The sequence below is a fragment of the Aphelocoma coerulescens genome, chromosome 3, assembly GCF_041296385.1.
Source record: "Aphelocoma coerulescens isolate FSJ_1873_10779 chromosome 3, UR_Acoe_1.0, whole genome shotgun sequence".
Lineage (NCBI taxonomy): Eukaryota > Metazoa > Chordata > Aves > Passeriformes > Corvidae > Aphelocoma > Aphelocoma coerulescens.
In genome coordinates this window covers 36,751,101-36,822,369 of record NC_091016.1, presented here as the reverse complement: position 1 = coordinate 36,822,369, position 71,269 = coordinate 36,751,101, and positions in this window count along the sequence as shown.

The window sequence follows — 71,269 nt, the reverse complement described above, 5'->3', positions numbered from 1 at the left end:
CCAGGAGCTCCAGGGACACTCACCATGTGAAAGGCAGGCCAAGTTGAGCACGATACAGTTAAAACCTTGCTCCCACTTCTTCATTCTTCTTGGAACTCGCCACAGCCCAATGCCCGATTTCTGGCTCAATCTAGGGTTAGGGTTATGCCTAGGGTTAGGCTTGAGAAAACCACAAAGCCAGGAGCTCCAGGGACACTCACCATGCGAAAGGCAGGCCAAGTTGAGCACGATACAGTTAAAACCTTGCTCCCTCTTCTTCTTTCTGCTTGGAACTTGCCACAGCCCAATGCCCGATTTCTGGCTCAATCTAGGGTTAGGGTTAGGGTTAGGGTTACGCCTAGGGTTAGGCTTGAGAAAACCACAAAGCCAGGAGCTCCAGGGACACTCACCATGTGAAAGGCAGGCCAAGTTGAGCACGATACAGTTAAAACCTTGCTCCCTCTTCTTCTTTCTGCTTGGAACTTGCCACAGCCCAATGCCCGATTTCTGGCTCAATCTAGGGTTACGTTAGGGTTACGCCTAGTGTTAGGCTTGAGAAAACCACAAAGCCAGGAGCTCCAGGGACACTCACTATGTGAAAGGCAGGCCAAGTTGAGCACGATACAGTTAAAACCTTGCTCCCACTTCTTCATTCTTCTTGGAACTCGCCACAGCCCAATGCCAGATTTCTGGCTCAATCTAGGGTTAGGGTTATGCCTAGTGTTAGGCTTGAGAAAACCACAAAGCCAGGAGCTCCAGGGACACTCACCATGTGAAAGGCAGGCCAAGTTGAGCACGATACAGTTAAAACCTTGCTCCCACTTCTTCATTCTTCTTGGAACTCGCCACAGCCCAATGCCCGATTTCTGGCTCAATCTAGGGTTAGGGTTACGCCTAGGGTTAGGCATGAGAAAACCACAAAGCCAGGAGCTCCAGGGACACTCACCATGCGAAAGGCAGGCCAAGTTGAGCACGATACAGTTAAAACCTTGCTCCCTCTTCTTCTTTCTGCTTGGAACTTGCCACAGCCCAATGCCCGATTTCTGGCTCAATCTAGGGTTAGGGTTAGGGTTAGGGTTACGCCTAGGGTTAGGCTTGAGAAAACCACAAAGCCAGGAGCTCCAGGGACACTCACCATGCGAAAGGCAGGCCAAGTTGAGCACGATACAGTTAAAACCTTGCTCCCTCTTCTTCATTCTTCTTGGAACTCGCCACAGCCCAATGCCCGATTTCTGGCTCAATCTAGGGTTAGGGTTACGCCTAGTGTTAGGCTTGAGAAAACCACAAAGCCAGGAGCTCCAGGGACACTCACCATGTGAAAGGCAGGCCAAGTTGAGCACGATACAGTTAAAACCTTGCTCCCACTTCTTCATTCTTCTTGGAACTCGCCACAGCCCAATGCCCGATTTCTGGCTCAATCTAGGGTTAGGGTTACGCCTAGGGTTAGGCATGAGAAAACCACAAAGCCAGGAGCTCCAGGGACACTCACCATGCGAAAGGCAGGCCAAGTTGAGCACGATACAGTTAAAACCTTGCTCCCTCTTCTTCTTTCTGCTTGGAACTTGCCACAGCCCAATGCCCGATTTCTGGCTCAATCTAGGGTTAGGGTTAGGGTTAGGGTTACGCCTAGTGTTAGGCTTGAGAAAACCACAAATCCTGGAGCTCCAGGGACACTCACCATGTGAAAGGCAGGCCAAGTTGAGCACGATACAGTTAAAACCTTGCTCCCACTTCTTCTTTCTGCTTGGAACTTGCCACAGCCCAATGCCCGATTTCTGGCTCAATCTAGGGTTAGGGTTACGCCTAGGGTTAGGCATGAGAAAACCACAAAGCCAGGAGCTCCAGGGACACTCACCATGCGAAAGGCAGGCCAAGTTGAGCACGATACAGTTAAAACCTTGCTCCCTCTTCTTCTTTCTGCTTGGAACTTGCCACAGCCCAATGCCCGATTTCTGGCTCAATCTAGGGTTAGGGTTAGGGTTAGGGTTACGCCTAGTGTTAGGCTTGAGAAAACCACAAATCCTGGAGCTCCAGGGACACTCACCATGTGAAAGGCAGGCCAAGTTGAGCACGATACAGTTAAAACCTTGCTCCCACTTCTTCTTTCTGCTTGGAACTTGCCACAGCCCAATGCCCGATTTCTGGCTCAATCTAGGGTTAGGGTTACGCCTAGGGTTAGGCTTGAGAAAACCACAAAGCCAGGAGCTCCAGGGACACTCACCATGCGAAAGGCAGGCCAAGTTGAGCACGATACAGTTAAAACCTTGCTCCCTCTTCTTCTTTCTGCTTGGAACTTGCCACAGCCCAATGCCCCATTTCTGGCTCAATCTAGGGTTAGGGTTAGGGTTACGCCTAGTGTTAGGCTTGAGAAAACCACAAAGCCAGGAGCTCCAGGGACACTCACCATGTGAAAGGCAGGCCAAGTTGAGCACGATACAGTTAAAACCTTGCTCCCTCTTCTTCTTTCTGCTTGGAACTTGCCACAGCCCAATGCCCGATTTCTGGCTCAATCTAGGGTTAGGGTTAGGGTTAGGATTACGCCTAGTGTTAGGCTTGAGAAAACCACAAAGCCAGGAGCTCCAGGGACACTCACCATGTGAAAGGCAGGCCAAGTTGAGCACGATACAGTTAAAACCTTGCTCCCACTTCTTCATTCTTCTTGGAACTCGCCACAGCCCAATGCCCGATTTCTGGCTCAATCTAGGGTTAGGGTTAGGGTTAGGGTTACGCCTAGTGTTAGGCTTGAGAAAACCACAAAGCCAGGAGCTCCAGGGACACTCACCATGCGAAAGGCAGGCCAAGTTGAGCACGATACAGTTAAAACCTTGCTCCCTCTTCTTCTTTCTGCTTGGAACTTGCCACAGCCCAATGCCCGATTTCTGGCTCAATCTAGGGTTAGGGTTAGGGTTAGGGTTACGCCTAGTGTTAGGCTTGAGAAAACCACAAAGCCAGGAGCTCCAGGGACACTCACCATGTGAAAGGCAGGCCAAGTTGAGCACGATACAGTTAAAACCTTGCTCCCACTTCTTCATTCTTCTTGGAACTCGCCACAGCCCAATGCCCGATTTCTGGCTCAATCTAGGGTTAGGGTTACGCCTAGGGTTAGGCTTGAGAAAACCACAAAGCCAGGAGCTCCAGGGACACTCACCATGCGAAAGGCAGGCCAAGTTGAGCACGATACAGTTAAAACCTTGCTCCCTCTTCTTCTTTCTGCTTGGAACTTGCCACAGCCCAATGCCCGATTTCTGGCTCAATCTAGGGTTAAGGTTAGGGATAGGGATACGCCTAGTGTTAGGCTTGAGAAAACCACAAAGCCAGGAGCTCCAGGGACACTCACCATGTGAAAGGCAGGCCAAGTTGAGCACGATACAGTTAAAACCTTGCTCCCACTTCTTCATTCTTCTTGGAACTCGCCACAGCCCAATGCCCGATTTCTGGCTCAATCTAGGGTTAGGGTTACGCCTAGGGTTAGGCTTGAGAAAACCACAAAGCCAGGAGCTCCAGGGACACTCACCATGCGAAAGGCAGGCCAAGTTGAGCACGATACAGTTAAAACCTTGCTCCCTCTTCTTCTTTCTTCTTAGAATTCGCCACAGCCCAATGCCCGATTTCTGGCTCAATCTAGGGTTACGTTAGGGTTACGCCTAGTGTTAGGCTTGAGAAAACCACAAAGCCAGGAGCTCCAGGGACACTCACTATGTGAAAGGCAGGCCAAGTTGAGCACGATACAGCTAAAACCTTGCTCCCACTTCTTCATTCTTCTTGGAACTCGCCACAGCCCAATGCCCGATTTCTGGCTCAATCTAGGGTTAGGGTTACGCCTAGGGTTAGGCTTGAGAAAACCACAAAGCCAGGAGCTCCAGGGACACTCACCATGCGAAAGGCAGGCCAAGTTGAGCACGATACAGTTAAAACCTTGCTCCCTCTTCTTCTTTCTGCTTGGAACTTGCCACAGCCCAATGCCCGATTTCTGGCTCAATCTAGGGTTAGGATTAGGGTTAGGGTTACGCCTAGGGTTAGGCTTGAGAAAACCACAAAGCCAGGAGCTCCAGGGACACTCACCATGTGAAAGGCAGGCCAAGTTGAGCACGATACAGTTAAAACCTTGCTCCCTCTTCTTCTTTCTACTTGGAACTTGCCACAGCCCAATGCCCGATTTCTGGCTCAATCTAGGGTTAGGGTTAGGGTTAGGGTTACGCCTAGGGTTAGGCTTGAGAAAACCACAAATCCCGGAGCTCCAGGGACACTCACCATGTGAAAGGCAGGCCAAGTTGAGCACGATACAGTTAAAACCTTGCTCCCACTTCTTCATTCTTCTTGGAACTCGCCACAGCCCAATGCCCGATTTCTGGCTCAATCTAGGGTTAGGGTTACGCCTAGGGTTAGGCTTGAGAAAACCACAAAGCCAGGAGCTCCAGGGACACTCACCATGCGAAAGGCAGGCCAAGTTGAGCACGATACAGCTAAAACATTGCTCCCTCTTCTTCTTTCTGCTTGGAACTTGCCACAGCCCAATGCCCCATTTCTGGCTCAATCTAAGGTTAGGTTTAGGGTTAGGTTTAGGGCTACGCCTAGGGTTAGGCTTGAGAAAACCACAAATCCCGGAGCTCCAGGGACTCACCATGTGAAAGGCAGGCCAAGTTGAGCACGATACAGATAAAACCTTGCTCCCAATTCTTCTTTCTACTTCGAACTTGCCACAGCCCAATGCCCGATTTCTGGCTCAATCTAGGGTTAGGGTTACGCCTAGGCTTAGGCTTGAGAAAACCACAAAGCCAGGAGCTCCAGGGACACTCACCATGCGAAAGGCAGGCCAAGTTGAGCACGATACAGTTAAAACCTTGCTCCCTCTTCTTCTTTCTGCTTGGAACTTGCCACAGCCCAATGCCCGATTTCTGGCTCAATCTAGCGTTAGGGTTAGGGTTAGGGTTACGCCTAGGGTTAGGCTTGAGAAAACCACAAAGCCAGGAGCTCCAGGGACACTCACCATGTGAAAGGCAGGCCAAGTTGAGCACGATACAGTTAAAACCTTGCTCCCACTTCTTCATTCTTCTTGGAACTCGCCACAGCCCAATGCCCGATTTCTGGCTCAATCTAGAGTTAGGGTTATGCCTAGGGTTAGGCTTGAGAAAACCACAAAGCCAGGAGCTCCAGGGACACTCACCATGCGAAAGGCAGGCCAAGTTGAGCACGATACAGTTAAAACCTTGCTCCCTCTTCTTCTTTCTGCTTGGAACTTGCCACAGCCCAATGCCCGATTTCTGGCTCAATCTAGGGTTAGGGTTAGGGTTAGGGTTACGCCTAGGGTTAGGCTTGAGAAAACCACAAAGCCAGGAGCTCCAGGGACACTCACCATGTGAAAGGCAGGCCAAGTTGAGCACGATACAGTTAAAACCTTGCTCCCTCTTCTTCTTTCTGCTTGGAACTTGCCACAGCCCAATGCCCGATTTCTGGCTCAATCTAGGGTTACGTTAGGGTTACGCCTAGTGTTAGGCTTGAGAAAACCACAAAGCCAGGAGCTCCAGGGACACTCACTATGTGAAAGGCAGGCCAAGTTGAGCACGATACAGTTAAAACCTTGCTCCCACTTCTTCATTCTTCTTGGAACTCGCCACAGCCCAATGCCCGATTTCTGGCTCAATCTAGGGTTAGGGTTATGCCTAGTGTTAGGCTTGAGAAAACCACAAAGCCAGGAGCTCCAGGGACACTCACCATGTGAAAGGCAGGCCAAGTTGAGCACGATACAGTTAAAACCTTGCTCCCACTTCTTCATTCTTCTTGGAACTCGCCACAGCCCAATGCCCGATTTCTGGCTCAATCTAGGGTTAGGGTTACGCCTAGGGTTAGGCATGAGAAAACCACAAAGCCAGGAGCTCCAGGGACACTCACCATGCGAAAGGCAGGCCAAGTTGAGCACGATACAGTTAAAACCTTGCTCCCTCTTCTTCTTTCTGCTTGGAACTTGCCACAGCCCAATGCCCGATTTCTGGCTCAATCTAGGGTTAGGGTTAGGGTTAGGGTTACGCCTAGTGTTAGGCTTGAGAAAACCACAAATCCTGGAGCTCCAGGGACACTCACCATGTGAAAGGCAGGCCAAGTTGAGCACGATACAGTTAAAACCTTGCTCCCACTTCTTCTTTCTGCTTGGAACTTGCCACAGCCCAATGCCCGATTTCTGGCTCAATCTAGGGTTAGGGTTACGCCTAGGGTTAGGCTTGAGAAAACCACAAAGCCAGGAGCTCCAGGGACACTCACCATGCGAAAGGCAGGCCAAGTTGAGCACGATACAGTTAAAACCTTGCTCCCTCTTCTTCTTTCTGCTTGGAACTTGCCACAGCCCAATGCCCCATTTCTGGCTCAATCACGGGTTAGGGTTAGGGTTACGCCTAGTGTTAGGCTTGAGAAAACCACAAAGCCAGGAGCTCCAGGGACACTCACCATGTGAAAGGCAGGCCAAGTTGAGCACGATACAGTTAAAACCTTGCTCCCTCTTCTTCTTTCTGCTTGGAACTTGCCACAGCCCAATGCCCGATTTCTGGCTCAATCTAGGGTTAGGGTTAGGGTTAGGATTACGCCTAGGGTTAGGCTTGAGAAAACCACAAAGCCAGGAGCTCCAGGGACACTCACCATGTGAAAGGCAGGCCAAGTTGAGCACGATACAGTTAAAACCTTGCTCCCACTTCTTCATTCTTCTTGGAACTCGCCACAGCCCAATGCCCGATTTCTGGCTCAATCTAGGGTTAGGGTTAGGGTTAGGGTTACGCCTAGTGTTAGGCTTGAGAAAACCACAAAGCCAGGAGCTCCAGGGACACTCACCATGTGAAAGGCAGGCCAAGTTGAGCACGATACAGTTAAAACCTTGCTCCCACTTCTTCATTCTTCTTGGAACTCGCCACAGCCCAATGCCCAATTTCTGGCTCAATCTAGGGTTAGGGTTACGCCTAGGGTTAGGCTTGAGAAAACCACAAAGCCAGGAGCTCCAGGGACACTCACCATGCGAAAGGCAGGCCAAGTTGAGCACGATACAGTTAAAACCTTGCTCCATCTTCTTCTTTCTGCTTGGAACTTGCCACAGCCCAATGCCCGATTTCTGGCTCAATCTAGGGTTAAGGTTAGGGTTAGGGTTACGCCTAGTGTTAGGCTTGAGAAAACCACAAAGCCAGGAGCTCCAGGGACACTCACCATGTGAAAGGCAGGCCAAGTTGAGCACGATACAGTTAAAACCTTGCTCCCACTTCTTCATTCTTCTTGGGACTCGCCACAGCCCAATGCCCGATTTCTGGCTCAATCTAGGGTTAGGGTTACGCCTAGGGTTAGGCTTGAGAAAACCACAAAGCCAGGAGCTCCAGGGACACTCACCATGCGAAAGGCAGGCCAAGTTGAGCACGATACAGTTAAAACCTTGCTCCCTCTTCTTCTTTCTGCTTGGAACTTGCCACAGCCCAATGCCCGATTTCTGGCTCAATCTAGGGTTACGTTAGGGTTACGCCTAGTGTTAGGCTTGAGAAAACCACAAAGCCAGGAGCTCCAGGGACACTCACCATGTGAAAAGCAGGCCAAGTTGAGCACGATACAACTAAAACCTTGCTCCCACTTCTTCATTCTTCTTGGAACTTGCCACAGCCCAATGCCCGATTTCTGGCTCAATCTAGGGTTAGGGTTACGCCTAGGGTTAGGCTTGAGAATACCACAAAGCCAGGAGCTCCAGGGACACTCACCATGTGAAAGGCAGGCCAAGTTGAGCACGATACAGCTAAAACCTTGCTCCCACTTCTTCATTCTTCTTGGAATTCGCCACAGCCCAATGCCCGATTTCTGGCTCAATCTAGGGTTAGGGTTACGCCTAGGCTTAGGCTTGAGAAAACCACAAAGCCAGGAGCTCCAGGGACACTCACCATGCGAAAGGCAGGCCAAGTTGAGCACGATACAGTTAAAACCTTGCTCCCTCTTCTTCTTTCTGCTTGGAACTTGCCACAGCCCAATGCCCGATTTCTGGCTCAATCTAGGGTTAGGATTAGGGTTAGGGTTACGCCTAGTGTTAGGCTTGAGAAAACCACAAAGCCAGGAGCTCCAGGGACACTCACCATGTGAAAGGCAGGCCAAGTTGAGCACGATACAGCTAAAACCTTGCTCCCACTTCTTCATTCTTCTTGGAACTCGCCACAGCCCAATGCCCGATTTCTGGCTCAATCTAGGGTTAGGGTTACGCCTAGGGTTAGGCTTGAGAAAACCACAAAGCCAGGAGCTCCAGGGACACTCACCATGCGAAAGGCAGGCCAAGTTGAGCACGATACAGTTAAAACCTTGCTCCCTCTTCTTCTTTCTGCTTGGAACTTGCCGCCGCCCAATGCCCCATTTCTGGCTCAAACTAGGGTTATGGTCATGGTTACACGTAGTGTAAGGATTTGAGAAATCCACAAAGCCAGGAGTTCCAGGGATACTCAGGATGCGAAAGGCAGGCCAAGCTTATCGCAGCACAGCCAAAACCTTGCTCCCACTTCTTCATTCTTCTTGGAATTCGCCACAGCCCAATGCCCGATTTCTGGCTCAATCTAGGGTTAGGGTTAGGGTTAGGGTTACGCCTAGTGTTAGGCTTGAGAAAACCACAAAGCCAGGAGCTCCAGGGACACTCACCATGTGAAAGGCAGGCCAAGTTGAGCACGATACAGTTAAAACCTTGCTCCCACTTCTTCATTCTTCTTGGAACTCGCCACAGCCCAATGCCCGATTTCTGGCTCAATCTAGGGTTAGGGTTACGCCTAGGGTTAGGCTTGAGAAAACCACAAAGCCTGGAGCTCCAGGGACACTCACCATGCGAAAGGCAGGCCAAGTTGAGCACGATACAGTTAAAACCTTGCTCCCTCTTCTTCTTTCTGCTTGGAACTTGCCACAGCCCAATGCCCGATTTCTGGCTCAATCTAGGGTTAAGGTTAGGGTTAGGGTTACGCCTAGTGTTAGGCTTGAGAAAACCACAAAGCCAGGAGCTCCAGGGACACTCACCATGTGAAAGGCAGGCCAAGTTGAGCACGATACAGTTAAAACCTTGCTCCCACTTCTTCATTCTTCTTGGAACTCGCCACAGCCCAATGCCCGATTTCTGGCTCAATCTAGGGTTAGGGTTACGCCTAGGGTTAGGCTTGAGAAAACCACAAAGCCAGGAGCTCCAGGGACACTCACCATGCGAAAGGCAGGCCAAGTTGAGCACGATACAGTTAAAACCTTGCTCCCACTTCTTCATTCTTCTTGGAACTCGCCACAGCCCAATGCCCGATTTCTGGCTCAATCTAGGGTTAGGGTTACGCCTAGGGTTAGGCTTGAGAAAACCACAAAGCCAGGAGCTCCAGGGACACTCACCATGCGAAAGGCAGGCCAAGTTGAGCACGATACAGTTAAAACCTTGCTCCCTCTTCTTCTTTCTGCTTGGAACTCGCCGCCAACCAATGCCCCATTTCTGGCTCAAACTAGGGTTATGGTCATGATTACACCTAGTGTTAGGATTTGAGAAATCCACAAAGCCAGGAGCTCCAGGGATACTCAGCATGCAAAACGCAGGCCAAGCTTATCGCAGCACAGCCAAAACTTTGCTCCCACTTCTTCATTCTTCTTGGAATTCGCCACAGCCCAGTGCCCGATTTCTGGCTCAATCTAGGGTTAGGGTTAGGGTTACGCCTAGGGTTAGGCTTGAGAAAACCACAAAGCCAGGAGCTCCAGGGACACTCACCATGCGAACGGAAGGGCAAGCTGAGCACGATACAGCCAAAACCTTGCTCCCTCTTCTTCTTTCTGCTTGGAACTTGCCACAGCCCAATGCCCGATTTCTGGCTCAATCTAGGGTTAGGGTTATGCCTAGGCTTAGGCTTGAGAAAACCACAAAGCCAGGAGCTCCAGGGACACTCACCATGTGAAAGGCAGGCCAAGTTGAACACAATACAGTTAAAACATTGCTCCCTCTTCCGCTTTCTTCTTGGATCTCGCCGCCGCCCTATGCCCCATTTCTGGCCCAAACTAGGTTATGCTTATGGATACACCTAGTGTTAAGGTTTGAGAAATCCACAAAGCCAGGAGCTCCAGGGATACTCAGCATGCGAAAGGCAGGCCAAGCTTATCGCAGAAGAGCCAAAACCTTGCTCCCACTTCTTCATTCTTCTTGGAAATCGCCAGAGCCCAATGTCCGATTTCTGGCTTAACTTTGGTCAGGGTTACGCCAAGGGTTAGGCTTGAGAAAACCACAAAGCCAGGAGCTCCACGGACACTCACCATGTGAATGGCAGGCCAAGTTGAGCACGATACAGTTAAAACCTTGCTCCCTCTTCCTCTTTGTGCTTGGAACTCGCCGCCGCCTAATGCCCCATTTCTGGCCCAAACTTCGGTTATGGTTATGGTTACACCTAGTGTTAGGGTTTGAGAAATCCACAAAGCCAGGAGCTCCAGGGATACTGCCCATGCGAAAGGCAAGCCAAGCTTATCGCAGCACAGCCAAAACCTTGCTCCCTCTTCTTCTCTCTCCTTGGAACTTTCCTCAGCCCAATGCCCGATTTCTGGCTCAATCTAGGGTTAGGGTTAGGGTTAGGGTTACGCCTAGGGTTAGGCTTGAGAAAACCACAAAGCCAGGAGTTCCAGGGACACTCACCATGTGAAAGGAAGGCCAAGTTGAGCACGATACAGTTAAAACCTTGCTCCCACTTCTTCATTCTTCTTGGAACTCGCCCCTGCCCAATGCTAGATTTCTGGCTCAATCTAGGGTTAGGGTTACGCCTAGGGTTAGGCTTGAGAAAACCACAAAGCCAGGAGCTCCAGGGACACTCACCATGCGAAAGCCAGGCCAAGTTGAGCACGATACAGTTAAAACCTTGCTCCCTCTTCTTCTTTCTGCTTGGAACGTGCCGTCCAATGCCCCATTTCTGGCCCAAACTTCGGTTATGGTTATGGTTACACCTAGTGTAAAGGGTTTGAGAAATCCATAAATCCAGGAGCTCCAGGGATACTCAGCATGCGAAAGGCAGGCCAAGATTATTGCATCACAGCCTAAACCTTGCTCCCATTTCTTCATGCTTCTTGGAACTCGCCACAGCCCAATGCCCGATTTCCGGCTCAATCTAGGGTTAGGGTTAGGGTTAGGGTTACGCCTAGGGTTAGGCTTGAGAAAACCACAAAGCCAGGAGCTCCAGGGACACTCACCATGCGAAAGGAAGGGCAAGTTGAGCACGATACAGCCAAAACCTTGCTCCATCTTCTTCTTTCTGCTTGGAAGTTGCCACAGCCCAATGCCCGATTTCTGGCTCAATCAAGGGTTAGGGTTATGCCTAGGCTTAGGCTTGAGAAAACCACAAAGCCAGGAGCTCCAGGGACACTCACCATGCGAAAGGCAGGCCAAGTTGAGCACGATACAGTTAAAACCTTGCTCCCTCTTCTTCTTTCTGCTTGGAACTTGCCGCCGCCCAATGCCCCATTTCCGGCTCAAACTAGGGTTATGGTCATGGTTACACCTAGTGTTAGGATTTGAGAAATCCACAAAGCCAGGAGTTCCAGGGATACTCAGGATGCGAAAGGCAGGCCAAGATTATCGCAGCACAGCCAAAACCTTCCTCCCACTTCTTCATTCTTCTTGGAATTCGCCACAGCCCAATGCCTGATTTCTGGCTCAATCTAGGGTTAGGGTGAGGGTTAGGGTTACGCCTAGGGTTAGGCTTGAGAAAACCACAAAGCCAGGAGCTCCAGGGACACTCACCATGTGAAAGGCAGGCCAAGTTGAGCATGATACAGTTAAAACCTTGCTCCCTCTTCTTCTTTCTGCTTGGAACTTGCCACAGCCCAATGCCCGATTTCTGGCTCAATCTAGGGTTAGGGTTAGGGTTAGGATTACGCCTAGTGTTAGGCTTGAGAAAACCACAAAGCCAGGACCTCCAGGGACACTCACCATGCGAAAGGCAGGCCAAGTTGAGCACGATACAGTTAAAACCTTGCTCCCTCTTCTTCTTTCTGCTTGGAACTTGCCACAGCCCAATGCCCGATTTCTGGCTCAATCTAGGGTTAGGATTAGGGTTAGGGTTACGCCTAGTGTTAGGCTTGAGAAAACCACAAAGCCAGGAGCTCCAGGGACACTCACCATGTGAAAGGCAGGCCAAGTTGAGCACGATACAGCTAAAACCTTGCTCCCACTTCTTCATTCTTCTTGGAACTCGCCACAGCCCAATGCCCGATTTCTGGCTCAATCTAGGGTTAGGGTTACGCCTAGGGTTAGGCTTGAGAAAACCACAAAGCCAGGAGCTCCAGGGACACTCACCATGCGAAAGGCAGGCCAAGCTTATCGCAGCACAGCCAAAATCTTGCTCCCTCTTCTTCTTTCTGCTTGGAACTTGCCACAGCCCAATGCCCGATTTCTGGCTCAATATAGGTTTAGGACAAGGGTTAGGGTTACGCCTAGTGTTAGGCTTGAGAAAACCACAAAGCCAGGAGCTCCAGGGACACTCACCATGTGAAAGGCAAGCCAAGTTGAGCACGATACAGTTAAAACCTTGCTCCCACTTCTTCATTCTTCTTGGAACTCGCCACAGCCCAATGCCCGATTTCTGGCTCAATCTAGGGTTAGGGTTACGCCTAGGGTTAGGCTTGAGAAAAAAAAAAGCCAGGAGCTCCAGGGACACTCACCATGTGAAAGGCAGGCCAAGTTGAGCACGATACAGTTAAAACCTTGCTCCCTCTTCTTCTTTCTGCTTGGAACTTGCCGCCGCCCAATGCCCCATTTCTGGCTCAAACTAGGGTTATGGTCATGGTTACACGTAGTGTTAGGATTTGAGAAATCCACAAAGCCAGGAGCTCCAGGGATACTCAGGATGCGAAAGGCAGGCCAAGATTATCGCAGCACAGCGAAAACCTTCCTCCCACTTCTTCATTCTTCTTGGAATTCGCCACAGCCCAATGCCCGATTTCTGGCTCAATCTAGGGTTAGGGTGAGGGTTAGGGTTACGCCTAGGGTTAGGCTTGAGAAAACCACAAAGCCAGGAGCTCCAGGGACACTCACCATGTGAAAGGCAGGCCAAGTTGAGCATGATACAGTTAAAACCTTGCTCCCTCTTCTTCTTTCTGCTTGGAACTTGCCACAGCCCAATGCCCGATTTCTGGCTCAATCTAGGGTTAGGGTTAGGGTTAGGATTACGCCTAGGGTTAGGCTTGAGAAAACCACAAAGCCAGGAGCTCCAGGGACACTCACCATGTGAAAGGCAGGCCAAGTTGAGCACGATACAGTTAAAACCTTGCTCCCACTTCTTCATTCTTCTTGGAACTCGCCACAGCCCAATGCCCGATTTCTGGCTCAATCTAGGGTTAGGGTTAGGGTTAGGGTTACGCCTAGTGTTAGGCTTGAGAAAACCACAAAGCCAGGAGCTCCAGGGACACTCACCATGCGAAAGGCAGGCCAAGTTGAGCACGATACAGTTAAAACCTTGCTCCCTCTTCTTCTTTCTGCTTGGAACTTGCCACAGCCCAATGCCCGATTTCTGGCTCAATCTAGGGTTAGGGTTAGGGTTAGGGTTACGCCTAGTGTTAGGCTTGAGAAAACCACAAAGCCAGGAGCTCCAGGGACACTCACCATGTGAAAGGCAGGCCAAGTTGAGCACGATACAGTTAAAACCTTGCTCCCACTTCTTCATTCTTCTTGGAACTCGCCACAGCCCAATGCCCAATTTCTGGCTCAATCTAGGGTTAGGGTTACGCCTAGGGTTAGGCTTGAGAAAACCACAAAGCCAGGAGCTCCAGGGACACTCACCATGCGAAAGGCAGGCCAAGTTGAGCACGATACAGTTAAAACCTTGCTCCCTCTTCTTCTTTCTGCTTGGAACTTGCCACAGCCCAATGCCCGATTTCTGGCTCAATCTAGGGTTACGTTAGGGTTACGCCTAGGGTTAGGCTTGAGAAAACCACAAAGCCAGGAGCTCCAGGGACACTCACCATGTGAAAGGCAGGCCAAGTTGAGCACGATACAGTTAAAACCTTGCTCCCACTTCTTCATTCTTCTTGGGACTCGCCACAGCCCAATGCCCGATTTCTGGCTCAATCTAGGGTTAGGGTTACGCCTAGGGTTAGGCTTGAGAAAACCACAAAGCCAGGAGCTCCAGGGACACTCACCATGCGAAAGGCAGGCCAAGTTGAGCACGATACAGTTAAAACCTTGCTCCCACTTCTTCATTCTTCTTGGGACTCGCCACAGCCCAATGCCCGATTTCTGGCTCAATCTAGGGTTAGGGTTACGCCTAGGGTTAGGCTTGAGAAAACCACAAAGCCAGGAGCTCCAGGGACACTCACCATGCGAAAGGCAGGCCAAGTTGAGCACGATACAGTTAAAACCTTGCTCCCTCTTCTTCTTTCTGCTTGGAACTTGCCACAGCCCAATGCCCGATTTCTGGCTCAATCTAGGGTTACGTTAGGGTTACGCCTAGTGTTAGGCTTGAGAAAACCACAAAGCCAGGAGCTCCAGGGACACTCACCATGTGAAAAGCAGGCCAAGTTGAGCACGATACAACTAAAACCTTGCTCCCACTTCTTCATTCTTCTTGGAACTTGCCACAGCCCAATGCCCGATTTCTGGCTCAATCTAGGGTTAGGGTTACGCCTAGGGTTAGGCTTGAGAATACCACAAAGCCAGGAGCTCCCGGGACACTCACCATGTGAAAGGCAGGCCAAGTTGAGCACGATACAGCTAAAACCTTGCTCCCACTTCTTCATTCTTCTTGGAATTCGCCACAGCCCAATGCCCGATTTCTGGCTCAATCTAGGGTTAGGGTTACGCCTAGGCTTAGGCTTGAGAAAACCACAAAGCCAGGAGCTCCAGGGACACTCACCATACGAAAGGCAGGCCAAGTTGAGCACGATACAGTTAAAACCTTGCTCCCTCTTCTTCTTTCTGCTTGGAACTTGCCACAGCCCAATGCCCGATTTCTGGCTCAATCTAGGGTTAGGATTAGGGTTAGGGTTACGCCTAGTGTTAGGCTTGAGAAAACCACAAAGCCAGGAGCTCCAGGGACACTCACCATGTGAAAGGCAGGCCAAGTTGAGCACGATACAGCTAAAACCTTGCTCCCACTTCTTCATTCTTCTTGGAACTCGCCACAGCCCAATGCCCGATTTCTGGCTCAATCTAGGGTTAGGGTTACGCCTAGGGTTAGGCTTGAGAAAACCACAAAGCCAGGAGCTCCAGGGACACTCACCATGCGAAAGGCAGGCCAAGTTGAGCACGATACAGTTAAAACCTTGCTCCCTCTTCTTCTTTCTGCTTGGAACTTGCCGCCGCCCAATGCCCGATTTCTGGCTCAATCTAGGGTTAAGGTTAGGGTTAGGGTTACGCCTAGTGTTAGGCTTGAGAAAACCACAAAGCCAGGAGCTCCAGGGACACTCACCATGTGAAAGGCAGGCCAAGTTGAGCACGATACAGTTAAAACCTTGCTCCCACTTCTTCATTCTTCTTGGGACTCGCCACAGCCCAATGCCCGATTTCTGGCTCAATCTAGGGTTAGGGTTACGCCTAGGGTTAGGCTTGAGAAAACCACAAAGCCAGGAGCTCCAGGGACACTCACCATGCGAAAGGCAGGCCAAGTTGAGCACGATACAGTTAAAACCTTGCTCCCTCTTCTTCTTTCTGCTTGGAACTTGCCACAGCCCAATGCCCGATTTCTGGCTCAATCTAGGGTTACGTTAGGGTTACGCCTAGTGTTAGGCTTGAGAAAACCACAAAGCCAGGAGCTCCAGGGACACTCACCATGTGAAAAGCAGGCCAAGTTGAGCACGATACAACTAAAACCTTGCTCCCACTTCTTCATTCTTCTTGGAACTTGCCACAGCCCAATGCCCGATTTCTGGCTCAATCTAGGGTTAGGGTTACGCCTAGGGTTAGGCTTGAGAATACCACAAAGCCAGGAGCTCCAGGGACACTCACCATGTGAAAGGCAGGCCAAGTTGAGCACGATACAGCTAAAACCTTGCTCCCACTTCTTCATTCTTCTTGGAATTCGCCACAGCCCAATGCCCGATTTCTGGCTCAATCTAGGGTTAGGGTTACGCCTAGGCTTAGGCTTGAGAAAACCACAAAGCCAGGAGCTCCAGGGACACTCACCATGCGAAAGGCAGGCCAAGTTGAGCACGATACAGTTAAAACCTTGCTCCCTCTTCTTCTTTCTGCTTGGAACTTGCCACAGCCCAATGCCCGATTTCTGGCTCAATCTAGGGTTAGGATTAGGGTTAGGGTTACGCCTAGTGTTAGGCTTGAGAAAACCACAAAGCCAGGAGCTCCAGGGACACTCACCATGTGAAAGGCAGGCCAAGTTGAGCACGATACAGCTAAAACCTTGCTCCCACTTCTTCATTCTTCTTGGAACTCGCCACAGCCCAATGCCCGATTTCTGGCTCAATCTAGGGTTAGGGTTACGCCTAGGGTTAGGCTTGAGAAAACCACAAAGCCAGGAGCTCCAGGGACACTCACCATGCGAAAGGCAGGCCAAGTTGAGCACGATACAGTTAAAACCTTGCTCCCTCTTCTTCTTTCTGCTTGGAACTTGCCGCCGCCCAATGCCCCATTTCTGGCTCAAACTAGGGTTATGGTCATGGTTACACGTAGTGTAAGGATTTGAGAAATCCACAAAGCCAGGAGTTCCAGGGATACTCAGGATGCGAAAGGCAGGCCAAGCTTATCGCAGCACAGCCAAAACCTTGCTCCCACTTCTTCATTCTTCTTGGAATTCGCCACAGCCCAATGCCCGATTTCTGGCTCAATCTAGGGTTAGGGTTAGGGTTAGGGTTACGCCTAGTGTTAGGCTTGAGAAAACCACAAAGCCAGGAGCTCCAGGGACACTCACCATGTGAAAGGCAGGCCAAGTTGAGCACGATACAGTTAAAACCTTGCTCCCACTTCTTCATTCTTCTTGGAACTCGCCACAGCCCAATGCCCGATTTCTGGCTCAATCTAGGGTTAGGGTTACGCCTAGGGTTAGGCTTGAGAAAACCACAAAGCCTGGAGCTCCAGGGACACTCACCATGCGAAAGGCAGGCCAAGTTGAGCACGATACAGTTAAAACCTTGCTCCCTCTTCTTCTTTCTGCTTGGAACTTGCCACAGCCCAATGCCCGATTTCTGGCTCAATCTAGGGTTAAGGTTAGGGTTAGGGTTACGCCTAGTGTTAGGCTTGAGAAAACCACAAAGCCAGGAGCTCCAGGGACACTCACCATGTGAAAGGCAGGCCAAGTTGAGCACGATACAGTTAAAACCTTGCTCCCACTTCTTCATTCTTCTTGGAACTCGCCACAGCCCAATGCCCGATTTCTGGCTCAATCTAGGGTTAGGGTTACGCCTAGGGTTAGGCTTGAGAAAACCACAAAGCCAGGAGCTCCAGGGACACTCACCATGCGAAAGGCAGGCCAAGTTGAGCACGATACAGTTAAAACCTTGCTCCCACTTCTTCATTCTTCTTGGAACTCGCCACAGCCCAATGCCCGATTTCTGGCTCAATCTAGGGTTAGGGTTACGCCTAGGGTTAGGCTTGAGAAAACCACAAAGCCAGGAGCTCCAGGGACACTCACCATGCGAAAGGCAGGCCAAGTTGAGCACGATACAGTTAAAACCTTGCTCCCTCTTCTTCTTTCTGCTTGGAACTCGCCGCCAACCAATGCCCCATTTCTGGCTCAAACTAGGGTTATGGTCATGATTACACCTAGTGTTAGGATTTGAGAAATCCACAAAGCCAGGAGCTCCAGGGATACTCAGCATGCAAAACGCAGGCCAAGCTTATCGCAGCACAGCCAAAACTTTGCTCCCACTTCTTCATTCTTCTTGGAATTCGCCACAGCCCAGTGCCCGATTTCTGGCTCAATCTAGGGTTAGGGTTAGGGTTACGCCTAGGGTTAGGCTTGAGAAAACCACAAAGCCAGGAGCTCCAGGGACACTCACCATGCGAACGGAAGGGCAAGCTGAGCACGATACAGCCAAAACCTTGCTCCCTCTTCTTCTTTCTGCTTGGAACTTGCCACAGCCCAATGCCCGATTTCTGGCTCAATCTAGGGTTAGGGTTATGCCTAGGCTTAGGCTTGAGAAAACCACAAAGCCAGGAGCTCCAGGGACACTCACCATGTGAAAGGCAGGCCAAGTTGAACACAATACAGTTAAAACATTGCTCCCTCTTCCGCTTTCTTCTTGGATCTCGCCGCCGCCCTATGCCCCATTTCTGGCCCAAACTAGGTTATGCTTATGGATACACCTAGTGTTAAGGTTTGAGAAATCCACAAAGCCAGGAGCTCCAGGGATACTCAGCATGCGAAAGGCAGGCCAAGCTTATCGCAGAAGAGCCAAAACCTTGCTCCCACTTCTTCATTCTTCTTGGAAATCGCCAGAGCCCAATGTCCGATTTCTGGCTTAACTTTGGTCAGGGTTACGCCAAGGGTTAGGCTTGAGAAAACCACAAAGCCAGGAGCTCCACGGACACTCACCATGTGAATGGCAGGCCAAGTTGAGCACGATACAGTTAAAACCTTGCTCCCTCTTCCTCTTTGTGCTTGGAACTCGCCGCCGCCTAATGCCCCATTTCTGGCCCAAACTTCGGTTATGGTTATGGTTACACCTAGTGTTAGGGTTTGAGAAATCCACAAAGCCAGGAGCTCCAGGGATACTGCCCATGCGAAAGGCAAGCCAAGCTTATCGCAGCACAGCCAAAACCTTGCTCCCTCTTCTTCTCTCTCCTTGGAACTTTCCTCAGCCCAATGCCCGATTTCTGGCTCAATCTAGGGTTAGGGTTAGGGTTAGGGTTACGCCTAGGGTTAGGCTTGAGAAAACCACAAAGCCAGGAGTTCCAGGGACACTCACCATGTGAAAGGCAGGCCAAGTTGAGCACGATACAGTTAAAACCTTGCTCCCACTTCTTCATTCTTCTTGGAACTCGCCCCTGCCCAATGCTAGATTTCTGGCTCAATCTAGGGTTAGGGTTACGCCTAGGGTTAGGCTTGAGAAAACCACAAAGCCAGGAGCTCCAGGGACACTCACCATGCGAAAGCCAGGCCAAGTTGAGCACGATACAGTTAAAACCTTGCTCCCTCTTCTTCTTTCTGCTTGGAACGTGCCGTCCAATGCCCCATTTCTGGCCCAAACTTCGGTTATGGTTATGGTTACACCTAGTGTAAAGGGTTTGAGAAATCCATAAATCCAGGAGCTCCAGGGATACTCAGCATGCGAAAGGCAGGCCAAGATTATTGCATCACAGCCTAAACCTTGCTCCCATTTCTTCATGCTTCTTGGAACTCGCCACAGCCCAATGCCCGATTTCCGGCTCAATCTAGGGTTAGGGTTAGGGTTAGGGTTACGCCTAGGGTTAGGCTTGAGAAAACCACAAAGCCAGGAGCTCCAGGGACACTCACCATGCGAAAGGAAGGGCAAGTTGAGCACGATACAGCCAAAACCTTGCTCCATCTTCTTCTTTCTGCTTGGAAGTTGCCACAGCCCAATGCCCGATTTCTGGCTCAATCAAGGGTTAGGGTTATGCCTAGGCTTAGGCTTGAGAAAACCACAAAGCCAGGAGCTCCAGGGACACTCACCATGCGAAAGGCAGGCCAAGTTGAGCACGATACAGTTAAAACCTTGCTCCCTCTTCTTCTTTCTGCTTGGAACTTGCCGCCGCCCAATGCCCCATTTCCGGCTCAAACTAGGGTTATGGTCATGGTTACACCTAGTGTTAGGATTTGAGAAATCCACAAAGCCAGGAGTTCCAGGGATACTCAGGATGCGAAAGGCAGGCCAAGATTATCGCAGCACAGCCAAAACCTTCCTCCCACTTCTTCATTCTTCTTGGAATTCGCCACAGCCCAATGCCTGATTTCTGGCTCAATCTAGGGTTAGGGTGAGGGTTAGGGTTACGCCTAGGGTTAGGCTTGAGAAAACCACAAAGCCAGGAGCTCCAGGGACACTCACCATGTGAAAGGCAGGCCAAGTTGAGCATGATACAGTTAAAACCTTGCTCCCTCTTCTTCTTTCTGCTTGGAACTTGCCACAGCCCAATGCCCGATTTCTGGCTCAATCTAGGGTTAGGGTTAGGGTTAGGATTACGCCTAGTGTTAGGCTTGAGAAAACCACAAAGCCAGGACCTCCAGGGACACTCACCATGCGAAAGGCAGGCCAAGTTGAGCACGATACAGTTAAAACCTTGCTCCCTCTTCTTCTTTCTGCTTGGAACTTGCCACAGCCCAATGCCCGATTTCTGGCTCAATCTAGGGTTAGGATTAGGGTTAGGGTTACGCCTAGTGTTAGGCTTGAGAAAACCACAAAGCCAGGAGCTCCAGGGACACTCACCATGTGAAAGGCAGGCCAAGTTGAGCACGATACAGCTAAAACCTTGCTCCCACTTCTTCATTCTTCTTGGAACTCGCCACAGCCCAATGCCCGATTTCTGGCTCAATCTAGGGTTAGGGTTACGCCTAGGGTTAGGCTTGAGAAAACCACAAAGCCAGGAGCTCCAGGGACACTCACCATGCGAAAGGCAGGCCAAGCTTATCGCAGCACAGCCAAAATCTTGCTCCCTCTTCTTCTTTCTGCTTGGAACTTGCCACAGCCCAATGCCCGATTTCTGGCTCAATATAGGTTTAGGACAAGGGTTAGGGTTACGCCTAGTGTTAGGCTTGAGAAAACCACAAAGCCAGGAGCTCCAGGGACACTCACCATGTGAAAGGCAAGCCAAGTTGAGCACGATACAGTTAAAACCTTGCTCCCACTTCTTCATTCTTCTTGGAACTCGCCACAGCCCAATGCCCGATTTCTGGCTCAATCTAGGGTTAGGGTTACGCCTAGGGTTAGGCTTGAGAAAAAAAAAAGCCAGGAGCTCCAGGGACACTCACCATGTGAAAGGCAGGCCAAGTTGAGCACGATACAGTTAAAACCTTGCTCCCTCTTCTTCTTTCTGCTTGGAACTTGCCGCCGCCCAATGCCCCATTTCTGGCTCAAACTAGGGTTATGGTCATGGTTACACGTAGTGTTAGGATTTGAGAAATCCACAAAGCCAGGAGCTCCAGGGATACTCAGGATGCGAAAGGCAGGCCAAGATTATCGCAGCACAGCGAAAACCTTCCTCCCACTTCTTCATTCTTCTTGGAATTCGCCACAGCCCAATGCCCGATTTCTGGCTCAATCTAGGGTTAGGGTGAGGGTTAGGGTTACGCCTAGGGTTAGGCTTGAGAAAACCACAAAGCCAGGAGCTCCAGGGACACTCACCATGTGAAAGGCAGGCCAAGTTGAGCATGATACAGTTAAAACCTTGCTCCCTCTTCTTCTTTCTGCTTGGAACTTGCCACAGCCCAATGCCCGATTTCTGGCTCAATCTAGGGTTAGGGTTAGGGTTAGGATTACGCCTAGGGTTAGGCTTGAGAAAACCACAAAGCCAGGAGCTCCAGGGACACTCACCATGTGAAAGGCAGGCCAAGTTGAGCACGATACAGTTAAAACCTTGCTCCCACTTCTTCATTCTTCTTGGAACTCGCCACAGCCCAATGCCCGATTTCTGGCTCAATCTAGGGTTAGGGTTAGGGTTAGGGTTACGCCTAGTGTTAGGCTTGAGAAAACCACAAAGCCAGGAGCTCCAGGGACACTCACCATGCGAAAGGCAGGCCAAGTTGAGCACGATACAGTTAAAACCTTGCTCCCTCTTCTTCTTTCTGCTTGGAACTTGCCACAGCCCAATGCCCGATTTCTGGCTCAATCTAGGGTTAGGGTTAGGGTTAGGGTTACGCCTAGTGTTAGGCTTGAGAAAACCACAAAGCCAGGAGCTCCAGGGACACTCACCATGTGAAAGGCAGGCCAAGTTGAGCACGATACAGTTAAAACCTTGCTCCCACTTCTTCATTCTTCTTGGAACTCGCCACAGCCCAATGCCCAATTTCTGGCTCAATCTAGGGTTAGGGTTACGCCTAGGGTTAGGCTTGAGAAAACCACAAAGCCAGGAGCTCCAGGGACACTCACCATGCGAAAGGCAGGCCAAGTTGAGCACGATACAGTTAAAACCTTGCTCCCTCTTCTTCTTTCTGCTTGGAACTTGCCACAGCCCAATGCCCGATTTCTGGCTCAATCTAGGGTTACGTTAGGGTTACGCCTAGGGTTAGGCTTGAGAAAACCACAAAGCCAGGAGCTCCAGGGACACTCACCATGTGAAAGGCAGGCCAAGTTGAGCACGATACAGTTAAAACCTTGCTCCCACTTCTTCATTCTTCTTGGGACTCGCCACAGCCCAATGCCCGATTTCTGGCTCAATCTAGGGTTAGGGTTACGCCTAGGGTTAGGCTTGAGAAAACCACAAAGCCAGGAGCTCCAGGGACACTCACCATGCGAAAGGCAGGCCAAGTTGAGCACGATACAGTTAAAACCTTGCTCCCACTTCTTCATTCTTCTTGGGACTCGCCACAGCCCAATGCCCGATTTCTGGCTCAATCTAGGGTTAGGGTTACGCCTAGGGTTAGGCTTGAGAAAACCACAAAGCCAGGAGCTCCAGGGACACTCACCATGCGAAAGGCAGGCCAAGTTGAGCACGATACAGTTAAAACCTTGCTCCCTCTTCTTCTTTCTGCTTGGAACTTGCCACAGCCCAATGCCCGATTTCTGGCTCAATCTAGGGTTACGTTAGGGTTACGCCTAGTGTTAGGCTTGAGAAAACCACAAAGCCAGGAGCTCCAGGGACACTCACCATGTGAAAAGCAGGCCAAGTTGAGCACGATACAACTAAAACCTTGCTCCCACTTCTTCATTCTTCTTGGAACTTGCCACAGCCCAATGCCCGATTTCTGGCTCAATCTAGGGTTAGGGTTACGCCTAGGGTTAGGCTTGAGAATACCACAAAGCCAGGAGCTCCCGGGACACTCACCATGTGAAAGGCAGGCCAAGTTGAGCACGATACAGCTAAAACCTTGCTCCCACTTCTTCATTCTTCTTGGAATTCGCCACAGCCCAATGCCCGATTTCTGGCTCAATCTAGGGTTAGGGTTACGCCTAGGCTTAGGCTTGAGAAAACCACAAAGCCAGGAGCTCCAGGGACACTCACCATACGAAAGGCAGGCCAAGTTGAGCACGATACAGTTAAAACCTTGCTCCCTCTTCTTCTTTCTGCTTGGAACTTGCCACAGCCCAATGCCCGATTTCTGGCTCAATCTAGGGTTAGGATTAGGGTTAGGGTTACGCCTAGTGTTAGGCTTGAGAAAACCACAAAGCCAGGAGCTCCAGGGACACTCACCATGTGAAAGGCAGGCCAAGTTGAGCACGATACAGCTAAAACCTTGCTCCCACTTCTTCATTCTTCTTGGAACTCGCCACAGCCCAATGCCCGATTTCTGGCTCAATCTAGGGTTAGGGTTACGCCTAGGGTTAGGCTTGAGAAAACCACAAAGCCAGGAGCTCCAGGGACACTCACCATGCGAAAGGCAGGCCAAGTTGAGCACGATACAGTTAAAACCTTGCTCCCTCTTCTTCTTTCTGCTTGGAACTTGCCGCCGCCCAATGCCCCATTTCTGGCTCAAACTAGGGTTATGGTCATGGTTACACGTAGTGTAAGGATTTGAGAAATCCACAAAGCCAGGAGTTCCAGGGATACTCAGGATGCGAAAGGCAGGCCAAGCTTATCGCAGCACAGCCAAAACCTTGCTCCCACTTCTTCATTCTTCTTGGAATTCGCCACAGCCCAATGCCCGATTTCTGGCTCAATCTAGGGTTAGGGTTAGGGTTAGGGTTACGCCTAGTGTTAGGCTTGAGAAAACCACAAAGCCAGGAGCTCCAGGGACACTCACCATGTGAAAGGCAGGCCAAGTTGAGCACGATACAGTTAAAACCTTGCTCCCACTTCTTCATTCTTCTTGGAACTCGCCACAGCCCAATGCCCGATTTCTGGCTCAATCTAGGGTTAGGGTTACGCCTAGGGTTAGGCTTGAGAAAACCACAAAGCCTGGAGCTCCAGGGACACTCACCATGTGAAAGGCAGGCCAAGTTGAGCACGATACAGTTAAAACCTTGCTCCCTCTTCTTCTTTCTGCTTGGAACTTGCCACAGCCCAATGCCCGATTTCTGGCTCAATCTAGGGTTAAGGTTAGGGTTAGGGTTACGCCTAGTGTTAGGCTTGAGAAAACCACAAAGCCAGGAGCTCCAGGGACACTCACCATGTGAAAGGCAGGCCAAGTTGAGCACGATACAGTTAAAACCTTGCTCCCACTTCTTCATTCTTCTTGGAACTCGCCACAGCCCAATGCCCGATTTCTGGCTCAATCTAGGGTTAGGGTTACGCCTAGGGTTAGGCTTGAGAAAACCACAAAGCCAGGAGCTCCAGGGACACTCACCATGCGAAAGGCAGGCCAAGTTGAGCACGATACAGTTAAAACCTTGCTCCCACTTCTTCATTCTTCTTGGAACTCGCCACAGCCCAATGCCCGATTTCTGGCTCAATCTAGGGTTAGGGTTACGCCTAGGGTTAGGCTTGAGAAAACCACAAAGCCAGGAGCTCCAGGGACACTCACCATGCGAAAGGCAGGCCAAGTTGAGCACGATACAGTTAAAACCTTGCTCCCTCTTCTTCTTTCTGCTTGGAACTCGCCGCCAACCAATGCCCCATTTCTGGCTCAAACTAGGGTTATGGTCATGATTACACCTAGTGTTAGGATTTGAGAAATCCACAAAGCCAGGAGCTCCAGGGATACTCAGCATGCAAAACGCAGGCCAAGCTTATCGCAGCACAGCCAAAACTTTGCTCCCACTTCTTCATTCTTCTTGGAATTCGCCACAGCCCAGTGCCCGATTTCTGGCTCAATCTAGGGTTAGGGTTAGGGTTACGCCTAGGGTTAGGCTTGAGAAAACCACAAAGCCAGGAGCTCCAGGGACACTCACCATGCGAACGGAAGGGCAAGCTGAGCACGATACAGCCAAAACCTTGCTCCCTCTTCTTCTTTCTGCTTGGAACTTGCCACAGCCCAATGCCCGATTTCTGGCTCAATCTAGGGTTAGGGTTATGCCTAGGCTTAGGCTTGAGAAAACCACAAAGCCAGGAGCTCCAGGGACACTCACCATGTGAAAGGCAGGCCAAGTTTAACACAATACAGTTAAAACATTGCTCCCTCTTCCGCTTTCTTCTTGGATCTCGCCGCCGCCCTATGCCCCATTTCTGGCCCAAACTAGGTTATGCTTATGGATACACCTAGTGTTAAGGTTTGAGAAATCCACAAAGCCAGGAGCTCCAGGGATACTCAGCATGCGAAAGGCAGGCCAAGCTTATCGCAGAAGAGCCAAAACCTTGCTCCCACTTCTTCATTCTTCTTGGAAATCGCCAGAGCCCAATGTCCGATTTCTGGCTTAACTTTGGTCAGGGTTACGCCAAGGGTTAGGCTTGAGAAAACCACAAAGCCAGGAGCTCCACGGACACTCACCATGTGAATGGCAGGCCAAGTTGAGCACGATACAGTTAAAACCTTGCTCCCTCTTCCTCTTTGTGCTTGGAACTCGCCGCCGCCTAATGCCCCATTTCTGGCCCAAACTTCGGTTATGGTTATGGTTACACCTAGTGTTAGGGTTTGAGAAATCCACAAAGCCAGGAGCTCCAGGGATACTGCCCATGCGAAAGGCAAGCCAAGCTTATCGCAGCACAGCCAAAACCTTGCTCCCTCTTCTTCTCTCTCCTTGGAACTTTCCTCAGCCCAATGCCCGATTTCTGGCTCAATCTAGGGTTAGGGTTAGGGTTAGGGTTACGCCTAGGGTTAGGCTTGAGAAAACCACAAAGCCAGGAGTTCCAGGGACACTCACCATGTGAAAGGCAGGCCAAGTTGAGCACGATACAGTTAAAACCTTGCTCCCACTTCTTCATTCTTCTTGGAACTCGCCCCTGCCCAATGCTAGATTTCTGGCTCAATCTAGGGTTAGGGTTACGCCTAGGGTTAGGCTTGAGAAAACCACAAAGCCAGGAGCTCCAGGGACACTCACCATGCGAAAGCCAGGCCAAGTTGAGCACGATACAGTTAAAACCTTGCTCCCTCTTCTTCTTTCTGCTTGGAACGTGCCGTCCAATGCCCCATTTCTGGCCCAAACTTCGGTTATGGTTATGGTTACACCTAGTGTAAAGGGTTTGAGAAATCCATAAATCCAGGAGCTCCAGGGATACTCAGCATGCGAAAGGCAGGCCAAGATTATTGCATCACAGCCTAAACCTTGCTCCCATTTCTTCATGCTTCTTGGAACTCGCCACAGCCCAATGCCCGATTTCCGGCTCAATCTAGGGTTAGGGTTAGGGTTAGGGTTACGCCTAGGGTTAGGCTTGAGAAAACCACAAAGCCAGGAGCTCCAGGGACACTCACCATGCGAAAGGAAGGGCAAGTTGAGCACGATACAGCCAAAACCTTGCTCCATCTTCTTCTTTCTGCTTGGAAGTTGCCACAGCCCAATGCCCGATTTCTGGCTCAATCAAGGGTTAGGGTTATGCCTAGGCTTAGGCTTGAGAAAACCACAAAGCCAGGAGCTCCAGGGACACTCACCATGCGAAAGGCAGGCCAAGTTGAGCACGATACAGTTAAAACCTTGCTCCCTCTTCTTCTTTCTGCTTGGAACTTGCCGCCGCCCAATGCCCCATTTCCGGCTCAAACTAGGGTTATGGTCATGGTTACACCTAGTGTTAGGATTTGAGAAATCCACAAAGCCAGGAGCTCCAGGGATACTCAGGATGCGAAAGGCAGGCCAAGATTATCGCAGCACAGCCAAAACCTTCCTCCCACTTCTTCATTCTTCTTGGAACTCGCCACAGCCCAATGCCCGATTTCTGGCTCAATCTAGGGTTAGGGTGAGGGTTAGGGTTACGCCTAGGGTTAGGCTTGAGAAAACCACAAAGCCAGGAGCTCCAGGGACACTCACCATGTGAAAGGCAGGCCAAGTTGAGCATGATACAGTTAAAACCTTGCTCCCTCTTCTTCTTTCTGCTTGGAACTCGCCACAGCCCAATGCCCGATTTCTGGCTCAATCTAGGGTTAGGGTTAGGGTTAGGATTACGCCTAGTGTTAGGCTTGAGAAAACCACAAAGCCAGGACCTCCAGGGACACTCACCATGCGAAAGGCAGGCCAAGTTGAGCACGATACAGTTAAAACCTTGCTCCCTCTTCTTCTTTCTGCTTGGAACTTGCCACAGCCCAATGCCCGATTTCTGGCTCAATCTAGGGTTAGGATTAGGGTTAGGGTTACGCCTAGTGTTAGGCTTGAGAAAACCACAAAGCCAGGAGCTCCAGGGACACTCACCATGTGAAAGGCAGGCCAAGTTGAGCACGATACAGCTAAAACCTTGCTCCCACTTCTTCATTCTTCTTGGAACTCGCCACAGCCCAATGCCCGATTTCTGGCTCAATCTAGGGTTAGGGTTACGCCTAGGGTTAGGCTTGAGAAAACCACAAAGCCAGGAGCTCCAGGGACACTCACCATGCGAAAGGCAGGCCAAGCTTATCGCAGCACAGCCAAAATCTTGCTCCCTCTTCTTCTTTCTGCTTGGAACTTGCCACAGCCCAATGCCCGATTTCTGGCTCAATATAGGTTTAGGACAAGGGTTAGGGTTACGCCTAGTGTTAGGCTTGAGAAAACCACAAAGCCAGGAGCTCCAGGGACACTCACCATGTGAAAGGCAAGCCAAGTTGAGCACGATACAGTTAAAACCTTGCTCCCACTTCTTCATTCTTCTTGGAACTCGCCACAGCCCAATGCCCGATTTCTGGCTCAATCTAGGGTTAGGGTTACGCCTAGGGTTAGGCTTGAGAAAAAAAAAAGCCAGGAGCTCCAGGGACACTCACCATGTGAAAGGCAGGCCAAGTTGAGCACGATACAGTTAAAACCTTGCTCCCTCTTCTTCTTTCTGCTTGGAACTTGCCGCCGCCCAATGCCCCATTTCTGGCTCAAACTAGGGTTATGGTCATGGTTACACGTAGTGTTAGGATTTGACAAATCCACAAAGCCAGGAGCTCCAGGGATACTCAGGATGCGAAAGGCAGGCCAAGATTATCGCAGCACAGCCAAAACCTTCCTCCCACTTCTTCATTCTTCTTGGAATTCGCCACAGCCCAATGCCCGATTTCTGGCTCAATCTAGGGTTAGGGTGAGGGTTAGGGTTACGCCTAGGGTTAGGCTTGAGAAAACCACAAAGCCAGGAGCTCCAGGGACACTCACCATGTGAAAGGCAGGCCAAGTTGAGCATGATACAGTTAAAACCTTGCTCCCTCTTCTTCTTTCTGCTTGGAACTTGCCACAGCCCAATGCCCGATTTCTGGCTCAATCTAGGGTTAGGGTTAGGGTTAGGATTACGCCTAGTGTTAGGCTTGAGAAAACCACAAAGCCAGGAGCTCCAGGGACACTCACCATGCGAAAGGCAGGCCAAGTTGAGCACGATACAGTTAAAACCTTGCTCCCACTTCTTCATTCTGCTTGGAACTCGCCACAGCCCAATGCCCGATTTCTGGCTCAATCTAGGGTTAGGGTTACGCCTAGGGTTAGGCTTGAGAAAACCACAAAGCCAGGAGCTCCAGGGACACTCACCATGCGAAAGGCAGGCCAAGTTGAGCATGATACAGTTAAAACCTTGCTCCATCTTCTTCTTTCTGCTTGGAACTTGCCACAGCCCAATGCCCGATTTCTGGCTCAATCTAGGGTTAGGGTTAGGGTTAGGGTTACGCCTAGTGTTAGGCTTGAGAAAACCACAAAGCCAGGAGCTCCAGGGACACTCACCATGTGAAAGGCAGGCCAAGCTTATCGCAGCACAGCCAAAACCTTGCTCCCTCTTCTTCTTTCTGCTTGGAACTTGCCACAGCCCAATGCCCGATTTCTGGCTCAATCTAGGTTTAGGGCTAGGGTTAGGGTTACGCCTAGTGTTAGGCTTGAGAAAACCACAAAGCCAGGAGCTCCAGGGACACTCACCATGTGAAAGGCAAGCCAAGTTGAGCACGATACAGTTAAAACCTTGCTCCCACTTCTTCATTCTGCTTGGAACTCGCCACAGCCCAATGCCCGATTTCTGGCTCAATCTAGGGTTAGGGTTACGCCTAGGGTTAGGCTTGAGAAAACCACAAAGCCAGGAGCTCCAGGGACACTCACCATGCGAAAGGCAGGCCAAGTTGAGCACGATACAGTTAAAACCTTGCTCCCTCTTCTTCTTTCTGCTTGGAACTTGCCGCCGCCCAATGCCCCATTTCTGGCTCAAACTAGGGTTATGGTCATGGTTACACGTAGTGTTAGGATTTGAGAAATCCACAAAGCCAGGAGTTCCAGGGATACTCAGGATGCGAAAGGCAGGCCAAGCTTATCGCAGCACAGCCAAAACCTTGCTCCCACTTCTTCATTCTTCTTGGAATTCGCCACAGCCCAATGCCCGATTTCTGGCTCAATCTAGGGTTAGGGTGAGGGTTAGGGTTACGCCTAGTGTTAGGCTTGAGAAAACCACAAAGCCAGGAGCTCCAGGGACACTCACCATGTGAAAGGCAGGCCAAGTTGAGCATGATACAGTTAAAACCTTGCTCCATCTTCTTCTTTCTGCTTGGAACTTGCCACAGCCCAATGCCCGATTTCTGGCTCAATCTAGGGTTAGGGTGAGGGTTAGGGTTACGCCTAGGGTTAGGCTTGAGAAAACCACAAAGCCAGGAGCTCCAGGGACACTCACCATGCGTAAGGCAGGCCAAGCTTATCGCAGCACAGCCAAAACCTTGCTCCCTCTTCTTCTTTCTGCTTGGAACTTGCCACAGCCCAATGTACGATTTCTGGCTCAATCTAGGTTTAGGGCTAGGGTTAGGGTTACGCCTAGTGTTAGGCTTGAGAAAACCACAAAGCCAGGAGCTCCAGGGACACTCACCATGTGAAAGGCAAGCCAAGTTGAGCACGATACAGTTAAAACCTTGCTCCCACTTCTTCATTCTTCTTGGAACTCGCCACAGCCCAATGCCCGATTTCTGGCTCAATCTAGGGTTAGGGTTACGCCTAGGGTTAGGCTTGAGAAAACCACAAAGCCAGGAGCTCCAGGGACACTCACCATGCGAAAGGCAGGCCAAGTTGAGCACGATACAGTTAAAACCTTGCTCCCTCTTCTTCTTTCTGCTTGGAACTTGCCGCCGCCCAATGCCCCATTTCCGGCTCAAACTAGGGTTATGGTCATGGTTACACCTAGTGTTAGGATTTGAGAAATCCACAAAGCCAGGAGTTCCAGGGATACTCAGGATGCGAAAGGCAGGCCAAGATTATCGCAGCACAGCCAAAACCTTCCTCCCACTTCTTCATTCTTCTTGGAATTCGCCACAGCCCAATGCCCGATTTCTGGCTCAATCTAGGGTTAGGGTGAGGGTTAGGGTTACGCCTAGGGTTAGGCTTGAGAAAACCACAAAGCCAGGAGCTCCAGGGACACTCACCATGTGAAAGGCAGGCCAAGTTGAGCATGATACAGTTAAAACCTTGCTCCCTCTTCTTCTTTCTGCTTGGAACTTGCCACAGCCCAATGCCCGATTTCTGGCTCAATCTAGGGTTAGGATTAGGGTTAGGGTTACGCCTAGTGTTAGGCTTGAGAAAACCACAAAGCCAGGAGCTCCAGGGACACTCACCATGTGAAAGGCAGGCCAAGTTGAGCACGATACAGCTAAAACCTTGCTCCCACTTCTTCATTCTTCTTGGAACTCGCCACAGCCCAATGCCCGATTTCTGGCTCAATCTAGGGTTAGGGTTACGCCTAGGGTTAGGCTTGAGAAAACCACAAAGCCAGGAGCTCCAGGGACACTCACCATGCGAAAGGCAGGCCAAGCTTATCGCAGCACAGCCAAAATCTTGCTCCCTCTTCTTCTTTCTGCTTGGAACTTGCCACAGCCCAATGCCCGATTTCTGGCTCAATATAGGTTTAGGACAAGGGTTAGGGTTACGCCTAGTGTTAGGCTTGAGAAAACCACAAAGCCAGGAGCTCCAGGGACACTCACCATGTGAAAGGCAAGCCAAGTTGAGCACGATACAGTTAAAACCTTGCTCCCACTTCTTCATTCTTCTTGGAACTCGCCACAGCCCAATGCCCGATTTCTGGCTCAATCTAGGGTTAGGGTTACGCCTAGGGTTAGGCTTGAGAAAACCACAAAGCCAGGAGCTCCAGGGACACTCACCATGTGAAAGGCAGGCCAAGTTGAGCACGATACAGTTAAAACCTTGCTCCCTCTTCTTCTTTCTGCTTGGAACTTGCCGCCGCCCAATGCCCCATTTCTGGCTCAAACTAGGGTTATGGTCATGGTTACACGTAGTGTTAGGATTTGAGAAATCCACAAAGCCAGGAGCTCCAGGGATACTCAGGATGCGAAAGGCAGGCCAAGATTATCGCAGCACAGCCAAAACCTTCCTCCCACTTCTTCATTCTTCTTGGAATTCGCCACAGCCCAATGCCCGATTTCTGGCTCAATCTAGGGTTAGGGTGAGGGTTAGGGTTACGCCTAGGGTTAGGCTTGAGAAAACCACAAAGCCAGGAGCTCCAGGGACACTCACCATGTGAAAGGCAGGCCAAGTTGAGCATGATACAGTTAAAACCTTGCTCCCTCTTCTTCTTTCTGCTTGGAACTTGCCACAGCCCAATGCCCGATTTCTGGCTCAATCTAGGGTTAGGGTTAGGGTTAGGATTACGCCTAGTGTTAGGCTTGAGAAAACCACAAAGCCAGGAGCTCCAGGGACACTCACCATGCGAAAGGCAGGCCAAGTTGAGCACGATACAGTTAAAACCTTGCTCCCACTTCTTCATTCTGCTTGGAACTCGCCACAGCCCAATGCCCGATTTCTGGCTCAATCTAGGGTTAGGGTTACGCCTAGGGTTAGGCTTGAGAAAACCACAAAGCCAGGAGCTCCAGGGACACTCACCATGCGAAAGGCAGGCCAAGTTGAGCATGATACAGTTAAAACCTTGCTCCATCTTCTTCTTTCTGCTTGGAACTTGCCACAGCCCAATGCCCGATTTCTGGCTCAATCTAGGGTTAGGGTTAGGGTTAGGGTTACGCCTAGGGTTAGGCTTGAGAAAACCACAAAGCCAGGAGCTCCAGGGACACTCACCATGTGAAAGGCAGGCCAAGCTTATCGCAGCACAGCCAAAACCTTGCTCCCTCTTCTTCTTTCTGCTTGGAACTTGCCACAGCCCAATGCCCGATTTCTGGCTCAATCTAGGTTTAGGGCTAGGGTTAGGGTTACGCCTAGTGTTAGGCTTGAGAAAACCACAAAGCCAGGAGCTCCAGGGACACTCACCATGTGAAAGGCAAGCCAAGTTGAGCACGATACAGTTAAAACCTTGCTCCCACTTCTTCATTCTGCTTGGAACTCGCCACAGCCCAATGCCCGATTTCTGGCTCAATCTAGGGTTAGGGTTACGCCTAGGGTTAGGCTTGAGAAAACCACAAAGCCAGGAGCTCCAGGGACACTCACCATGCGAAAGGCAGGCCAAGTTGAGCACGATACAGTTAAAACCTTGCTCCCTCTTCTTCTTTCTGCTTGGAACTTGCCGCCGCCCAATGCCCCATTTCTGGCTCAAACTAGGGTTATGGTCATGGTTACACGTAGTGTTAGGATTTGAGAAATCCACAAAGCCAGGAGTTCCAGGGATACTCAGCATGCGAAAGGCAGGCCAAGCTTATCGCAGCACAGCCAAAACCTTGCTCCCACTTCTTCATTCTTCTTGGAATTCGCCACAGCCCAATGCCCGATTTCTGGCTCAATCTAGGGTTAGGGTGAGGGTTAGGGTTACGCCTAGTGTTAGGCTTGAGAAAACCACAAAGCCAGGAGCTCCAGGGACACTCACCATGTGAAAGGCAGGCCAAGTTGAGCATGATACAGTTAAAACCTTGCTCCATCTTCTTCTTTCTGCTTGGAACTTGCCACAGCCCAATGCCCGATTTCTGGCTCAATCTAGGGTTAGGGTGAGGGTTAGGGTTACGCCTAGGGTTAGGCTTGAGAAAACCACAAAGCCAGGAGCTCCAGGGACACTCACCATGCGTAAGGCAGGCCAAGCTTATCGCAGCACAGCCAAAACCTTGCTCCCTCTTCTTCTTTCTGCTTGGAACTTGCCACAGCCCAATGCCCGATTTCTGGCTCAATCTAGGTTTAGGGCTAGGGTTAGGGTTACGCCTAGTGTTAGGCTTGAGAAAACCACAAAGCCAGGAGCTCCAGGGACACTCACCATGTGAAAGGCAAGCCAAGTTGAGCACGATACAGTTAAAACCTTGCTCCCACTTCTTCATTCTTCTTGGAACTCGCCACAGCCCAATGCCCGATTTCTGGCTCAATCTAGGGTTAGGGTTACGCCTAGGGTTAGGCTTGAGAAAACCACAAAGCCAGGAGCTCCAGGGACACTCACCATGCGAAAGGCAGGCCAAGTTGAGCACGATACAGTTAAAACCTTGCTCCCTCTTCTTCTTTCTGCTTGGAACTTGCCACAGCCCAATGCCCGATTTCTGGCTCAATCTAGGGTTAAGGTTAGGGTTAGGGTTACGCCTAGTGTTAGGCTTGAGAAAACCACAAAGCCAGGAGCTCCAGGGACACTCACCATGTGAAAGGCAGGCCAAGTTGAGCACGATACAGTTAAAACCTTGCTCCCACTTCTTCATTCTTCTTGGGACTCGCCACAGCCCAATGCCCGATTTCTGGCTCAATCTAGGGTTAGGGTTACGCCTAGGGTTAGGCTTGAGAAAACCACAAAGCCAGGAGCTCCAGGGACACTCACCATGCGAAAGGCAGGCCAAGTTGAGCACGATACAGTTAAAACCTTGCTCCCTCTTCTTCTTTCTGCTTGGAACTTGCCACAGCCCAATGCCCGATTTCTGGCTCAATCTAGGGTTACGTTAGGGTTACGCCTAGTGTTAGGCTTGAGAAAACCACAAAGCCAGGAGCTCCAGGGACACTCACCATGTGAAAAGCAGGCCAAGTTGAGCACGATACAGCTAAAACCTTGCTCCCACTTCTTCATTCTTCTTGGAACTCGCCACAGCCCAATGCCCGATTTCTGGCTCAATCTAGGGTTAGGGTTACGCCTAGGGTTAGGCTTGAGAATACCACAAAGCCAGGAGCTCCAGGGACACTCACCATGCGAAAGGCAGGCCAAGCTGAGCACGATACAGCTAAAACCTTGCTCCCACTTCTTCATTCTTCTTGGAATTCGCCACAGCCCAATGCCCGATTTCTGGCTCAATCTAGGGTTAGGGTTACGCCTAGGGTTAGGCTTGAGAAAACCACAAAGCCAGGAGCTCCAGGGACACTCACCATGCGAAAGGCAGGCCAAGTTGAGCACGATACAGTTAAAACCTTGCTCCCTCTTCTTCTTTCTGCTTGGAACTTGCCACAGCCCAATGCCCGATTTCTGGCTCAATCTAGGGTTAGGATTAGGGTTAGGGTTACGCCTAGTGTTAGGCTTGAGAAAACCACAAAGCCAGGAGCTCCAGGGACACTCACCATGTGAAAGGCAGGCCAAGTTGAGCACGATACAGCTAAAACCTTGCTCCCACTTCTTCATTCTTCTTGGAACTCGCCACAGCCCAATGCCCGATTTCTGGCTCAATCTAGGGTTAGGGTTACGCCTAGGGTTAGGCTTGAGAAAACCACAAAGCCAGGAGCTCCAGGGACACTCACCATGCGAAAGGCAGGCCAAGCTTATCGCAGCACAGCCAAAATCTTGCTCCCTCTTCTTCTTTCTGCTTGGAACTTGCCACAGCCCAATGCCCGATTTCTGGCTCAATATAGGTTTAGGACAAGGGTTAGGGTTACGCCTAGTGTTAGGCTTGAGAAAACCACAAAGCCAGGAGCTCCAGGGACACTCACCATGTGAAAGGCAAGCCAAGTTGAGCACGATACAGTTAAAACCTTGCTCCCACTTCTTCATTCTTCTTGGAACTCGCCACAGCCCAATGCCCGATTTCTGGCTCAATCTAGGGTTAGGGTTACGCCTAGGGTTAGGCTTGAGAAAACCACAAAGCCAGGAGCTCCAGGGACACTCACCATGTGAAAGGCAGGCCAAGTTGAGCACGATACAGTTAAAACCTTGCTCCCTCTTCTTCTTTCTGCTTGGAACTTGCCGCCGCCCAATGCCCCATTTCTGGCTCAAACTAGGGTTATGGTCATGGTTACACGTAGTGTTAGGATTTCAGAAATCCACAAAGCCAGGAGCTCCAGGGATACTCAGGATGCGAAAGGCAGGCCAAGATTATCGCAGCACAGCCAAAACCTTGCTCCCACTTCTTCATTCTTCTTGGAATTCGCCACAGCCCAATGCCCGATTTCTGGCTCAATCTAGGGTTAGGGTGAGGGTTAGGGTTACGCCTAGGGTTAGGCTTGAGAAAACCACAAAGCCAGGAGCTCCAGGGACACTCACCATGTGAAAGGCAGGCCAGGTTGAGCATGATACAGTTAAAACCTTGCTCCCTCTTCTTCTTTCTGCTTGGAACTTGCCACAGCCCAATGCCCGATTTCTGGCTCAATCTAGGGTTAGGGTTAGGGTTAGGATTACGCCTAGTGTTAGGCTTGAGAAAACCACAAAGCCAGGACCTCCAGGGACACTCACCATGCGAAAGGCAGGCCAAGTTGAGCACGATACAGTTAAAACCTTGCTCCCACTTCTTCATTCTGCTTGGAACTCGCCACAGCCCAATGCCCGATTTCTGGCTCAATCTAGGGTTAGGGTTACGCCTAGGGTTAGGCTTGAGAAAACCACAAAGCCAGGAGCTCCAGGGACACTCACCATGCGAAAGGCAGGCCAAGTTGAGCATGATACAGTTAAAACCTTGCTCCATCTTCTTCTTTCTGCTTGGAACTTGCCACAGCCCAATGCCCGATTTCTGGCTCAATCTAGGGTTAGGGTTAGGGTTAGGGTTACGCCTAGGGTTAGGCTTGAGAAAACCACAAAGCCAGGAGCTCCAGGGACACTCACCATGTGAAAGGCAGGCCAAGCTTATCGCAGCACAGCCAAAACCTTGCTCCCTCTTCTTCTTTCTGCTTGGAACTTGCCACAGCCCAATGCCCGATTTCTGGCTCAATCTAGGTTTAGGGCTAGGGTTAGGGTTACGCCTAGTGTTAGGCTTGAGAAAACCACAAAGCCAGGAGCTCCAGGGACACTCACCATGTGAAAGGCAAGCCAAGTTGAGCACGATACAGTTAAAACCTTGCTCCCACTTCTTCATTCTGCTTGGAACTCGCCACAGCCCAATGCCCGATTTCTGGCTCAATCTAGGGTTAGGGTTACGCCTAGGGTTAGGCTTGAGAAAACCACAAAGCCAGGAGCTCCAGGGACACTCACCATGCGAAAGGCAGGCCAAGTTGAGCACGATACAGTTAAAACCTTGCTCCCTCTTCTTCTTTCTGCTTGGAACTTGCCGCCGCCCAATGCCCCATTTCTGGCTCAAACTAGGGTTATGGTCATGGTTACACGTAGTGTTAGGATTTGAGAAATCCACAAAGCCAGGAGTTCCAGGGATACTCAGGATGCGAAAGGCAGGCCAAGCTTATCGCAGCACAGCCAAAACCTTGCTCCCACTTCTTCATTCTTCTTGGAATTCGCCACAGCCCAATGCCCGATTTCTGGCTCAATCTAGGGTTAGGGTGAGGGTTAGGGTTACGCCTAGTGTTAGGCTTGAGAAAACCACAAAGCCAGGAGCTCCAGGGACACTCACCATGTGAAAGGCAGGCCAAGTTGAGCATGATACAGTTAAAACCTTGCTCCATCTTCTTCTTTCTGCTTGGAACTTGCCACAGCCCAATGCCCGATTTCTGGCTCAATCTAGGGTTAGGGTGAGGGTTAGGGTTACGCCTAGTGTTAGGCTTGAGAAAACCACAAAGCCAGGAGCTCCAGGGACACTCACCATGCGTAAGGCAGGCCAAGCTTATCGCAGCACAGCCAAAACCTTGCTCCCTCTTCTTCTTTCTGCTTGGAACTTGCCACAGCCCAATGCCCGATTTCTGGCTCAATCTAGGTTTAGGGCTAGGGTTAGGGTTACGCCTAGTGTTAGGCTTGAGAAAACCACAAAGCCAGGAGCTCCAGGGACACTCACCATGTGAAAGGCAAGCCAAGTTGAGCACGATACAGTTAAAACCTTGCTCCCACTTCTTCATTCTTCTTGGAACTCGCCACAGCCCAATGCCCGATTTCTGGCTCAATCTAGGGTTAGGGTTACGCCTAGGGTTAGGCTTGAGGAAACCGCAAAGCCAGGAGCTCCAGGGACACTCACCATGCGAAAGGCAGGCCAAGTTGAGCACGATACAGTTAAAACCTTGCTCCCTCTTCTTCTTTCTGCTTGGAACTTGCCGCCGCCCAATGCCCCATTTCTGGCTCAAACTAGGGTTATGGTCATGGTTACACCTAGTGTTAGGATTTGAGAAATCCACAAAGCCAGGAGTTCCAGGGATACTCAGGATGCGAAAGGCAGGCCAAGATTATCGCAGCACAGCCAAAACCTTCCTCCCACTTCTTCATTCTTCTTGGAATTCGCCACAGACCAAGGCCTGATTTCTGGCTCAATCTAGGGTTAGGGTGAGGGTTAGGGTTACGCCTAGGGTTCGGCTTGAGAAAACCACAAAGCCAGGAGCTCCAGGGACACTCACCATGTGAAAGGCAGGCCAAGTTGAGCACGATACAGTTAAAACCTTGCTCCATCTTCTTCTTTCTGCTTGGAACTTGCCACAGCCCAATGCCCGATTTCTGGCTCAATCTAGGGTTAGGGTTAGGGTTAGGGTTACGCCTAGTGTTAGGCTTGAGAAAACCACAAAGCCAGGAGCTCCAGGGACACTCACCATGTGAAAGGCAGGCCAAGTTGAGCATGATACAGTTAAAACCTTGCTCCATCTTCTTCTTTCTGCTTGGAACTTGCCACAGCCCAATGCCCGATTTCTGGCTCAATCTAGGGTTAGGGTTAGGGTTAGGGTTACGCCTAGTGTTAGGCTTGAGAAAACCACAAATCCTGGAGCTCCAGGGACACTCACCATGTGAAAGGCAGGCCAAGTTGAGCACGATACAGTTAAAACCTTGCTCCCACTTCTTCTTTCTGCTTGGAACTTGCCACAGCCCAATGCCCGATTTCTGGCTCAATATAGGTTTAGGACAAGGGTTAGGGTTACGCCTAGTGTTAGGCTTGAGAAAACCACAAATCCAGGAGCTCCAGGGACACTCACCATGTGAAAGGCAAGCCAAGTTGAGCACGATACAGTTAAAACCTTGCTCCCACTTCTTCATTCTTCTTGGAACTCGCCACAGCCCAATGCCCGATTTCTGGCTCAATCTAGGGTTAGGGTTACGCCTAGGGTTAGGCTTGAGAAAACCACAAAGCCAGGAGCTCCAGGGACACTCACCATGCGAAAGGCAGGCCAAGTTGAGCACGATACAGTTAAAACCTTGCTCCCTCTTCTTCTTTCTGCTTGGAACTTGCCGCCGCCCAATGCCCGATTTCTGGCTCAAACTAGGGTTATGGTCATGGTTACACGTAGTGTTAGGATTTGAGAAATCCACAAAGCCAGGAGCTCCAGGGATACTCAGGATGCGAAAGGCAGGCCAAGATTATCGCAGCACAGCCAAAACCTTCCTCCCACTTCTTCATTCTTCTTGGAATTCGCCACAGCCCAATGCCCGATTTCTGGCTCAATCTAGGGTTAGGGTGAGGGTTAGGGTTAAGCCTAGTGTTAGGCTTGAGAAAACCACAAAGCCAGGAGCTCCAGGGACACTCACCATGTGAAAGGCAGGCCAAGTTGAGCATGATACAGTTAAAACCTTGCTCCATCTTCTTCTTTCTGCTTGGAACTTGCCACAGCCCAATGCCCGATTTCTGGCTCAATCTAGGGTTAGGGTGAGGGTTAGGGTTACGCCTAGGGTTAGGCTTGAGAAAACCACAAAGCCAGGAGCTCCAGGGACACTCACCATGCGTAAGGCAGGCCAAGCTTATCGCAGCACAGCCAAAACCTTGCTCCCTCTTCTTCTTTCTGCTTGGAACTTGCCACAGCCCAATGCCCGATTTCTGGCTCAATCTAGGTTTAGGGCTAGGGTTAGGGTTACGCCTAGTGTTAGGCTTGAGAAAACCACAAAGCCAGGAGCTCCAGGGACACTCACCATGTGAAAGGCAGGCCAAGTTGAGCACGATACAGTTAAAACCTTGCTCCCACTTCTTCATTCTTCTTGGAACTCGCCACAGCCCAATGCCCGATTTCTGGCTCAATCTAGGGTTAGGGTTACGCCTAGGGTTAGGCTTGAGGAAACCACAAAGCCAGGAGCTCCAGGGACACTCACCATGCGAAAGGCAGGCCAAGTTGAGCACGATACAGTTAAAACCTTGCTCCCTCTTCTTCTTTCTGCTTGGAACTTGCCGCCGCCCAATGCCCCATTTCTGGCTCAAACTAGGGTTATGGTCATGGTTACACCTAGTGTTAGGATTTGAGAAATCCACAAAGCCAGGAGTTCCAGGGATACTCAGGATGCGAAAGGCAGGCCAAGATTATCGCAGCACAGCCAAAACCTTCCTCCCACTTCTTCATTCTTCTTGGAATTCGCCACAGACCAAGGCCTGATTTCTGGCTCAATCTAGGGTTAGGGTGAGGGTTAGGGTTACGCCTAGGGTTCGGCTTGAGAAAACCACAAAGCCAGGAGCTCCAGGGACACTCACCATGTGAAAGGCAGGCCAAGTTGAGCACGATACAGTTAAAACCTTGCTCCATCTTCTTCTTTCTGCTTGGAACTTGCCACAGCCCAATGCCCGATTTCTGGCTCAATCTAGGGTTAGGGTTAGGGTTAGGGTTACGCCTAGTGTTAGGCTTGAGAAAACCACAAAGCCAGGAGCTCCAGGGACACTCACCATGTGAAAGGCAGGCCAAGTTGAGCATGATACAGTTAAAACCTTGCTCCATCTTCTTCTTTCTGCTTGGAACTTGCCACAGCCCAATGCCCGATTTCTGGCTCAATCTAGGGTTAGGGTTAGGGTTAGGGTTACGCCTAGTGTTAGGCTTGAGAAAACCACAAATCCAGGAGCTCCAGGGACACTCACCATGTGAAAGGCAAGCCAAGTTGAGCACGATACAGTTAAAACCTTGCTCCCACTTCTTCATTCTTCTTGGAACTCGCCACAGCCCAATGCCCGATTTCTGGCTCAATCTAGGGTTAGGGTTACGCCTAGGGTTAGGCTTGAGAAAACCACAAAGCCAGGAGCTCCAGGGACACTCACCATGCGAAAGGCAGGCCAAGTTGAGCACGATACAGTTAAAACCTTGCTCCCTCTTCTTCTTTCTGCTTGGAACTTGCCGCCGCCCAATGCCCGATTTCTGGCTCAAACTAGGGTTATGGTCATGGTTACACGTAGTGTTAGGATTTGAGAAATCCACAAAGCCAGGAGCTCCAGGGATACTCAGGATGCGAAAGGCAGGCCAAGATTATCGCAGCACAGCCAAAACCTTCCTCCCACTTCTTCATTCTTCTTGGAATTCGCCACAGCCCAATGCCCGATTTCTGGCTCAATCTAGGGTTAGGGTGAGGGTTAGGGTTACGCCTAGGGTTAGGCTTGAGAAAACCACAAAGCCAGGAGCTCCAGGGACACTCACCATGCGAAAGGCAGGCCAAGTTGAGCACGATACAGTTAAAACCTTGCTCCCACTTCTTCATTCTGCTTGGAACTCGCCACAGCCCAATGCCCGATTTCTGGCTCAATCTAGGGTTAGGGTTACGCCTAGGGTTAGGCTTGAGAAAACCACAAAGCCAGGAGCTCCAGGGACACTCACCATGCGAAAGGCAGGCCAAGTTGAGCACGATACAGTTAAAACCTTGCTCCCTCTTCTTCTTTCTGCTTGGAACTTGCCGCCGCCCAATGCCCCATTTCTGGCTCAAACTAGGGTTATGGTCATGGTTACACGTAGTGTTAGGATTTGAGAAATCCACAAAGCCAGGAGTTCCAGGGATACTCAGGATGCGAAAGGCAGGCCAAGCTTATCGCAGCACAGCCAAAACCTTGCTCCCACTTCTTCATTCTTCTTGGAATTCGCCACAGCCCAATGCCCGATTTCTGGCTCAATCTAGGGTTAGGGTGAGGGTTAGGGTTACGCCTAGTGTTAGGCTTGAGAAAACCACAAAGCCAGGAGCTCCAGGGACACTCACCATGTGAAAGGCAGGCCAAGTTGAGCATGATACAGTTAAAACCTTGCTCCATCTTCTTCTTTCTGCTTGGAACTTGCCACAGCCCAATGCCCGATTTCTGGCTCAATCTAGGGTTAGGGTTAGGGTTAGGGTTACGCCTAGGGTTAGGCTTGAGAAAACCACAAAGCCAGGAGCTCCAGGGACACTCACCATGTGAAAGGCAGGCCAAGCTTATCGCAGCACAGCCAAAACCTTGCTCCCTCTTCTTCTTTCTGCTTGGAACTTGCCACAGCCCAATGCCCGATTTCTGGCTCAATCTAGGTTTAGGGCTAGGGTTAGGGTTACGCCTAGTGTTAGGCTTGAGAAAACCACAAAGCCAGGAGCTCCAGAGACACTCACCATGTGAAAGGCAAGCCAAGTTGAGCACGATACAGTTAAAACCTTGCTCCCACTTCTTCATTCTGCTTGGAACTCGCCACAGCCCAATGCCCGATTTCTGGCTCAATCTAGGGTTAGGGTTACGCCTAGGGTTAGGCTTGAGAAAACCACAAAGCCAGGAGCTCCAGGGACACTCACCATGCGAAAGGCAGGCCAAGTTGAGCACGATACAGTTAAAACCTTGCTCCCTCTTCTTCTTTCTGCTTGGAACTTGCCGCCGCCCAATGCCCCATTTCTGGCTCAAACTAGGGTTATGGTCATGGTTACACGTAGTGTTAGGATTTGAGAAATCCACAAAGCCAGGAGTTCCAGGGATACTCAGGATGCGAAAGGCAGGCCAAGCTTATCGCAGCACAGCCAAAACCTTGCTCCCACTTCTTCATTCTTCTTGGAATTCGCCACAGCCCAATGCCCGATTTCTGGCTCAATCTAGGGTTAGGGTGAGGGTTAGGGTTACGCCTAGTGTTAGGCTTGAGAAAACCACAAAGCCAGGAGCTCCAGGGACACTCACCATGTGAAAGGCAGGCCAAGTTGAGCATGATACAGTTAAAACCTTGCTCCATCTTCTTCTTTCTGCTTGGAACTTGCCACAGCCCAATGCCCGATTTCTGGCTCAATCTAGGGTTAGGGTGAGGGTTAGGGTTACGCCTAGGGTTAGGCTTGAGAAAACCACAAAGCCAGGAGCTCCAGGGACACTCACCATGCGTAAGGCAGGCCAAGCTTATCGCAGCACAGCCAAAACCTTGCTCCCTCTTCTTCTTTCTGCTTGGAACTTGCCACAGCCCAATGCCCGATTTCTGGCTCAATCTAGGTTTAGGGCTAGGGTTAGGGTTACGCCTAGTGTTAGGCTTGAGAAAACCACAAAGCCAGGAGCTCCAGGGACACTCACCATGTGAAAGGCAAGCCAAGTTGAGCACGATACAGTTAAAACCTTGCTCCCACTTCTTCATTCTTCTTGGAACTCGCCACAGCCCAATGCCCGATTTCTGGCTCAATCTAGGGTTAGGGTTACGCCTAGGGTTAGGCTTGAGGAAACCGCAAAGCCAGGAGCTCCAGGGACACTCACCATGCGAAAGGCAGGCCAAGTTGAGCACGATACAGTTAAAACCTTGCTCCCTCTTCTTCTTTCTGCTTGGAACTTGCCGCCGCCCAATGCCCCATTTCTGGCTCAAACTAGGGTTATGGTCATGGTTACACCTAGTGTTAGGATTTGAGAAATCCACAAAGCCAGGAGTTCCAGGGATACTCAGGATGCGAAAGGCAGGCCAAGATTATCGCAGCACAGCCAAAACCTTCCTCCCACTTCTTCATTCTTCTTGGAATTCGCCACAGACCAAGGCCTGATTTCTGGCTCAATCTAGGGTTAGGGTGAGGGTTAGGGTTACGCCTAGGGTTCGGCTTGAGAAAACCACAAAGCCAGGAGCTCCAGGGACACTCACCATGTGAAAGGCAGGCCAAGTTGAGCACGATACAGTTAAAACCTTGCTCCATCTTCTTCTTTCTGCTTGGAACTTGCCACAGCCCAATGCCCGATTTCTGGCTCAATCTAGGGTTAGGGTTAGGGTTAGGGTTACGCCTAGTGTTAGGCTTGAGAAAACCACAAAGCCAGGAGCTCCAGGGACACTCACCATGTGAAAGGCAGGCCAAGTTGAGCATGATACAGTTAAAACCTTGCTCCATCTTCTTCTTTCTGCTTGGAACTTGCCACAGCCCAATGCCCGATTTCTGGCTCAATCTAGGGTTAGGGTTAGGGTTAGGGTTACGCCTAGTGTTAGGCTTGAGAAAACCACAAATCCTGGAGCTCCAGGGACACTCACCATGTGAAAGGCAGGCCAAGTTGAGCACGATACAGTTAAAACCTTGCTCCCACTTCTTCTTTCTGCTTGGAACTTGCCACAGCCCAATGCCCGATTTCTGGCTCAATATAGGTTTAGGACAAGGGTTAGGGTTACGCCTAGTGTTAGGCTTGAGAAAACCACAAATCCAGGAGCTCCAGGGACACTCACCATGTGAAAGGCAAGCCAAGTTGAGCACGATACAGTTAAAACCTTGCTCCCACTTCTTCATTCTTCTTGGAACTCGCCACAGCCCAATGCCCGATTTCTGGCTCAATCTAGGGTTAGGGTGAGGGTTAGGGTTACGCCTAGGGTTAGGCTTGAGAAAACCACAAAGCCAGGAGCTCCAGGGACACTCACCATGCGAAAGGCAGGCCAAGTTGAGCACGATACAGTTAAAACCTTGCTCCCACTTCTTCATTCTGCTTGGAACTCGCCACAGCCCAATGCCCGATTTCTGGCTCAATCTAGGGTTAGGGTTACGCCTAGGGTTAGGCTTGAGAAAACCACAAAGCCAGGAGCTCCAGGGACACTCACCATGCGAAAGGCAGGCCAAGTTGAGCACGATACAGTTAAAACCTTGCTCCCTCTTCTTCTTTCTGCTTGGAACTTGCCGCCGCCCAATGCCCCATTTCTGGCTCAAACTAGGGTTATGGTCATGGTTACACGTAGTGTTAGGATTTGAGAAATCCACAAAGCCAGGAGTTCCAGGGATACTCAGGATGCGAAAGGCAGGCCAAGCTTATCGCAGCACAGCCAAAACCTTGCTCCCACTTCTTCATTCTTCTTGGAATTCGCCACAGCCCAATGCCCGATTTCTGGCTCAATCTAGGGTTAGGGTGAGGGTTAGGGTTACGCCTAGTGTTAGGCTTGAGAAAACCACAAAGCCAGGAGCTCCAGGGACACTCACCATGTGAAAGGCAGGCCAAGTTGAGCATGATACAGTTAAAACCTTGCTCCATCTTCTTCTTTCTGCTTGGAACTTGCCACAGCCCAATGCCCGATTTCTGGCTCAATCTAGGGTTAGGGTTAGGGTTAGGGTTACGCCTAGGGTTAGGCTTGAGAAAACCACAAAGCCAGGAGCTCCAGGGACACTCACCATGTGAAAGGCAGGCCAAGCTTATCGCAGCACAGCCAAAACCTTGCTCCCTCTTCTTCTTTCTGCTTGGAACTTGCCACAGCCCAATGCCCGATTTCTGGCTCAATCTAGGTTTAGGGCTAGGGTTAGGGTTACGCCTAGTGTTAGGCTTGAGAAAACCACAAAGCCAGGAGCTCCAGAGACACTCACCATGTGAAAGGCAAGCCAAGTTGAGCACGATACAGTTAAAACCTTGCTCCCACTTCTTCATTCTGCTTGGAACTCGCCACAGCCCAATGCCCGATTTCTGGCTCAATCTAGGGTTAGGGTTACGCCTAGGGTTAGGCTTGAGAAAACCACAAAGCCAGGAGCTCCAGGGACACTCACCATGCGAAAGGCAGGCCAAGTTGAGCACGATACAGTTAAAACCTTGCTCCCTCTTCTTCTTTCTGCTTGGAACTTGCCGCCGCCCAATGCCCCATTTCTGGCTCAAACTAGGGTTATGGTCATAGTTACACGTAGTGTTAGGATTTGAGAAATCCACAAAGCCAGGAGTTCCAGGGATACTCAGGATGCGAAAGGCAGGCCAAGCTTATCGCAGCACAGCCAAAACCTTGCTCCCACTTCTTCATTCTTCTTGGAATTCGCCACAGCCCAATGCCCGATTTCTGGCTCAATCTAGGGTTAGGGTGAGGGTTAGGGTTACGCCTAGGGTTAGGCTTGAGAAAACCACAAAGCCAGGAGCTCCAGGGACACTCACCATGTGAAAGGCAGGCCAAGTTGAGCATGATACAGTTAAAACCTTGCTCCATCTTCTTCTTTCTGCTTGGAACTTGCCACAGCCCAATGCCCGATTTCTGGCTCAATCTAGGGTTAGGGTGAGGGTTAGGGTTACGCCTAGTGTTAGGCTTGAGAAAACCACAAAGCCAGGAGCTCCAGGGACACTCACCATGCGTAAGGCAGGCCAAGCTTATCGCAGCACAGCCAAAACCTTGCTCCCTCTTCTTCTTTCTGCTTGGAACTTGCCACAGCCCAATGCCCGATTTCTGGCTCAATCTAGGTTTAGGGCTAGGGTTAGGGTTACGCCTAGTGTTAGGCTTGAGAAAACCACAAAGCCAGGAGCTCCAGGGACACTCACCATGTGAAAGGCAAGCCAAGTTGAGCACGATACAGTTAAAACCTTGCTCCCACTTCTTCATTCTTCTTGGAACTCGCCACAGCCCAATGCCCGATTTCTGGCTCAATCTAGGGTTAGGGTTACGCCTAGGGTTAGGCTTGAGGAAACCGCAAAGCCAGGAGCTCCAGGGACACTCACCATGCGAAAGGCAGGCCAAGTTGAGCACGATACAGTTAAAACCTTGCTCCCTCTTCTTCTTTCTGCTTGGAACTTGCCGCCGCCCAATGCCCCATTTCTGGCTCAAACTAGGGTTATGGTCATGGTTACACCTAGTGTTAGGGTTTGAGAAATCCACAAAGCCAGGAGTTCCAGGGATACTCAGGATGCGAAAGGCAGGCCAAGATTATCGCAGCACAGCCAAAACCTTCCTCCCACTTCTTCATTCTTCTTGGAATTCGCCACAGACCAAGGCCTGATTTCTGGCTCAATCTAGGGTTAGGGTGAGGGTTAGGGTTACGCCTAGGGTTCGGCTTGAGAAAACCACAAAGCCAGGAGCTCCAGGGACACTCACCATGTGAAAGGCAGGCCAAGTTGAGCACGATACAGTTAAAACCTTGCTCCATCTTCTTCTTTCTGCTTGGAACTTGCCACAGCCCAATGCCCGATTTCTGGCTCAATCTAGGGTTAGGGTTAGGGTTAGGGTTACGCCTAGTGTTAGGCTTGAGAAAACCACAAAGCCAGGAGCTCCAGGGACACTCACCATGTGAAAGGCAGGCCAAGTTGAGCACGATACAGTTAAAACCTTGCTCCCACTTCTTCATACTGCTTGGAACTCGCCACAGCCCAATGCCCGATTTCTGGCTCAATCTAGGGTTAAGGTTAGGGTTAGGGTTACGCCTAGGCTTAGGCTTGAGAAAACCACAAAGCCAGGAGCTCCAGGGACACTCACCATGTGAAAGGCAGGCCAAGTTGAGCACGATACAGTTAAAACCTTGCTCCCACTTCTTCATTCTTCTTGGAACTCGCCACAGCCCAATGCCCGATTTCTGGCTCAATCTAGGGTTAGGGTTACGCCTAGGGTTAGGCTTGAGAAAACCACAAAGCCAGGAGCTCCAGGGACACTCACCATGCGAAAGGCAGGCCAAGTTGAGCACGATACAGTTAAAACCTTGCTCCATCTTCTTCTTTCTGCTTGGAACTTGCCACAGCCCAATGCCCGATTTCTGGCTCAATCTAGGGTTAAGGTTAGGGTTAGGGTTACGCCTAGTGTTAGGCTTGAGAAAACCACAAAGCCAGGAGCTCCAGGGACACTCACCATGTGAAAGGCAGGCCAAGTTGAGCACGATACAGTTAAAACCTTGCTCCCACTTCTTCATTCTGCTTGGAACTTGCCACAGCCCAATGCCCGATTTCTGGCTCAATCTAGGGTTAGGGTTACGCCTAGGGTTAGGCTTGAGAAAACCACAAAGCCAGGAGCTCCAGGGACACTCACCATGCGAAAGGCAGGCCAAGTTGAGCACGATACAGTTAAAACCTTGCTCCCTCTTCTTCTTTCTGCTTGGAACTTGCCGCCGCCCAATGCCCCATTTCTGGCTCAAACTAGGGTTATGGTCATGGTTACACGTAGTGTTAGGATTTGAGAAATCCACAAAGCCAGGAGTTCCAGGGATACTCAGGATGCGAAAGGCAGGCCAAGCTTATCGCAGCACAGCCAAAACCTTGCTCCCACTTCTTCATTCTTCTTGGAATTCGCCACAGCCCAATGCCCGATTTCTGGCTCAATCTAGGGTTAGGGTGAGGGTTAGGGTTAAGCCTAGTGTTAGGCTTGAGAAAACCACAAAGCCAGGAGCTCCAGGGACACTCACCATGTGAAAGGCAGGCCAAGTTGAGCATGATACAGTTAAAACCTTGCTCCATCTTCTTCTTTCTGCTTGGAACTTGCCACAGCCCAATGCCCGATTTCTGGCTCAATCTAGGGTTAGGGTGAGGGTTAGGGTTACGCCTAGTGTTAGGCTTGAGAAAACCACAAAGCCAGGAGCTCCAGGGACACTCACCATGCGTAAGGCAGGCCAAGCTTATCGCAGCACAGCCAAAACCTTGCTCCCTCTTCTTCTTTCTGCTTGGAACTTGCCACAGCCCAATGCCCGATTTCTGGCTCAATCTAGGTTTAGGGCTAGGGTTAGGGTTACGCCTAGTGTTAGGCTTGAGAAAACCACAAAGCCAGGAGCTCCAGGGACACTCACCATGTGAAAGGCAAGCCAAGTTGAGCACGATACAGTTAAAACCTTGCTCCCACTTCTTCATTCTTCTTGGAACTCGCCACAGCCCAATGCCCGATTTCTGGCTCAATCTAGGGTTAGGGTTACGCCTAGGGTTAGGCTTGAGGAAACCACAAAGCCAGGAGCTCCAGGGACACTCACCATGCGAAAGGCAGGCCAAGTTGAGCACGATACAGTTAAAACCTTGCTCCCTCTTCTTCTTTCTGCTTGGAACTTGCCGCCGCCCAATGCCCCATTTCTGGCTCAAATTAGGGTTATGGTCATGGTTACACCTAGTGTTAGGATTTGAGAAATCCACAAAGCCAGGAGTTCCAGGGATACTCAGGATGCGAAAGGCAGGCCAAGATTATCGCAGCACAGCCAAAACCTTCCTCCCACTTCTTCATTCTTCTTGGAATTCGCCACAGACCAAGGCCTGATTTCTGGCTCAATCTAGGGTTAGGGTGAGGGTTAGGGTTACGCCTAGGGTTCGGCTTGAGAAAACCACAAAGCCAGGAGCTCCAGGGACACTCACCATGTGAAAGGCAGGCCAAGTTGAGCACGATACAGTTAAAACCTTGCTCCATCTTCTTCTTTCTGCTTGGAACTTGCCACAGCCCAATGCCCGATTTCTGGCTCAATCTAGGGTTAGGGTTAGGGTTAGGGTTACGCCTAGTGTTAGGCTTGAGAAAACCACAAAGCCAGGAGCTCCAGGGACACTCACCATGTGAAAGGCAGGCCAAGTTGAGCACGATACAGTTAAAACCTTGCTCCCACTTCTTCATACTGCTTGGAACTCGCCACAGCCCAATGCCCGATTTCTGGCTCAATCTAGGGTTAAGGTTAGGGTTAGGGTTACGCCTAGGGTTAGGCTTGAGAAAACCACAAAGCCAGGAGCTCCAGGGACACTCACCATGCGAAAGGCAGGCCAAGTTGAGCACGATACAGTTAAAACCTTGCTCCATCTTCTTCTTTCTGCTTGGAACTTGCCACAGCCCAATGCCCGATTTCTGGCTCAATCTAGGGTTAAGGTTAGGGTTAGGGTTACGCCTAGTGTTAGGCTTGAGAAAACCACAAAGCCAGGAGCTCCAGGGACACTCACCATGTGAAAGGCAGGCCAAGTTGAGCACGATACAGTTAAAACCTTGCTCCCACTTCTTCATTCTTCTTGGGACTCGCCACAGCCCAATGCCCGATTTCTGGCTCAATCTAGGGTTAGGGTTACGCCTAGGGTTAGGCTTGAGAAAACCACAAAGCCAGGAGCTCCAGGGACACTCACCATGCGAAAGGCAGGCCAAGTTGAGCACGATACAGTTAAAACCTTGCTCCCTCTTCTTCTTTCTGCTTGGAACTTGCCACAGCCCAATGCCCGATTTCTGGCTCAATCTAGGGTTACGTTAGGGTTACGCCTAGTGTTAGGCTTGAGAAAACCACAAAGCCAGGAGCTCCAGGGACACTCACCATGTGAAAAGCAGGCCAAGTTGAGCACGATACAGCTAAAACCTTGCTCCCACTTCTTCATTCTTCTTGGAACTCGCCACAGCCCAATGCCCGATTTCTGGCTCAATCTAGGGTTAGGGTTACGCCTAGGGTTAGGCTTGAGAAAACCACAAAGCCAGGAGCTCCAGGGACACTCACCATGCGAAAGGCAGGCCAAGTTGAGCACGATACAGTTAAAACCTTGCTCCCTCTTCTTCTTTCTGCTTGGAACTTGCCACAGCCCAATGCCCGATTTCTGGCTCAATCTAGGGTTAGGATTAGGGTTAGGGTTACGCCTAGTGTTAGGCTTGAGAAAACCACAAAGCCAGGAGCTCCAGGGACACTCACCATGTGAAAGGCAGGCCAAGTTGAGCACGATACAGCTAAAACCTTGCTCCCACTTCTTCATTCTTCTTGGAACTCGCCACAGCCCAATGCCCGATTTCTGGCTCAATCTAGGGTTAGGGTTACGCCTAGGGTTAGGCTTGAGAAAACCACAAAGCCAGGAGCTCCAGGGACACTCACCATGCGAAAGGCAGGCCAAGTTGAGCATGATACAGTTAAAACCTTGCTCCCACTTCTTCATTCTGCTTGGGACTCGCCACAGCCCAATGCCCGATTTCTGGCTCAATCTAGGGTTAGGGTTACGCCTAGGGTTAGGCTTGAGAAAACCACAAAGCCAGGAGCTCCAGGGACACTCACCATGTGAAAGGCAGGCCAAGTTGAGCATGATACAGTTAAAACCTTGCTCCATCTTCTTCTTTCTGCTTGGAACTTGCCACAGCCCAATGCCCGATTTCTGGCTCAATCTAGGGTTAGGGTGAGGGTTAGGGTTACGCCTAGGGTTAGGCTTGAGAAAACCACAAAGCCAGGAGCTCCAGGGACACTCACCATGCGTAAGGCAGGCCAAGCTTATCGCAGCACAGCCAAAACCTTGCTCCCTCTTCTTCTTTCTGCTTGGAACTTGCCACAGCCCAATGCCCGATTTCTGGCTCAATCTAGGTTTAGGGCTAGGGTTAGGGTTACGCCTAGTGTTAGGCTTGAGGAAACCACAAAGCCAGGAGCTCCAGGGACACTCACCATGCGAAAGGCAGGCCAAGTTGAGCACGATACAGTTAAAACCTTGCTCCCTCTTCTTCTTTCTGCTTGGAACTTGCCGCCGCCCAATGCCCCATATCTGGCTCAAACTAGGGTTATGGTCATGGTTACACCTAGTGTTAGGATTTGAGAAATCCACAAAGCCAGGAGTTCCAGGGATACTCAGGATGCGAAAGGCAGGCCAAGATTATCGCAGCACAGCCAAAACCTTCCTCCCACTTCTTCATTCTTCTTGGAATTCGCCACAGTCCAAGGCCTGATTTCTGGCTCAATCTAGGGTTAGGGTGAGGGTTAGGGTTACGCCTAGGGTTCGGCTTGAGAAAACCACAAAGCCAGGAGCTCCAGGGACACTCACCATGCGAAAGGCAGGCCAAGTTGAGCACGATACAGTTAAAACCTTGCTCCATCTTCTTCTTTCTGCTTGGAACTTGCCACAGCCCAATGCCCGATTTCTGGCTCAATCTAGGGTTAAGGTTAGGGTTAGGGTTACGCCTAGTGTTAGGCTTGAGAAAACCACAAAGCCAGGAGCTCCAGGGACACTCACCATGTGAAAGGCAGGCCAAGTTGAGCACGATACAGTTAAAACCTTGCTCCCACTTCTTCATTCTGCTTGGAACTTGCCACAGCCCAATGCCCGATTTCTGGCTCAATCTAGGGTTAGGGTTACGCCTAGGGTTAGGCTTGAGAAAACCACAAAGCCAGGAGCTCCAGGGACACTCACCATGCGAAAGGCAGGCCAAGTTGAGCACGATACAGTTAAAACCTTGCTCCCTCTTCTTCTTTCTGCTTGGAACTTGCCGCCGCCCAATGCCCCATTTCTGGCTCAAACTAGGGTTATGGTCATGGTTACACGTAGTGTTAGGATTTGAGAAATCCACAAAGCCAGGAGTTCCAGGGATACTCAGGATGCGAAAGGCAGGCCAAGCTTATCGCAGCACAGCCAAAACCTTGCTCCCACTTCTTCATTCTTCTTGGAATTCGCCACAGCCCAATGCCCGATTTCTGGCTCAATCTAGGGTTAGGGTGAGGGTTAGGGTTAAGCCTAGTGTTAGGCTTGAGAAAACCACAAAGCCAGGAGCTCCAGGGACACTCACCATGTGAAAGGCAGGCCAAGTTGAGCATGATACAGTTAAAACCTTGCTCCATCTTCTTCTTTCTGCTTGGAACTTGCCACAGCCCAATGCCCGATTTCTGGCTCAATCTAGGGTTAGGGTGAGGGTTAGGGTTACGCCTAGTGTTAGGCTTGAGAAAACCACAAAGCCAGGAGCTCCAGGGACACTCACCATGCGTAAGGCAGGCCAAGCTTATCGCAGCACAGCCAAAACCTTGCTCCCTCTTCTTCTTTCTGCTTGGAACTTGCCACAGCCCAATGCCCGATTTCTGGCTCAATCTAGGTTTAGGGCTAGGGTTAGGGTTACGCCTAGTGTTAGGCTTGAGAAAACCACAAAGCCAGGAGCTCCAGGGACACTCACCATGTGAAAGGCAAGCCAAGTTGAGCACGATACAGTTAAAACCTTGCTCCCACTTCTTCATTCTTCTTGGAACTCGCCACAGCCCAATGCCCGATTTCTGGCTCAATCTAGGGTTAGGGTTACGCCTAGGGTTAGGCTTGAGGAAACCACAAAGCCAGGAGCTCCAGGGACACTCACCATGCGAAAGGCAGGCCAAGTTGAGCACGATACAGTTAAAACCTTGCTCCCTCTTCTTCTTTCTGCTTGGAACTTGCCGCCGCCCAATGCCCCATTTCTGGCTCAAATTAGGGTTATGGTCATGGTTACACCTAGTGTTAGGATTTGAGAAATCCACAAAGCCAGGAGTTCCAGGGATACTCAGGATGCGAAAGGCAGGCCAAGATTATCGCAGCACAGCCAAAACCTTCCTCCCACTTCTTCATTCTTCTTGGAATTCGCCACAGACCAAGGCCTGATTTCTGGCTCAATCTAGGGTTAGGGTGAGGGTTAGGGTTACGCCTAGGGTTCGGCTTGAGAAAACCACAAAGCCAGGAGCTCCAGGGACACTCACCATGTGAAAGGCAGGCCAAGTTGAGCACGATACAGTTAAAACCTTGCTCCATCTTCTTCTTTCTGCTTGGAACTTGCCACAGCCCAATGCCCGATTTCTGGCTCAATCTAGGGTTAGGGTTAGGGTTAGGGTTACGCCTAGTGTTAGGCTTGAGAAAACCACAAAGCCAGGAGCTCCAGGGACACTCACCATGTGAAAGGCAGGCCAAGTTGAGCACGATACAGTTAAAACCTTGCTCCCACTTCTTCATACTGCTTGGAACTCGCCACAGCCCAATGCCCGATTTCTGGCTCAATCTAGGGTTAAGGTTAGGGTTAGGGTTACGCCTAGGGTTAGGCTTGAGAAAACCACAAAGCCAGGAGCTCCAGGGACACTCACCATGCGAAAGGCAGGCCAAGTTGAGCACGATACAGTTAAAACCTTGCTCCATCTTCTTCTTTCTGCTTGGAACTTGCCACAGCCCAATGCCCGATTTCTGGCTCAATCTAGGGTTAAGGTTAGGGTTAGGGTTACGCCTAGTGTTAGGCTTGAGAAAACCACAAAGCCAGGAGCTCCAGGGACACTCACCATGTGAAAGGCAGGCCAAGTTGAGCACGATACAGTTAAAACCTTGCTCCCACTTCTTCATTCTTCTTGGGACTCGCCACAGCCCAATGCCCGATTTCTGGCTCAATCTAGGGTTAGGGTTACGCCTAGGGTTAGGCTTGAGAAAACCACAAAGCCAGGAGCTCCAGGGACACTCACCATGCGAAAGGCAGGCCAAGTTGAGCACGATACAGTTAAAACCTTGCTCCCTCTTCTTCTTTCTGCTTGGAACTTGCCACAGCCCAATGCCCGATTTCTGGCTCAATCTAGGGTTACGTTAGGGTTACGCCTAGTGTTAGGCTTGAGAAAACCACAAAGCCAGGAGCTCCAGGGACACTCACCATGTGAAAAGCAGGCCAAGTTGAGCACGATACAGCTAAAACCTTGCTCCCACTTCTTCATTCTTCTTGGAACTCGCCACAGCCCAATGCCCGATTTCTGGCTCAATCTAGGGTTAGGGTTACGCCTAGGGTTAGGCTTGAGAAAACCACAAAGCCAGGAGCTCCAGGGACACTCACCATGCGAAAGGCAGGCCAAGTTGAGCACGATACAGTTAAAACCTTGCTCCCTCTTCTTCTTTCTGCTTGGAACTTGCCACAGCCCAATGCCCGATTTCTGGCTCAATCTAGGGTTAGGATTAGGGTTAGGGTTACGCCTAGTGTTAGGCTTGAGAAAACCACAAAGCCAGGAGCTCCAGGGACACTCACCATGTGAAAGGCAGGCCAAGTTGAGCACGATACAGCTAAAACCTTGCTCCCACTTCTTCATTCTTCTTGGAACTCGCCACAGCCCAATGCCCGATTTCTGGCTCAATCTAGGGTTAGGGTTACGCCTAGGGTTAGGCTTGAGAAAACCACAAAGCCAGGAGCTCCAGGGACACTCACCATGCGAAAGGCAGGCCAAGTTGAGCATGATACAGTTAAAACCTTGCTCCCACTTCTTCATTCTGCTTGGGACTCGCCACAGCCCAATGCCCGATTTCTGGCTCAATCTAGGGTTAGGGTTACGCCTAGGGTTAGGCTTGAGAAAACCACAAAGCCAGGAGCTCCAGGGACACTCACCATGTGAAAGGCAGGCCAAGTTGAGCATGATACAGTTAAAACCTTGCTCCATCTTCTTCTTTCTGCTTGGAACTTGCCACAGCCCAATGCCCGATTTCTGGCTCAATCTAGGGTTAGGGTGAGGGTTAGGGTTACGCCTAGGGTTAGGCTTGAGAAAACCACAAAGCCAGGAGCTCCAGGGACACTCACCATGCGTAAGGCAGGCCAAGCTTATCGCAGCACAGCCAAAACCTTGCTCCCTCTTCTTCTTTCTGCTTGGAACTTGCCACAGCCCAATGCCCGATTTCTGGCTCAATCTAGGTTTAGGGCTAGGGTTAGGGTTACGCCTAGTGTTAGGCTTGAGGAAACCACAAAGCCAGGAGCTCCAGGGACACTCACCATGCGAAAGGCAGGCCAAGTTGAGCACGATACAGTTAAAACCTTGCTCCCTCTTCTTCTTTCTGCTTGGAACTTGCCGCCGCCCAATGCCCCATATCTGGCTCAAACTAGGGTTATGGTCATGGTTACACCTAGTGTTAGGATTTGAGAAATCCACAAAGCCAGGAGTTCCAGGGATACTCAGGATGCGAAAGGCAGGCCAAGATTATCGCAGCACAGCCAAAACCTTCCTCCCACTTCTTCATTCTTCTTGGAATTCGCCACAGTCCAAGGCCTGATTTCTGGCTCAATCTAGGGTTAGGGTGAGGGTTAGGGTTACGCCTAGGGTTCGGCTTGAGAAAACCACAAAGCCAGGAGCTCCAGGGACACTCACCATGTGAAAGGCAGGCCAAGTTGAGCACGATACAGTTAAAACCTTGCTCCATCTTCTTCTTTCTGCTTGGAACTTGCCACAGCCCAATGCCCGATTTCTGGCTCAATCTAGGGTTAGGGTTAGGGTTAGGGTTACGCCTAGTGTTAGGCTTGAGAAAACCACAAAGCCAGGAGCTCCAGGGACACTCACCATGTGAAAGGCAGGCCAAGTTGAGCACGATACAGTTAAAACCTTGCTCCCACTTCTTCATTCTTCTTGGAACTCGCCACAGCCCAATGCCCGATTTCTGGCTCAATCTAGGGTTAAGGTTAGGGTTAGGGTTACGCCTAGGGTTAGGCTTGAGAAAACCACAAAGCCAGGAGCTCCAGGGACACTCACCATGTGAAAGGCAGGCCAAGTTGAGCACGATACAGTTAAAACCTTGCTCCCACTTCTTCATTCTTCTTGGAACTCGCCACAGCCCAATGCCCGATTTCTGGCTCAATCTAGGGTTAGGGTTACGCCTAGGGTTAGGCTTGAGAAAACCACAAAGCCAGGAGCTCCAGGGACACTCACCATGCGAAAGGCAGGCCAAGCTGAGCACGATACAGTTAAAACCTTGCTCCCTCTTCTTCTTTCTGCTTGGAACTTGCCACAGCCCAATGCCCGATTTCTGGCTCAATCTAGGGTTAAGGTTAGGGTTAGGGTTACGCCTAGTGTTAGGCTTGAGAAAACCACAAAGCCAGGAGCTCCAGGGACACTCACCATGTGAAAGGCAGGCCAAGTTGAGCACGATACAGTTAAAACCTTGCTCCCACTTCTTCATTCTTCTTGGGACTCGCCACAGCCCAATGCCCAATTTCTGGCTCAATCTAGGGTTAGGGTTACGCCTAGGGTTAGGCTTGAGAAAACCACAAAGCCAGGAGCTCCAGGGACACTCACCATGCGAAAGGCAGGCCAAGTTGAGCACGATACAGTTAAAACCTTGCTCCCTCTTCTTCTTTCTGCTTGGAACTTGCCACAGCCCAATGCCCGATTTCTGGCTCAATCTAGGGTTACGTTAGGGTTACGCCTAGTGTTAGGCTTGAGAAAACCACAAAGCCAGGAGCTCCAGGGACACTCACCATGTGAAAAGCAGGCAAGTTGAGCACGATACAGCTAAAACCTTGCTCCCACTTCTTCATTCTTCTTGGAACTCGCCACAGCCCAATGCCCGATTTCTGGCTCAATCTAGGGTTAGGGTTACGCCTAGGGTTAGGCTTGAGAATACCACAAAGCCAGGAGCTCCAGGGACACTCACCATGTGAAAGGCAGGCCAAGCTGAGCACGATACAGCTAAAACCTTGCTCCCACTTCTTCATTCTTCTTGGAACTCGCCACAGCCCAATGCCCGATTTCTGGCTCAATCTAGGGTTAGGGTTACGCCTAGGGTTAGGCTTGAGAAAACCACAAAGCCAGGAGCTCCAGGGACACTCACCATGCGAAAGGCAGGCCAAGTTGAGCACGATACAGTTAAAACCTTGCTCCCTCTTCTTCTTTCTGCTTGGAACTTGCCACAGCCCAATGCCCGATTTCTGGCTCAATCTAGGGTTAGGATTAGGGTTAGGGTTACGCCTAGTGTTAGGCTTGAGAAAACCACAAAGCCAGGAGCTCCAGGGACACTCACCATGTGAAAGGCAGGCCAAGTTGAGCACGATACAGCTAAAACCTTGCTCCCACTTCTTCATTCTTCTTGGAACTCGCCACAGCCCAATGCCCGATTTCTGGCTCAATCTAGGGTTAGGGTTACGCCTAGGGTTAGGCTTGAGAAAACCACAAAGCCAGGAGCTCCAGGGACACTCACCATGCGTAAGGCAGGCCAAGCTTATCGCAGCACAGCCAAAATCTTGCTCCCTCTTCTTCTTTCTGCTTGGAACTTGCCACAGCCCAATGCCCGATTTCTGGCTCAATATAGGTTTAGGACAAGGGTTAGGGTTACGCCTAGTGTTAGGCTTGAGAAAACCACAAAGCCAGGAGCTCCAGGGACACTCACCATGTGAAAGGCAAGCCAAGTTGAGCACGATACAGTTAAAACCTTGCTCCCACTTCTTCATTCTTCTTGGAACTCGCCACAGCCCAATGCCCGATTTCTGGCTCAATCTAGGGTTAGGGTTACGCCTAGGGTTAGGCTTGAGAAAACCACAAAGCCAGGAGCTCCAGGGACACTCACCATGTGAAAGGCAGGCCAAGTTGAGCACGATACAGTTAAAACCTTGCTCCCTCTTCTTCTTTCTGCTTGGAACTTGCCGCCGCCCAATGCCCCATTTCTGGCTCAAACTAGGGTTATGGTCATGGTTACACCTAGTGTTAGGATTTGAGAAATCCACAAAGCCAGGAGCTCCAGGGATACTCAGGATGCGAAAGGCAGGCCAAGATTATCGCAGCACAGCCAAAACCTTCCTCCCACTTCTTCATTCTTCTTGGAATTCGCCACAGCCCAATGCCCGATTTCTGGCTCAATCTAGGGTTAGGGTGAGGGTTAGGGTTACGCCTAGGGTTAGGCTTGAGAAAACCACAAAGCCAGGAGCTCCAGGGACACTCACCATGTGAAAGGCAGGCCAAGTTGAGCATGATACAGTTAAAACCTTGCTCCCTCTTCTTCTTTCTGCTTGGAACTTGCCACAGCCCAATGCCCGATTTCTGGCTCAATCTAGGGTTAGGGTTAGGGTTAGGGTTACGCCTAGTGTTAGGCTTGAGAAAACCACAAAGCCAGGAGCTCCAGGGACACTCACCATGCGAAAGGCAGGCCAAGTTGAGCACGATACAGTTAAAACCTTGCTCCCACTTCTTCATTCTGCTTGGAACTCGCCACAGCCCAATGCCCGATTTCTGGCTCAATCTAGGGTTAGGGTTACGCCTAGGGTTAGGCTTGAGAAAACCACAAAGCCAGGAGCTCCAGGGACACTCACCATGCGAAAGGCAGGCCAAGTTGAGCATGATACAGTTAAAACCTTGCTCCATCTTCTTCTTTCTGCTTGGAACTTGCCACAGCCCAATGCCCGATTTCTGGCTCAATCTAGGGTTAGGGTTAGGGTTAGGGTTACGCCTAGGGTTAGGCTTGAGAAAACCACAAAGCCAGGAGCTCCAGGGACACTCACCATGTGAAAGGCAGGCCAAGCTTATCGCAGCACAGCCAAAACCTTGCTCCCTCTTCTTCTTTCTGCTTGGAACTTGCCACAGCCCAATGCCCGATTTCTGGCTCAATCTAGGTTTAGGGCTAGGGTTAGGGTTACGCCTAGTGTTAGGCTTGAGAAAACCACAAAGCCAGGAGCTCCAGGGACACTCACCATGTGAAAGGCAAGCCAAGTTGAGCACGATACAGTTAAAACCTTGCTCCCACTTCTTCATTCTGCTTGGAACTCGCCACAGCCCAATGCCCGATTTCTGGCTCAATCTAGGGTTAGGGTTACGCCTAGGGTTAGGCTTGAGAAAACCACAAAGCCAGGAGCTCCAGGGACACTCACCATGCGAAAGGCAGGCCAAGTTGAGCACGATACAGTTAAAACCTTGCTCCCTCTTCTTCTTTCTGCTTGGAACTTGCCGCCGCCCAATGCCCCATTTCTGGCTCAAACTAGGGTTATGGTCATGGTTACACGTAGTGTTAGGATTTGAGAAATCCACAAAGCCAGGAGTTCCAGGGATACTCAGGATGCGAAAGGCAGGCCAAGCTTATCGCAGCACAGCCAAAACCTTGCTCCCACTTCTTCATTCTTCTTGGAATTCGCCACAGCCCAATGCCCGATTTCTGGCTCAATCTAGGGTTAGGGTGAGGGTTAGGGTTACGCCTAGTGTTAGGCTTGAGAAAACCACAAAGCCAGGAGCTCCAGGGACACTCACCATGTGAAAGGCAGGCCAAGTTGAGCACGATACAGTTAAAACCTTGCTCCATCTTCTTCTTTCTGCTTGGAACTTGCCACAGCCCAATGCCCGATTTCTGGCTCAATCTAGGGTTAGGGTTAGGGTTAGGGTTACGCCTAGTGTTAGGCTTGAGAAAACCACAAAGCCAGGAGCTCCAGGGACACTCACCATGTGAAAGGCAGGCCAAGTTGAGCACGATACAGTTAAAACCTTGCTCCATCTTCTTCTTTCTGCTTGGAACTTGCCACAGCCCAATGCCCGATTTCTGGCTCAATCTAGGGTTAGGGTTAGGGTTAGGGTTACGCCTAGTGTTAGGCTTGAGAAAACCACAAAGCCAGGAGCTCCAGGGACACTCACCATGTGAAAGGCAGGCCAAGTTGAGCACGATACAGTTAAAACCTTGCTCCCACTTCTTCATTCTTCTTGGAACTCGCCACAGCCCAATGCCCGATTTCTGGCTCAATCTAGGGTTAAGGTTAGGGTTAGGGTTACGCCTAGGGTTAGGCTTGAGAAAACCACAAAGCCAGGAGCTCCAGGGACACTCACCATGCGAAAGGCAGGCCAAGTTGAGCACGATACAGTTAAAACCTTGCTCCATCTTCTTCTTTCTGCTTGGAACTTGCCACAGCCCAATGCCCGATTTCTGGCTCAATCTAGGGTTAAGGTTAGGGTTAGGGTTACGCCTAGTGTTAGGCTTGAGAAAACCACAAATCCTGGAGCTCCAGGGACACTCACCATGTGAAAGGCAGGCCAAGTTGAGCACGATACAGTTAAAACCTTGCTCCCACTTCTTCTTTCTGCTTGGAACTTGCCACAGCCCAATGCCCGATTTCTGGCTCAATCTAGGGTTAGGGTTACGCCTAGGGTTAGGCTTGAGAAAACCACAAAGCCAGGAGCTCCAGGGACACTCACCATGCGAAAGGCAGGCCAAGTTGAGCACGATACAGTTAAAACCTTGCTCCCTCTTCTTCTTTCTGCTTGGAACTTGCCGCCGCCCAATGCCCCATTTCTGGCTCAATCTAGGGTTAGGGTTAGGGTTACGCCTAGTGTTAGGCTTGAGAAAACCACAAAGCCAGGAGCTCCAGGGACACTCACCATGTGAAAGGCAGGCCAAGTTGAGCACGATACAGTTAAAACCTTGCTCCCTCTTCTTCTTTCTGCTTGGAACTTGCCACAGCCCAATGCCCGATTTCTGGCTCAATCTAGGGTTAGGGTTAGGGTTAGGATTACGCCTAGGGTTAGGCTTGAGAAAACCACAAAGCCAGGAGCTCCAGGGACACTCACCATGTGAAAGGCAGGCCAAGTTGAGCACGATACAGTTAAGACCTTGCTCCCACTTCTTCATTCTTCTTGGAACTCGCCACAGCCCAATGCCCGATTTCTGGCTCAATCTAGGGTTAGGGTTAGGGTTAGGGTTACGCCTAGTGTTAGGCTTGAGAAAACCACAAAGCCAGGAGCTCCAGGGACACTCACCATGCGAAAGGCAGGCCAAGTTGAGCACGATACAGTTAAAACCTTGCTCCCTCTTCTTCTTTCTGCTTGGAACTTGCCACAGCCCAATGCCCGATTTCTGGCTCAATCTAGGGTTAGGGTTAGGGTTAGGGTTACGCCTAGTGTTAGGCTTGAGAAAACCACAAAGCCAGGAGCTCCAGGGACACTCACCATGTGAAAGGCAGGCCAAGTTGAGCACGATACAGTTAAAACCTTGCTCCCACTTCTTCATTCTTCTTGGAACTCGCCACAGCCCAATGCCCGATTTCTGGCTCAATCTAGGGTTAGGGTTACGCCTAGGGTTAGGCTTGAGAAAACCACAAAGCCAGGAGCTCCAGGGACACTCACCATGCGAAAGGCAGGCCAAGTTGAGCACGATACAGTTAAAACCTTGCTCCCTCTTCTTCTTTCTGCTTGGAACTTGCCACAGCCCAATGCCCGATTTCTGGCTCAATCTAGGGTTAAGGTTAGGGATAGGGTTACGCCTAGGGTTAGGCTTGAGAAAACCACAAAGCCAGGAGCTCCAGGGACACTCACCATGTGAAAGGCAGGCCAAGTTGAGCACGATACAGTTAAAACCTTGCTCCCACTTCTTCATTCTTCTTGGAACTCGCCACAGCCCAATGCCCGATTTCTGGCTCAATCTAGGGTTAGGGTTACGCCTAGGGTTAGGCTTGAGAAAACCACAAAGCCAGGAGCTCCAGGGACACTCACCATGCGAAAGGCAGGCCAAGTTGAGCACGATACAGTTAAAACCTTGCTCCCTCTTCTTCTTTCTTCTTAGAATTCGCCACAGCCCAATGCCCGATTTCTGGCTCAATCTAGGGTTACGTTAGGGTTACGCCTAGTGTTAGGCTTGAGAAAACCACAAAGCCAGGAGCTCCAGGGACACTCACCATGCGAAAGGCAGGCCAAGTTGAGCACGATACAGCTAAAACCTTGCTCCCTCTTCTTCTTTCTGCTTGCAACTTGCCACAGCCCAATGCCCGATTTCTGGCTCAATCTAAGGTTAGGTTTAGGGTTAGGTTTAGGGTTACGCCTAGGGTTAGGCTTGAGAAAACCACAAATCCCGGAGCTCCAGGGACTCACCATGTGAAAGGCAGGCCAAGTTGAGCACGATACAGTTAAAACCTTGCTCCCACTTCTTCATTCTTCTTGGGACTCGCCACAGCCCAATGCCCGATTTCTGGCTCAATCTAGGGTTAGGGTTACGCCTAGGGTTAGGCTTGAGAAAACCACAAAGCCAGGAGCTCCAGGGACACTCACCATGCGAAAGGCAGGCCAAGTTGAGCACGATACAGTTAAAACCTTGCTCCCTCTTCTTCTTTCTGCTTGGAACTTGCCACAGCCCAATGCCCGATTTCTGGCTCAATCTAGGGTTACGTTAGGGTTACGCCTAGTGTTAGGCTTGAGAAAACCACAAAGCCAGGAGCTCCAGGGACACTCACCATGTGAAAAGCAGGCCAAGTTGAGCACGATACAGCTAAAACCTTGCTCCCACTTCTTCATTCTTCTTGGAACTCGCCACAGCCCAATGCCCGATTTCTGGCTCAATCTAGGGTTAGGGTTACGCCTAGGGTTAGGCTTGAGAATACCACAAAGCCAGGAGCTCCAGGGACACTCACCATGTGAAAGGCAGGCCAAGCTGAGCACGATACAGCTAAAACCTTGCTCCCACTTCTTCATTCTTCTTGGAATTCGCCACAGCCCAATGCCCGATTTCTGGCTCAATCTAGGGTTAGGGTTACGCCTAGGGTTAGGCTTGAGAAAACCACAAAGCCAGGAGCTCCAGGGACACTCACCATGCGAAAGGCAGGCCAAGTTGAGCACGATACAGTTAAAACCTTGCTCCCTCTTCTTCTTTCTGCTTGGAACTTGCCACAGCCCAATGCCCGATTTCTGGCTCAATCTAGGGTTAGGATTAGGGTTAGGGTTACGCCTAGTGTTAGGCTTGAGAAAACCACAAAGCCAGGAGCTCCAGGGACACTCACCATGTGAAAGGCAGGCCAAGTTGAGCACGATACAGCTAAAACCTTGCTCCCACTTCTTCATTCTTCTTGGAACTCGCCACAGCCCAATGCCCGATTTCTGGCTCAATCTAGGGTTAGGGTTACGCCTAGGGTTAGGCTTGAGAAAACCACAAAGCCAGGAGCTCCAGGGACACTCACCATGCGAAAGGCAGGCCAAGTTGAGCATGATACAGTTAAAACCTTGCTCCCACTTCTTCATTCTGCTTGGGACTCGCCACAGCCCAATGCCCGATTTCTGGCTCAATCTAGGGTTAGGGTTACGCCTAGGGTTAGGCTTGAGAAAACCACAAAGCCAGGAGCTCCAGGGACACTCACCATGTGAAAGGCAGGCCAAGTTGAGCATGATACAGTTAAAACCTTGCTCCATCTTCTTCTTTCTGCTTGGAACTTGCCACAGCCCAATGCCCGATTTCTGGCTCAATCTAGGGTTAGGGTGAGGGTTAGGGTTACGCCTAGGGTTAGGCTTGAGAAAACCACAAAGCCAGGAGCTCCAGGGACACTCACCATGCGTAAGGCAGGCCAAGCTTATCGCAGCACAGCCAAAACCTTGCTCCCACTTCTTCTTTCTGCTTGGAACTTGCCACAGCCCAATGCCCGATTTCTGGCTCAATCTAGGTTTAGGGCTAGGGTTAGGGTTACGCCTAGTGTTAGGCTTGAGAAAACCACAAAGCCAGGCGCTCCAGGGACACTCACCATGTGAAAGGCAAGCCAAGTTGAGCACGATACAGTTAAAACCTTGCTCCCACTTCTTCATTCTGCTTGGAACTCGCCACAGCCCAATGCCCGATTTCTGGCTCAATCTAGGGTTAGGGTTACGCCTAGGGTTAGGCTTGAGAAAACCACAAAGCCAGGAGCTCCAGGGACACTCACCATGCGAAAGGCAGGCCAAGTTGAGCACGATACAGTTAAAACCTTGCTCCCTCTTCTTCTTTCTGCTTGGAACTTGCCGCCGCCCAATGCCCCATTTCTGGCTCAAACTAGGGTTATGGTCATGGTTACACGTAGTGTTAGGATTTGAGAAATCCACAAAGCCAGGAGTTCCAGGGATACTCAGGATGCGAAAGGCAGGCCAAGCTTATCGCAGCACAGCCAAAACCTTGCTCCCACTTCTTCATTCTTCTTGGAATTCGCCACAGCCCAATGCCCGATTTCTGGCTCAATCTAGGGTTAGGGTGAGGGTTAGGGTTACGCCTAGGGTTAGGCTTGAGAAAACCACAAAGCCAGGAGCTCCAGGGACACTCACCATGTGAAAGGCAGGCCAAGTTGAGCATGATACAGTTAAAACCTTGCTCCATCTTCTTCTTTCTGCTTGGAACTTGCCACAGCCCAATGCCCGATTTCTGGCTCAATCTAGGGTTAGGGTGAGGGTTAGGGTTACGCCTAGTGTTAGGCTTGAGAAAACCACAAAGCCAGGAGCTCCAGGGACACTCACCATGCGTAAGGCAGGCCAAGCTTATCGCAGCACAGCCAAAACCTTGCTCCCTCTTCTTCTTTCTGCTTGGAACTTGCCACAGCCCAATGCCCGATTTCTGGCTCAATCTAGGTTTAGGGCTAGGGTTAGGGTTACGCCTAGTGTTAGGCTTGAGAAAACCACAAAGCCAGGAGCTCCAGGGACACTCACCATGTGAAAGGCAAGCCAAGTTGAGCACGATACAGTTAAAACCTTGCTCCCACTTCTTCATTCTTCTTGGAACTCGCCACAGCCCAATGCCCGATTTCTGGCTCAATCTAGGGTTAGGGTTACGCCTAGGGTTAGGCTTGAGGAAACCGCAAAGCCAGGAGCTCCAGGGACACTCACCATGCGAAAGGCAGGCCAAGTTGAGCACGATACAGTTAAAACCTTGCTCCCTCTTCTTCTTTCTGCTTGGAACTTGCCGCCGCCCAATGCCCCATTTCTGGCTCAAACTAGGGTTATGGTCATGGTTACACCTAGTGTTAGGATTTGAGAAATCCACAAAGCCAGGAGTTCCAGGGATACTCAGGATGCGAAAGGCAGGCCAAGATTATCGCAGCACAGCCAAAACCTTCCTCCCACTTCTTCATTCTTCTTGGAATTCGCCACAGACCAAGGCCTGATTTCTGGCTCAATCTAGGGTTAGGGTGAGGGTTAGGGTTACGCCTAGGGTTCGGCTTGAGAAAACCACAAAGCCAGGAGCTCCAGGGACACTCACCATGTGAAAGGCAGGCCAAGTTGAGCACGATACAGTTAAAACCTTGCTCCATCTTCTTCTTTCTGCTTGGAACTTGCCACAGCCCAATGCCCGATTTCTGGCTCAATCTAGGGTTAGGGTTAGGGTTAGGGTTACGCCTAGTGTTAGGCTTGAGAAAACCACAAAGCCAGGAGCTCCAGGGACACTCACCATGTGAAAGGCAGGCCAAGTTGAGCACGATACAGTTAAAACCTTGCTCCCACTTCTTCATACTGCTTGGAACTCGCCACAGCCCAATGCCCGATTTCTGGCTCAATCTAGGGTTAAGGTTAGGGTTAGGGTTACGCCTAGGCTTAGGCTTGAGAAAACCACAAAGCCAGGAGCTCCAGGGACACTCACCATGTGAAAGGCAGGCCAAGTTGAGCACGATACAGTTAAAACCTTGCTCCCACTTCTTCATTCTTCTTGGAACTCGCCACAGCCCAATGCCCGATTTCTGGCTCAATCTAGGGTTAGGGTTACGCCTAGGGTTAGGCTTGAGAAAACCACAAAGCCAGGAGCTCCAGGGACACTCACCATGCGAAAGGCAGGCCAAGTTGAGCACGATACAGTTAAAACCTTGCTCCATCTTCTTCTTTCTGCTTGGAACTTGCCACAGCCCAATGCCCGATTTCTGGCTCAATCTAGGGTTAAGGTTAGGGTTAGGGTTACGCCTAGTGTTAGGCTTGAGAAAACCACAAAGCCAGGAGCTCCAGGGACACTCACCATGTGAAAGGCAGGCCAAGTTGAGCACGATACAGTTAAAACCTTGCTCCCACTTCTTCATTCTGCTTGGAACTTGCCACAGCCCAATGCCCGATTTCTGGCTCAATCTAGGGTTAGGGTTACGCCTAGGGTTAGGCTTGAGAAAACCACAAAGCCAGGAGCTCCAGGGACACTCACCATGCGAAAGGCAGGCCAAGTTGAGCACGATACAGTTAAAACCTTGCTCCCTCTTCTTCTTTCTGCTTGGAACTTGCCGCCGCCCAATGCCCCATTTCTGGCTCAAACTAGGGTTATGGTCATGGTTACACGTAGTGTTAGGATTTGAGAAATCCACAAAGCCAGGAGTTCCAGGGATACTCAGGATGCGAAAGGCAGGCCAAGCTTATCGCAGCACAGCCAAAACCTTGCTCCCACTTCTTCATTCTTCTTGGAATTCGCCACAGCCCAATGCCCGATTTCTGGCTCAATCTAGGGTTAGGGTGAGGGTTAGGGTTAAGCCTAGTGTTAGGCTTGAGAAAACCACAAAGCCAGGAGCTCCAGGGACACTCACCATGTGAAAGGCAGGCCAAGTTGAGCATGATACAGTTAAAACCTTGCTCCATCTTCTTCTTTCTGCTTGGAACTTGCCACAGCCCAATGCCCGATTTCTGGCTCAATCTAGGGTTAGGGTGAGGGTTAGGGTTACGCCTAGTGTTAGGCTTGAGAAAACCACAAAGCCAGGAGCTCCAGGGACACTCACCATGCGTAAGGCAGGCCAAGCTTATCGCAGCACAGCCAAAACCTTGCTCCCTCTTCTTCTTTCTGCTTGGAACTTGCCACAGCCCAATGCCCGATTTCTGGCTCAATCTAGGTTTAGGGCTAGGGTTAGGGTTACGCCTAGTGTTAGGCTTGAGAAAACCACAAAGCCAGGAGCTCCAGGGACACTCACCATGTGAAAGGCAAGCCAAGTTGAGCACGATACAGTTAAAACCTTGCTCCCACTTCTTCATTCTTCTTGGAACTCGCCACAGCCCAATGCCCGATTTCTGGCTCAATCTAGGGTTAGGGTTACGCCTAGGGTTAGGCTTGAGGAAACCACAAAGCCAGGAGCTCCAGGGACACTCACCATGCGAAAGGCAGGCCAAGTTGAGCACGATACAGTTAAAACCTTGCTCCCTCTTCTTCTTTCTGCTTGGAACTTGCCGCCGCCCAATGCCCCATTTCTGGCTCAAATTAGGGTTATGGTCATGGTTACACCTAGTGTTAGGATTTGAGAAATCCACAAAGCCAGGAGTTCCAGGGATACTCAGGATGCGAAAGGCAGGCCAAGATTATCGCAGCACAGCCAAAACCTTCCTCCCACTTCTTCATTCTTCTTGGAATTCGCCACAGACCAAGGCCTGATTTCTGGCTCAATCTAGGGTTAGGGTGAGGGTTAGGGTTACGCCTAGGGTTCGGCTTGAGAAAACCACAAAGCCAGGAGCTCCAGGGACACTCACCATGTGAAAGGCAGGCCAAGTTGAGCACGATACAGTTAAAACCTTGCTCCATCTTCTTCTTTCTGCTTGGAACTTGCCACAGCCCAATGCCCGATTTCTGGCTCAATCTAGGGTTAGGGTTAGGGTTAGGGTTACGCCTAGTGTTAGGCTTGAGAAAACCACAAAGCCAGGAGCTCCAGGGACACTCACCATGTGAAAGGCAGGCCAAGTTGAGCACGATACAGTTAAAACCTTGCTCCCACTTCTTCATACTGCTTGGAACTCGCCACAGCCCAATGCCCGATTTCTGGCTCAATCTAGGGTTAAGGTTAGGGTTAGGGTTACGCCTAGGGTTAGGCTTGAGAAAACCACAAAGCCAGGAGCTCCAGGGACACTCACCATGCGAAAGGCAGGCCAAGTTGAGCACGATACAGTTAAAACCTTGCTCCATCTTCTTCTTTCTGCTTGGAACTTGCCACAGCCCAATGCCCGATTTCTGGCTCAATCTAGGGTTAAGGTTAGGGTTAGGGTTACGCCTAGTGTTAGGCTTGAGAAAACCACAAAGCCAGGAGCTCCAGGGACACTCACCATGTGAAAGGCAGGCCAAGTTGAGCACGATACAGTTAAAACCTTGCTCCCACTTCTTCATTCTTCTTGGGACTCGCCACAGCCCAATGCCCGATTTCTGGCTCAATCTAGGGTTAGGGTTACGCCTAGGGTTAGGCTTGAGAAAACCACAAAGCCAGGAGCTCCAGGGACACTCACCATGCGAAAGGCAGGCCAAGTTGAGCACGATACAGTTAAAACCTTGCTCCCTCTTCTTCTTTCTGCTTGGAACTTGCCACAGCCCAATGCCCGATTTCTGGCTCAATCTAGGGTTACGTTAGGGTTACGCCTAGTGTTAGGCTTGAGAAAACCACAAAGCCAGGAGCTCCAGGGACACTCACCATGTGAAAAGCAGGCCAAGTTGAGCACGATACAGCTAAAACCTTGCTCCCACTTCTTCATTCTTCTTGGAACTCGCCACAGCCCAATGCCCGATTTCTGGCTCAATCTAGGGTTAGGGTTACGCCTAGGGTTAGGCTTGAGAATACCACAAAGCCAGGAGCTCCAGGGACACTCACCATGTGAAAGGCAGGCCAAGCTGAGCACGATACAGCTAAAACCTTGCTCCCACTTCTTCATTCTTCTTGGAATTCGCCACAGCCCAATGCCCGATTTCTGGCTCAATCTAGGGTTAGGGTTACGCCTAGGGTTAGGCTTGAGAAAACCACAAAGCCAGGAGCTCCAGGGACACTCACCATGCGAAAGGCAGGCCAAGTTGAGCACGATACAGTTAAAACCTTGCTCCCTCTTCTTCTTTCTGCTTGGAACTTGCCACAGCCCAATGCCCGATTTCTGGCTCAATCTAGGGTTAGGATTAGGGTTAGGGTTACGCCTAGTGTTAGGCTTGAGAAAACCACAAAGCCAGGAGCTCCAGGGACACTCACCATGTGAAAGGCAGGCCAAGTTGAGCACGATACAGCTAAAACCTTGCTCCCACTTCTTCATTCTTCTTGGAACTCGCCACAGCCCAATGCCCGATTTCTGGCTCAATCTAGGGTTAGGGTTACGCCTAGGGTTAGGCTTGAGAAAACCACAAAGCCAGGAGCTCCAGGGACACTCACCATGCGAAAGGCAGGCCAAGTTGAGCATGATACAGTTAAAACCTTGCTCCCACTTCTTCATTCTGCTTGGGACTCGCCACAGCCCAATGCCCGATTTCTGGCTCAATCTAGGGTTAGGGTTACGCCTAGGGTTAGGCTTGAGAAAACCACAAAGCCAGGAGCTCCAGGGACACTCACCATGTGAAAGGCAGGCCAAGTTGAGCATGATACAGTTAAAACCTTGCTCCATCTTCTTCTTTCTGCTTGGAACTTGCCACAGCCCAATGCCCGATTTCTGGCTCAATCTAGGGTTAGGGTGAGGGTTAGGGTTACGCCTAGGGTTAGGCTTGAGAAAACCACAAAGCCAGGAGCTCCAGGGACACTCACCATGCGTAAGGCAGGCCAAGCTTATCGCAGCACAGCCAAAACCTTGCTCCCTCTTCTTCTTTCTGCTTGGAACTTGCCACAGCCCAATGCCCGATTTCTGGCTCAATCTAGGTTTAGGGCTAGGGTTAGGGTTACGCCTAGTGTTAGGCTTGAGAAAACCACAAAGCCAGGAGCTCCAGGGACACTCACCATGTGAAAGGCAAGCCAAGTTGAGCACGATACAGTTAAAACCTTGCTCCCACTTCTTCATTCTTCTTGGAACTCGCCACAGCCCAATGCCCGATTTCTGGCTCAATCTAGGGTTAGGGTTACGCCTAGGGTTAGGCTTGAGGAAACCACAAAGCCAGGAGCTCCAGGGACACTCACCATGCGAAAGGCAGGCCAAGTTGAGCACGATACAGTTAAAACCTTGCTCCCTCTTCTTCTTTCTGCTTGGAACTTGCCGCCGCCCAATGCCCCATATCTGGCTCAAACTAGGGTTATGGTCATGGTTACACCTAGTGTTAGGATTTGAGAAATCCACAAAGCCAGGAGTTCCAGGGATACTCAGGATGCGAAAGGCAGGCCAAGATTATCGCAGCACAGCCAAAACCTTCCTCCCACTTCTTCATTCTTCTTGGAATTCGCCACAGTCCAAGGCCTGATTTCTGGCTCAATCTAGGGTTAGGGTGAGGGTTAGGGTTACGCCTAGGGTTCGGCTTGAGAAAACCACAAAGCCAGGAGCTCCAGGGACACTCACCATGTGAAAGGCAGGCCAAGTTGAGCACGATACAGTTAAAACCTTGCTCCATCTTCTTCTTTCTGCTTGGAACTTGCCACAGCCCAATGCCCGATTTCTGGCTCAATCTAGGGTTAGGGTTAGGGTTAGGGTTACGCCTAGTGTTAGGCTTGAGAAAACCACAAAGCCAGGAGCTCCAGGGACACTCACCATGTGAAAGGCAGGCCAAGTTGAGCACGATACAGTTAAAACCTTGCTCCCACTTCTTCATTCTTCTTGGAACTCGCCACAGCCCAATGCCCGATTTCTGGCTCAATCTAGGGTTAAGGTTAGGGTTAGGGTTACGCCTAGGGTTAGGCTTGAGAAAACCACAAAGCCAGGAGCTCCAGGGACACTCACCATGTGAAAGGCAGGCCAAGTTGAGCACGATACAGTTAAAACCTTGCTCCCACTTCTTCATTCTTCTTGGAACTCGCCACAGCCCAATGCCCGATTTCTGGCTCAATCTAGGGTTAGGGTTACGCCTAGGGTTAGGCTTGAGAAAACCACAAAGCCAGGAGCTCCAGGGACACTCACCATGCGAAAGGCAGGCCAAGCTGAGCACGATACAGTTAAAACCTTGCTCCCTCTTCTTCTTTCTGCTTGGAACTTGCCACAGCCCAATGCCCGATTTCTGGCTCAATCTAGGGTTAAGGTTAGGGTTAGGGTTACGCCTAGTGTTAGGCTTGAGAAAACCACAAAGCCAGGAGCTCCAGGGACACTCACCATGTGAAAGGCAGGCCAAGTTGAGCACGATACAGTTAAAACCTTGCTCCCACTTCTTCATTCTTCTTGGGACTCGCCACAGCCCAATGCCCAATTTCTGGCTCAATCTAGGGTTAGGGTTACGCCTAGGGTTAGGCTTGAGAAAACCACAAAGCCAGGAGCTCCAGGGACACTCACCATGCGAAAGGCAGGCCAAGTTGAGCACGATACAGTTAAAACCTTGCTCCCTCTTCTTCTTTCTGCTTGGAACTTGCCACAGCCCAATGCCCGATTTCTGGCTCAATCTAGGGTTACGTTAGGGTTACGCCTAGGGTTAGGCTTGAGAAAACCACAAAGCCAGGAGCTCCAGGGACACTCACCATGTGAAAAGCAGGCAAGTTGAGCACGATACAGCTAAAACCTTGCTCCCACTTCTTCATTCTTCTTGGAACTCGCCACAGCCCAATGCCCGATTTCTGGCTCAATCTAGGGTTAGGGTTACGCCTAGGGTTAGGCTTGAGAATACCACAAAGCCAGGAGCTCCAGGGACACTCACCATGTGAAAGGCAGGCCAAGCTGAGCACGATACAGCTAAAACCTTGCTCCCACTTCTTCATTCTTCTTGGAACTCGCCACAGCCCAATGCCCGATTTCTGGCTCAATCTAGGGTTAGGGTTACGCCTAGGGTTAGGCTTGAGAAAACCACAAAGCCAGGAGCTCCAGGGACACTCACCATGCGAAAGGCAGGCCAAGTTGAGCACGATACAGTTAAAACCTTGCTCCCTCTTCTTCTTTCTGCTTGGAACTTGCCACAGCCCAATGCCCGATTTCTGGCTCAATCTAGGGTTAGGATTAGGGTTAGGGTTACGCCTAGTGTTAGGCTTGAGAAAACCACAAAGCCAGGAGCTCCAGGGACACTCACCATGTGAAAGGCAGGCCAAGTTGAGCACGATACAGTTAAAACCTTGCTCCCACTTCTTCATTCTTCTTGGAACTCGCCACAGCCCAATGCCCGATTTCTGGCTCAATCTAGGGTTAGGGTTACGCCTAGGGTTAGGCTTGAGAAAACCACAAAGCCAGGAGCTCCAGGGACACTCACCATGCGAAAGGCAGGCCAAGCTTATCGCAGCACAGCCAAAATCTTGCTCCCTCTTCTTCTTTCTGCTTGGAACTTGCCACAGCCCAATGCCCGATTTCTGGCTCAATATAGGTTTAGGACAAGGG